The following is a 70,168-nucleotide window of genomic DNA, read 5'->3' as shown; positions in this document are numbered from 1 at the left end:
ATATTATCGAAAGAGAAATACAAAATAAAAATACACCTTAATTTTACCATTTATTTACATTAGAATACCATTAAAATATTTATTGAGCATATATTTAAGTATGCTTGTATTTTCCTAATTTAAATAATAGATTTAAACATTTAATATCTTTTTCCTAATTTAAATAATATATTTCCTTAATTAAATGTTAACCAAAATAGATTTACTAATATATTTATATTAACATATTAAATATTTTTAATATTTGTTAGTAATAAATAATAAAATAAAAAATTATACATCATAATCAATTTTATATAACATATAAATAAATATAAAATACTTTATTCATATATTATTAGTATAGTGCTTTCATAATATAAGTCCAATTAGTTATAAATATTGGAATTTTTATATAACGCATTATGATATAATAGATAATTAAAATCACAAAATATAATTATTCAAAGTAATAAATAAAATTGTTATGCTTTAAAATGTTATATTAACAATTATGTAATACATTTTAATTTACAAATATATATTATACCATTAGTACAAAGAAAAAATTTAAACTGAAGCAAATATTTATACGGTCAAGGGTCAAGTTCTAGAAATAAACAACAACAGCGCAAAATTATTTTTCTTTAACAAAATTATTTTAGTAGACATTATAGTTCCAAATATGTTTATATATTTTATGTATTTATAAATTTATTTTCTTTGTTTATAAGGGATGCTAAAATTTTGAAAATGAAAAAAATTTATGCCGCGCCTCTATATTATTTTTATTAGGATAAAATTTATATCATAATATTTTGTTAAATTTTTAATTTTAATTTTTATTAAAACTGCAAAAATTAATTTTCAATATAAATTTATGTTTAAATACTACAAATACATCATTTAATATAAACTAAAAAAACTAAAACATAAAATAAAATACCCGTCCGGTCGGGCGGGTCAAGGTCTAGTACTAATTATTTAATTTACATTGTCGTATGAATAATATATATTGTATACACTTGTATGTTGAACGTAACAGTATTTAAAAATATTGTTATCAATTTTGTAGCCATGTCATTTAATGTTGATTTAATTTAATTTCACTTATGACATGGATTTAAAATTAAACTTTCAAATTATTCATGTCATATTTGTTTTGTTAAATTTCATTATTAAACTTTCTTTTCTAAACTTTTAATAAATCTTATTATATATATTATTTAATAGTAATTTTCCTTTTTTAAATCCTAATCAAAAGATAATTGCAAAATATTATTTGATAATTATTTTCCTTCTAATATTGTGACATGTGTTTAAATATATAATGTTTAAAAATATATATAATAAGATAATAAAAATGAATTTTGAAAAAAATACTATTAAAAATTATTTAATAGTAAAAATGATTTAAAAAAAATATTTAGTAGTAATGTTTTTAGAATTTTTCCTTTTTCAAAATCCTAAAAAATAGATTTGAAAACAATTTATTTCATATAATTTTTATTTTCTAAACTTTTAATGAAAATAAAATTATAAAAGATTATATTGAACTTCGTTCTCCAAAATTGCTAATTAACATGATTGTGATTTGTGACACATGGTAGTTATATATTTAAAATTTTGATATGTGCTAAACTATATCATAATCAAAAATATATGCTAAAATAATAAAAATTACTTTTCTTAAAAATTAATTATAAATACGATTTAATAGTTTATTATTATTATTATTATTATTATTATTATTATTATTATTATTTTTCATTATAATGTTTGTTTTAAAAGATACTAAAGATAGAGAATTATAAAAGATAAACATTAACTTTTAAGAAAAAAAGGTTAAACAAAAACGAATCGTAAAATCTTACAAGTACAATCAATTATTTATTAAAAACCAGAAGAAACACTAATTTTTAAATAAATAATATTACTTTTTAAAAAAAGCATAATCAAAAGAAATTTGTAAAAGTACCCTTATTATTTTCTTATAAGTAAATAATTTGCTTTTTAATAGATAATTGTATGTTAAAAATTATGACAAAAAATAGCTACAAATATTTTAAATCTATATTTAGGTTTAAGCTTCTACATATTAGTTTTACAAAACACAATAGTATTTACATGAAAAGTATTACCTGAGTATTTTCTTTTAATTTTTTGATACAACTCAATTTTTTATTATCCTTATTACAACAGTAGCATAACTTTTAATTTTGATGTTATTGTCGTACATGAGTATGTGTGAATATGATAAATATGTGTTTGCATGTATAAGATCAAATATATAAATAATTAAACAGATTTTTTCAATTAAAAGTAAAATAGTTGTATAAAAATCTAAAAGAAATAAAATACTTAATTTCCTTTTTAAAAGTCTAAATAAAATAAAAACGTAAAATATTTTATTTTTATTATAATTAACTAACTTTACTTTTTTAATAATTTTGTGTTCAAAAATATAAACCAAAATTAACTTCAAATATTTTACCTGATATGATTGTGATATGTGTCAATTAAAAAATTAGATTGTGAATGTGTCTATAAAAACTTTTATTATGTGAAAATAACTTCTTATTTTCCTAAAATCTTAAATAAAAGAGATTTCTAAAAGAATTTTTTTTTCTAATCGTAACCAATTAAGAATTTTTCTTTTTTTTTTAAATCGTGACCAGAGAGAATTATAAAGTTTTATTTAAAAGTAATTTTTACTTCAAAAATTTAATGATAAACATGATAGTAACAATTATTCAATTAACAAGAAAAATTGTAAAAATATTAATGATATTGAAAAAAGGAATTTTGAAAATTGCAACTTTTAAAAAATAGTTAATATTGACTGTAAATAGTTATTTGATAGAAAATGTTTTTTAAATCCTAGACAAAATATAATTGTAAAAGATTATGTAATGTTAATTTTATTTTCTAAAATCCTACAAAAAATGTAAAAGAATATTTGATATTTTTTTCCGTTTTATGAAAAAACATCCTAAACAAAAGAAATTTGTATAATATATTTAAGTTCTAACCAAAAGAGAATTGTAAAAATTTATTTGATGTTATTTTTAAGAGAGTGTTTGATGATGAACTTGATCCTAAAAATTATTTAATTAACAAAAGAAGTGTAAAATTAGTATTGATATGAATTGTAAAAATAGCAATTTTAAAAATATTTATTAATAACTTAAAAGAATTATTTGATAGCAATATATTTTCTGAAATTTTAAAGAGCAGATAATTATAAAAGAGTATTTAATATTATTTTTTTATTGTAAATAAAAAGGAGATTTATAAAATAGAATTTTTTCCTTTTTAAAAAAATCTTAGAAAATAAAATTTTAAAGATTTCTTTAATAAAACATTAAATTAGTACATAAGAACATGTATAATGCTATCATTGATTCGATTGGTGTATTTAACTTTCGTTTCTTTTTTACTTTTAATTTCTTATTTCGGATTGTGTTTAGTTTAAATGTTTATGTATAGTATCTAATCCTTAGTATAAAGTTTATAATAACTCATCTATGCACCATGATTATAAAATACAAATATTAACTTGAACTTATGTGTGAAAATATATTTTAATTATAAAATAAATCTCAAACAACATATGCAAAAAAAACAATCATAATACTATAATAAAATGATTTATTATTTATGGTTTTTATTAAATTAAAATATCAAACAAAACCCGTTGTAACGCAACGGGCTCATATCTTGTAAATTTATAAAGTAGATATTAAATACCTTGGCATATTATATAAGGTGGTTTTTTGGACCAAATATATGATGGGATTATAATGGTTAATATTAATTTTTGGGGGTCAAAATTAAATATGATTTTAAATAAACAATTATTAACGCTACCTTTGTGAATAAACAAAAACGCCATTGACGTGTTGGTGTCGTACTTTAGCTCTCTCATGGGTTTTCAGTGACGGTAACTCACTCAATGCTCATGCTCATATTCCACTTGTTGATAAAACTATCTATATTATCGAAAGAGAAATACAAAATAAAAATACACCTTAATTTTACCATTTATTTACATTAGAATACCATTAAAATATTTATTGAGCATATATTTAAGTATGCTTGTATTTTCCTAATTTAAATAATAGATTTAAACATTTAATATCTTTTTCCTAATTTAAATAATATATTTCCTTAATTAAATGTTAACCAAAATAGATTTACTAATATATTTTATATTAACATATTAAATATTTTTAATATTTGTTAGTAATAAATAATAAAATAAAAAATTATACATCATAATCAATTTATATAACATATAAATAAATATAAAATACTTTATTCATATATTATTAGTATAGTGCTTTCATAATATAAGTCCAATTAGTTATAAATATTGGAATTTTTATATAACGCATTATGATATAATAGATAATTAAAATCACAAAATATAATTATTCAAAGTAATAAATAAAATTGTTATGCTTTAAAATGTTATATTAACAATTATGTAATACATTTTAATTTACAAATATATATTATACCATTAGTACAAAGAAAAAATTTAAACTGAAGCAAATATTTATACGGTCAAGGGTCAAGTTCTAGAAATAAACAACAACAGCGCAAAATTATTTTTCTTTAACAAAATTATTTTAGTAGATATTATAGTTCCAAATATGTTTATATATTTTATGTATTTATAAATTTATTTTCTTTGTTTATAAGGGATGCTAAAATTTTGAAAATGAAAAACATTTATGACGCGCCTCTATATTATTTTTATTAGGATAAAATTTATATCATAATATTTTGTTAAATTTTTAATTTTAATTTTTATTAAAACTGCAAAAATTAATTTTCAATATAAATTTATGTTTAAATACTACAAATACATCATTTAATATAAACTAAAAAAACTAAAAACATAAAATAAAATACCCGTCCGGTCGGGCGGGTCAAGGTCTAGTACTAATTATTTAATTTACATTGTCGTATGAATAATATATATTGTATACACTTGTATGTTGAACGTAACAGTATTTAAAAATATTGTTATCAATTTTGTAGCCATGTCATTTAATGTTGATTTAATTTAATTTCACTTATGACATGGATTTAAAATTAAACTTTCAAATTATTCATGTCATATTTGTTTTGTTAAATTTCATTATTGATATTTGAAAAAAATTGTAGTCTTATTATTCATACACTGAAATTATGTTAATTGCAAATTTGTCTGGAAGTCAATGTCATCAATTTCAGTACCCATGTCATATTTATTTTGTTAAATTGATTGTAGAGAGGACATGTGGCAAAATCACTTCGTAAATATAGTCTAGAGGATTTAAGGTGAAACAGCTTTTTTATTGGGCAACCACAAACATCATTCAAATTTAGGGGAATACGACTTCTCACTCGTTTTGAGGAGACTAGAACTGCTACCAAGTAGCAACCCGTGCATATTTCACTGTATAATGTTTGTTAGCGGTAGTTGGAACTTTCCTTTTTATAAATGGAAAACACACAAATATGGTAGCTGTTGAAAGATTGAGCATTCTGCAGAGAAAATTTTAAAGTTTAAAACAAATGTATCTTCAGCTCGGTGATTTGTGTGTTTTAAGGTCCTTTGGTTTCGGTGAATGGGCTTAAGAAGAATCTCTACCCTGTGTCACGGATTTTGTATTTGTCATTTACTCTGCTACTGAGACTTTCAAAGTAAAAGTCAGATGGGACTGGAATCACCAAAAAACAAATAAAAAACAAGTTGAAGTATCAAACCCAAAGGATACACAATACGAAAGATAGTATAAGCTATTAAAGGTTCCTATCTATCTCATCTAGCTATCCGATACATGCAAAAGCAAAAACGTGTCTCTATTACATTATAAGCCATCTCTCCAAGTAGAAATCGACGTCCCTGCTCCAATGTATTATGCTAAAGTAATTCACTCCTCCCTGTTTTGAGCAATTAAATTAATTACATTCCAAGAACCTAATGACTCAATTAGAGAAGTTAGGTATGACTCTGAATGGCAAAGAACACGCCGTCTCAGTTAAGTTCATGTCTGATAATGTCAAGTGTCAATAGATAATGTAACTTAATAATCTGTAAACTACAAGTTTCTCTAACTAACAGGTTTGTAACTGTCAAGAAGTTACTGCTTCCCATCAAACATATTGATACAAAAGACGGCCAAACTATATTTCCTTTAGTTCAAGATATATCAATCAGTCCCGTGATACAAAACCCAATCCACAAACCACATTACACAGCCAGAGGTTACTATGCTTAAAAACGAGATAAAACGAAAGAAGAGTCATACCATTTGATAAGCCAGCCAAAGAGGAAATGATGCATAATGGGAACCTTCTCGAGCACATCAACTTTGTACATCTTAAGCAAGCCGCTATTCACTTTCTTCCAGTTGGGTACACCGCTTAGATCATCAAGCAACGGGGAGTGCTCAGGAAACAACCCTTTCTTCACCGTCTTCACAAACCCAATACAAGACAAGTACATATACTCACTAGAGAAATTGTCCAAGATATCATCATCGTTATGAATGGATTTGGGCTTCATATACTTATGATCAATCAACTGAGAGCTCCCAAATATAAAGGGCAAGAAATGGTAATCATCAAGTCCCCATACTCCATGAGAACCAGCAGGCTCTGAGCAATAAACCATCTGCAAATTTCGCATCCATTCAAGATACTTCACAAAAACCCTAGCCACCACAGCATGGTAATCTTCTTCCTTGATGATCCCCATCTCCGCTAAGCAATACAGCCACGCAGCGAAGTTCGTCTCGTGCCCTGTTCCGTAATCGATTCTGCTTGCGTTTCCGAAGCTCGATCGTGGATTCTTTGAACTCATTGGGGAGAAACTCATGGATAAGTGATTCGCCTTTCTCAGCGAGGCGATACGTGCCATGACCTAAACGAGATGTTACTGTATCGAGAGGACATTTGAAGAGGAGGGATCTCGTCGATCCATCGCAACAAGGTCTCGAGGATTGAGACTATGGTGGTGGCGACGGTGGGTGAAACATAGCAAGGATCTGAGATTTTGTGTCCGTGGATCGATTCCGATAGAGAGACTACGAATCCTAACAAGTTCTTGAAAGAGGCTGATTCCTGGAAGCGGCGAATATCATCTGGGGAGTGGATTCTCTTGGCGGGACATTGGAATTGATACGGCGGAGAGACGACGGAGACTTGCTCGGCCTGAGGAATGGGAGAGAGGATGATCGCCTGAGAGTTGTGGGGGAGATTTATAGTCGGAGCTCGGATCGGGCGGTAGTTTGGTGGCGGTGACATATCGGGTAATTGTTGGTCCGCCGCAGTTATTACAAGAACCAGAGTGAGGATAAGCGGAGGACCGTGGTTCGGAGGGAGATTTTCCCGGCGTGTGTTGGTCCTTCGGTGGTTCCATTTCGCAGTTGACAGAGAAGGCCAGGCTCAAAGGTGAGAGAAAAGTTGGTCAGAAATGCAAAGCTATTGTGTTTCCATAAATATAAAGAGATTTCTCTAGGCAATGAATCGGCTGGAATACCTCTAAATTTAATTTGTTTTTGAGCAATTTGCACCATAAGTATAGAAAGATTAGGAAATTAGCGCAGATGGAAAAACAGTCGGCCCATACACAAGGCCCAGCTTCTAAGGGTGAGAAAAGACAACGATGACCCTATAACTTGTTTCTTCTACGCACTGAAGCGGAAAAGTTTTAGCACTGATGAGTTGATGACATGCATGTAATGATTGGAAAACCTATATATATACCGAACCGTTTGTAATTGTTTAGAACTCTGTCTAAAAATAGCCAAAAAATTGACCAATACGAACGCCTAAAACAAGTGTTATAAAAGTTTTGCTCTATATAATATGTATGCATGTTGTATAATCTGTATCTATGTATGTAAATGTTTTGCTCTATATAACTACTGTTGGCCTGTGCAGGAAATATAAACAATAACTATCGCTTTCCTACTGATCGCTTCAAGTTTCACTTCTTCATCTCTATCTTGCTTCGTCTTCCTCGTTCATCTCGACAGAATCACCACAAATGTTTTTGCCTCAAGTCTTCTTCTTCTCCGCCGGTCACCGGACCATCTCCATTGTCTCACCCTGTCGACATCGTCATGCACGGATTCAAGCCTCGCTGTTGTGTTCATCTTTGCTGTCTCTGTCTCCTCATGGAAGAGATCGAGCAACAACGAGGATTTCTTATATTTTGTAACACATGCCCTCCAACTTTTGGGTATTCTCAACTTGGCCCAATATTTCTAAGTGTGAAAATAGTTTTACGAATCAACGCCAAACTTTCACATTCTACATTTCAAACTCTTTAAGAATTGTCCAAAATATTAGATATTTCAGTTTGGCCCTATAATTTATAATTTGCATAAAGTCAAGTAAAATCTTAACCGTCTATTTCACAAATTACATCATTAATTAGCATATATTATCGTCTAACTATAATAGTGTCGAGATAATTTGTATATATTGCAGGCTAACTATAACAATAAAAAGTCAAGTAAAACTTTAACCGGCTATTTTAAAAATTACATCATTAAAGAAAAGTAAGATACATTTCTAAACTATAACAAAAAGTCAAATAAAATCTTAACCGTCTATTTCACAAATTACATCATTGATTATTATATATTACCGGCTAACTATAACAATGTTGGGATAATTTGTATATATTACCGGCTAATTATAACAAAAAAAGTCAAGTAAAATCTTAACCGGTTATTTTAAAACTTACATCATTAAAGAAAAGTGAAAGACATTTCCAAACTATAACAAAAACGTCAAGTAAAATCTTAACCAGCTGTTTCACAAATTACATCATTAATTAGTATATATTACCGGCTAACTATAACAATGTCGGAATATTTAGTCTATATTACCGGCTAACTATTACAAAAATAAGTCAAGTAAAATCTTAGCCGACTATTCTACAAATTGTATTATTAAATAAAAGTGAAAGACATGCTCTACATCAGCACCAACGTAAGTGGGTGTTTGGCTAGTGCTTTTACTCTTTCTTTTCTTCCTTGCTAGGGCTGCAACATCGGCCTCCTCTCTCATCACCTCTACATCAGCCTTTGTAGCTCCGCCTATGAACATTTTCTTTGTAAAACGGGTACAAAGTCAGAAAGACATAACTCTTCTTCGTCAAGCTCAAAGTCTGTGTCCGGATGAATAATCAAAGTCACATGTATCTATAAAATAATTCATCAAAAATTGGTTTAGACAGCTATTTTTTTAATATTTATGTCTATTTCTGGGGTTATACGGTTTCTGGAAGTAGGAAGAAAACAAAAAAAAAACTGTGTTATTAAGAGCGAGAAAGTAGATCTCCGGCGGACGGCCGAGCGCGTGAACGTGCGTGCCGTCGCTGGAGACCGTCATCCTTAAGATAAAAGTATCTGTTTGTGTCTCACCCTCGATTCTTACGGCATCCGCCTTGCCTGAGCTCTGGCCAGCCACCTTTTCTGGTGTTTCTGTAACTGGAGTGAAGACGCGGAGGTTTGGAAGGAGTGGAGAGGTGAAGATGAGTGTGGTTTTGGTTCCGGGAGGTGGAGGCTACGTCAGATCCGCCGCCGCCGGTTTTAGTCGCAGAGAGGCGGAAGTTCCTTCAACTTCGGCGTCGTCGGCTCAAGCTTCCGGGAGGTGAAGGCTCCGTCAGCCTTACGTCGCCGGCTTCAGGTTTTTCGAGTTTGTTTGTTTGCTTCGAGTCTAGGTTATGGTCATGGAGCGGAAGAGGTTCTCGGCTTGTGATCTAAGGTTATGAAGCTTCGCCGTCGGATGAGCTCTCTCCAGAGGGATGATGCTCTCGTCAACGTTTCAGGAAGGTGAAGAAGAGATTTGGTTTCGGTGGAGGCTTGAAGGGATTATGAGCTCCGGAGAAACAAGGGTTTCAGTGGTTTCGGTACGGCGGCTCGGTGAGGCGGAGATGGTCGGTTCGAGGCGGAGCGACGCGTGGCGCACTGACGGTCAGGATCTCCACACGTGTCTCGCTTCAGCATCCTCGACGCACGCGTACCCGAGCCTGTCGGTGCTGGGTTCGAGGGTTTGGACTTTTGTTTGGTTTAGTTAGCCCGTTAGTATTGTGGGCTTTTGTATTTGGGCTTCGGCCGTTGGGCTTGGCCCGTTCTCTTTATTAAAACAAAAACTTGATGAAAAAAAAAACGGTCTCTGGAAGTAAGAAATGCTAATACACTACACACGTTTGGTGGACGGCCATTTAATGGATTGTATGTACAATGTCATTGTTAGCCTATTACACACAGAAAAAAAGACAAATAAACGAAACATCTTCCATGCTATTCTCGTAAGGATGCATTACAGAGAATTAACTTATCAGACGGAACAAATCATAAATTGACCTAAATGAAAGAGAGAAAGCAATTATTCAGGATAAACTATTTGACTCCTCAGACTGATTATATCCGTTGATAAGTTTAGCCAACGCAGAGACAGAATTACCACAGTTGGACAAGATCCATCATTACAACTTTTATGTAAATCAAAAGAAGAAGACACATATAATTAGGGCGTAAAGAGATAGAAGAAAACTAAGATTAATTATTTTTCTTAGTTAATTTATATTAAATTACGAAATTATTAATATATATATATATATATATTAAGTTAATATATGTATAATGTTCTTACTTTTTTTAGTTTGCCTTATTCGATATTGATTTCTTTTTATTATGAAATAAATAGTTTTTTTGGAAACATTGACATATTTAAAAATAACAAATTAAAATGCTTCACTAGTTGGATAGTTAAATTTTGCATTGTTGATGAGAACCAACTTTCCAAGGGCATCTATATAAAATAGGTATATCATTAGAACATTACGATAAAATTGTATATTTTTTATATGGACAGTAATAAAGTTCATTCCACATATTCCTAGGTAATCCTAATTTTTTTTCTCTCAATATCGTGGCCATCGTTGTCTGGACGTACGAAAATTGTAGGCTAGGTGAATTAAATTATGAACTTGTGGCAAGTTAACTTATAACTTGTTTTGTTGTTGATGACCAAGAAGTTCTTAATCTTTAATTTGCTTCTTAAAGCCTATAGCTGGTATGAATGCATGTATTATTGTTGTTGCCTGTAAAATTCGTGTCAAACATAATATATTTTCATGAACATATAGATTAGTAATGACTAAATAAACTTCCTTATGCCTTTTGATCAATAAGAAGCAACTCAAACCCATATAAACAACTCTTTGATGTTTATTATATGGGAGGGTTAAACAATGAACCCATAAGTAAACTCTCAAAAAATAACCACTCTAGCAAAACCCAAAATAAACAACTTCTTAGATTTTTGTTTAATAGAATTAAAATTCACAACGGCTCTTTTTCTCTCTCTAGGTGCGAAAAAGGGGGATTAGGTTTCCAGCCGTTGCTCTGCCGCTGGAGGGCACCACACTCACCGGCGAAAACTCTCTGCCTCCTTTCTTCTGCTCATTCTCTTCTCTCCTCTCATGTCGCCATGCTTGATGATAGGAGTTTCAAGGCTCCTAATCAAATGTTGTAATATAAAGGATGTCAAACCAGTTCTAAGTGATTCTAAAGCAAAGGGAATGCAAGACCATGCTTAATCTAAGTGCTACCAAGTTGTGAGATGATTTTTGACTAGATTACTATCTAAATGCGAACAAAGGACAAAGCTTTCTTTCTTATGATGAAACAAGAGGACTCATTGGGCTAGGCATTTGATCTTGGGTGATGTAGATCGAATCTAGAGGTGGCAAGCTATCAATCAAACACTTTCCTTATGCCTAGACACTAAGCTAAACAAACTCTATCTCTAGATGAATGTTCTTTTGGTAAAGCAACTCAAGCATCTAATCTCTTAGGTTGAATGTTACTAAATCAAACATGGAGATCAAGTCTAATAGCAATCTTAACTCCTTTAACAACTAATCTCTTAGGTAAAGCAAGCTAAAAGCATTGAAGAGTTGGTTCAGGCATTTCAACATACACCTTGTGGGCAGGAAATGCCTAGGGATCTATTTTAGTGTGGTCATGACTAAAATAGCATTGAGAACCCTCATCAAGCAAGGAAATAAGTAGATCTAACACTAAACACCCTAGATCTTCTCTAATCACCCTTTATCACCCTAGCCCATGAATCCAAAGATGACTACTCACTACTCTTCATGATGAGCCCAAGAATCAAAGATGATTTGGTGCTAATCATGATTAGTGATCAAGATAATCAAGCAATCACAAGAGAAAAATGATCAAGATAGGATCTTTCACCTAAAAGTTCTTTTGTGATTAGATAGAAAACAAGATAAGATCCTACAATTAGGTCTGAAGGACCTTTATAGTAGCTTAAAGTTTAACCCAACAAACCTGGGTTAACCAAAACACAAATTGGTAATTATCTGGTCAAACCCGGAAAATGTTGACTTTCTTGACTCGCAGCGGCCACGTGAAACCGCTCCGCCTAGCCGCTGGGACACTCGCAGCGGCTTCCTTGCTTCGTCATCACACCGCTGCGACAAGTACGAACGCGGCAGGGAACGGGGTATTTTCCCAGCGGTCTCGTCACACCGCTGCGTCAGGCCGCTCCCGCACTTGGTCTCCATTTCTTGAGTCTTCATCTCTCGCGCGTCTCCAGCGGCTTCGGTACACCGCTGCGACAAGTACGAACGCGGTAGGGGATGATCTATTTTCACAGCGGCTTCGGTTAACCGCTGCGTTAGGCCGCTCTCACACTTGGTCTCCGTTTCTCAACGCTTGCAGCGGCTTCTTGAGGGGCTAAAGGCCGCTGGGACGTCACAAGGCCGCTGGGACAGTTTACCTCTGCGTCTCTTCTCCGAGAATCACCAATTTTGCCTCCAAATCATCTCTAGATACTCCAAAGTCACCATGTGAAATCTCCATCACCTGATAAGGACATATGTAATGCAATGCAACCTAAACATATCTAAATGCTATCCTAAATGATCAACATGTGCAAAAATGAATGGTTAAAACAATGCAAATTGAGAAGATATCAACTCCCCCAAACTTGTATCTTACTTGTCCTCAAGTGACCTTGTAAGAACTCATAAGAGAGAGAGGTTTGAAGGTGGGAACTCATAGCCAAAAGTAACACTTCCTAGCACTCAACTTAACATCCTAAAGAAACATAGCAAATAGCATGAGCAATTTCTTTATTATACTCTAGCTTCTCTAGGCCTATCCATACTCTTTTTTCCTCTACTCAAGTTGCAATACTCTCTACCAACAAGTCCCTTCAATCAGCTCTCACATTGATTCACACACACACACACAAGGTGAAGTCTCACAAATGGGCACATGATCTCAATCATTTGGCTAGGTATGCAATGGTCTAATATGAATGAAAAGATGGGTTCAAATGTTTTATTTAAGGGTGGTTATCACTCAAAACAAGGAGCTTGATCATTATGCAAAATTTATCTAAGATTAGAAGCAACTCATGCATACATAGATTCATTCTCATCATTCTACCCCACTTTGTTATAAATGATCACAAGTTCTACCCTCTTTATTATCATCTCAAAATCAATCTAAACCCCTCACATCACTCACCCAATGTACAACTCTCTTTTTCATTTGACCCACTCACTAGGGATTTTAATCCACTTTCCACAAGCTCTAACTCCATTTTTTTTTTATTTCCTTCCCCAACTTCTTTTTGATCTTCTCTTTTTTTTTTATTTGGGGGAAGGTTCTTTGTTACATAATCAAGAGCTTCTTATTATTATCTTTTTTTTTTTTATATATCCCTAGGAGTTCTCTTTTCATATCTCTCATCTTTCTCACTCTCCAAACCCAAGATATTTAAATTTAAAACACACAGACCCCTCTCACCATCCCCAAATGCTAACTCATTGTGCTAGCAAGAGATGAGAATAAACCTATGTCGCCTCCAATACTCTCAAGATTTTGCACATGACAAGCTATCAAAAGAGGCCTCACTCATGCAATTCAATGTTTGGTCTCAAGGAATGGTTAGGGTTTTAGGGTAAGGAGTGCCATTTGGGTTAACAAAGATAGGCATGAAGGAATAAGATAACCCAAATGTGTATGAGATCCATGATCAAGTATGCAAATGCCCATATGCAAGAGAGATTAAGTTCATTCAAGCCAAGTTTAGATTGGAGCTGATCTTAAGAACAATGCTAACATCAAGCAAGCAAACAAGTTTCAAGAAGAGTTTTCAAGGCTCGAAGCGTGCAAGGTTTTCAAGAGATGCTTAAGCTACTTGATAAGTTTAACTAGGGTGTCATTTTGAGTTCTAGACAAGGGTTCTTTGCAAGGCATTTATAAATCATTGTTACCAATGCAAGTGAATGCAACCTATATGCTCTAGACTCAATCTTAAAAGTGCAAGTGATGCAACTACATGTTTCTTTTTGTGTGTTTTCAAAATTTTTTAATTTTTTTGGTTTTTTTTTTCTATGCATATATATATGTACAATGCAATGCATGAGACTCAAATCGTCAAAGAAAACATGATCAAATACTTGATACCTCCCCCAAACTTAGTTCACACAGTCTCTGTGTTAGGAAGTTGGAGGAGATACCGAAAACAATTGCGAAGAAAAACTGGTATATACAATGGAAAGGTGAGGATGATACCTGGCTAAGCAAAGGAGGATGCTCCCTCCGTGTCGTCGTCGTCGTCGGTAGCAACTGAAGGAGACTCGTTGGAGGAGGCTCGGTGTGGAGGGGCTGTGTTCCTGCGTCTACGACGGAGTCGGTACTCCGGGGAACGAGGAGGTCCATAAAAGACAGGGTATGGGAGAGTAGATGGACCAGCACCAGCCGACACGTCGTCCCGTTGACAACCAGAACCGATAGACACTTGAGAGAGAAGTGCAGTGACCTTTTTCATCTGTCTCTTAAGCGCTTTCACTGAGTTCTTCAGCTTGTAGATGGTGGAATCTTGCATCTTGTTCCACCAAAGCAACTTGGCGTTTTGAGAGAGAGCTTGGCGCAATGCAATGTTCGGTGTAACTCCACCATAAGGCTGAAAGTGGTATTTCTCCGTCCCATACACCGGGGCTGGTGTGGTCGGTCCTTCGTCATCAGCATCACTAGGACGAGCTGCCCGAGAAGAACTGGCCCTGGTCTTCTTCTTGCGCACTTTGGTGATGGTCTCAAGTTCACCAAAATCTGCGGGAATGAGCTCATTGGCTGCTGGAGCGAAGAGTACATGCCGAGGATCAGATAGCGTCGTCAACCTCTCACAAGGGAGGAATATCTGTAGCTGCTCAGGGTTGAGATCAGTGGACCAAAAGGGGCAACCATACCGATCGCCGGATTGGCCGCTAAGGAAGTGGGTTTTCTTCAAGTAAGCAAGATCAATGGAGGCTGGAGCATGATCCCGAGGTCCCAAATCTATCCCAAATGCTTCCAAGATCGGAGTAATGAAGCTTCCGATGAACAGCGTTGGTTTTTCATTCGGAGTTGTCCAAGCCCAATCTCGATAGTACTCAAACCGCTTCATCAACAATCCCACAAGTCCCAAATCCTCAAAATCTTCCGGATCGGTGTGGAGTAGCGTTCCTTCCTCAAGAATCGGGAGAAGTCCAAGAGCTAGAAGTTTGAGCTCATCATTGTTTGCTCCGCCCGGTTCCCTCCGTGAGTAAAAGGTGTGAGTAAGGACCTTGTGGGCATATCTCACTCCCGGGTTAGAGATGTCATTGCTCTTGTCCTCTCCCGCTGTACGCGACCACCCCATAATCACTGTCCATATGTCATCTACAATTGCCGACCTAGCAGGCAGAAACGACCCACGGTTGTCCGAGAAACCGAGAATGGAGCTTAGCTTCTTGAAACCCACCTTATAGGTTCTCTCATTGATCTTAAAGCTGATGCGCCCAAACCCCTCGGTCTTGTGTTCGTCGCAATGGTATTGCACGAAGAATGTAGACAAAAACTCACAAGAAGCCTCCTTGTGAACCCCGTAGCTCATGCCAAGTAGTGACTCCATGCCCATGTTCTGGAGAATCATCCTTACATCGTCATAGATCCCAAGTGCATGAAGAGCTTCAGCATCCGGAAATCTCATGGGGTTCCATTTGACATCATCATAAAGGCGCTCATAGAGTTGTGCTGAGGTTGGTTTGCTGGTTGGGGGCACTCTCTTCCGCTTCTTAGCTGGCTTGGGAGCAGGTGCTTCTTCCTCCTCATCTTCAGTCTCAGCTCTAAGACCCTCTTCTATCATCTCTTCGATCTCTGCCTCCAATGTCGCTCTGTCAGCTGGCGACTTTTCTTTTTGCTGTGGAGCTCTGCGCCGGGAAACCTGAGCTGGTGGGTTTGGCGTTGGTCGGCCTGCTCGTGGTGGGTTGGTTCTTGTCCCAGCTCGAGACGAAGTGCCTACATCCATCATGTGATCAGTTCCGGGTTTGCGATCTTTCCCCATGTCCTGCTATCAACAAGCTCGAAATTGTATATAAGTGACATGATCAATAAGAAACAAATTAAAGCTTGGAAAGAGTTAATGAGTTCAAAAACAGCAAATGGCAGTCATACTCATCTTATATAACTCAATAGACCCAACTCTAACATCAAACAATCACTCCCATGTCAATTTTCGAAAACCCCCAATATGAACCCTAGCTTTTTTTTTCTTTCAAATCCTAATTCAGCTCAATTAGAGTCGTTTTTCATCTACCCAACTCATCAATCAAGCATAAGAGGACATAATTAACGAGTATTGAACAAGAAATCAACCATGCAACCACTTTTAAAAAGTTGGGAGTTTTGAATGCGAAAATTAGATGGCGATTTCTCTATACCTTAGCTTGTTTCAGATAAGCAAGGGTAGAGAAATGGAAAGTCGAAGTGAAATCACGGAGATAGCAACTTGAATCAACGAATTTGGTGTAGAATTGAGAAAGTTATGAGTTCTTAAGCTTTTGAGAATGAAAGTATGAAGCTTTGTGATAAGGGGAGAGAGAGAGATACGATTTTGGGGAAGAAGATGAGATGCTCGCGACCGGTTTGGTGATTTCGATCCGGTTCAGTTGAATTGAACCGGAAATCGACGCCGGTACGCGCAATTGAGACTCGCAGCGGTCACCATAAACCGCTCCACAGGACCGCTGCGCCTCTCACAGCGGCTTCTTGCCACAAAACCTCAAAGACCGCTGCGACAAGTACGAATCGGGCAGGGAGTAGAGTATTTTCACAGCGGTTTGAGGAGACCGCTCCGAGAGACCGCTGTGACACTTGAAGCATATTTCTCTTCTCGTTTGGTCGCAGCGGTATTCTTAGGCTGCTGTGGTTGGCCGCTGTGAGCGTTTTGAACCTCACCACACCTCGTTTAATGCCACAATCTCTCCTCTTGGACCTGAAGATCTGATAGACACAGAAAAATAGCCAAAGACATACTAGAAATAAAAAAATTAAAAGATAAAAATATGTACAAGGATAGACATGGGACTTCCTCCCAAGTGAGCTTGTTTTAAGTCTCTAGCTTGACTTCCTTTCTTTTTGGCTAGGCAGGAATGGGGTCGGAGAGAGGAACCGACGTTCTCTCATCCTCTGTTGTGGCTCCCATGTAGAGCTTAACTCTTTGTCCATTGACTGTGAAGTCTCCTCCATGCTTGTCCCACAACACAATTGCTCCATATGGCCTAACTTCTTTGATCTTGAAAGGACCGGACCATCTTGACTTGAGCTTCCCGGGAAACAACTTCAGTCTAGAGTTGTAGAGAAGCACTTGATCTCCAGCATTGAATTCTCTCCTCAAGATCTTCTTGTCATGAAAGGCTTTGGTTTTCTCCTTATAAATCCTTGAGTTCTCAAAAGCATCAAGTCGGATCTCCTCAAGCTCATTGAGCTGGAGAAGTCTCTTCTCCTTGGCGCTCTTGATGTCAAAGTTCAGCAACTTAACAGCCCACAATGCCTTGTACTCAAGTTCAACCGGTAGATGACAAGCCTTCCCATACACAAGGTTGAAAGGTGTGGTTCCTAAAGGAGTCTTGTAAGCAGTCCTATAGGCCCAAAGTGCGTCATCTAGCTTGATAGACCAATCTTTCCTTGTAGTCCCCACAGTCTTCTCTAGAATAGATTTGATTTCTCTGTTAGAGATCTCAACTTGACCACTTGTCTGAGGATGGTAGGGAGTTGCAACCTTATGCTTCACACCATTCTTGTTGAGAAGACTTACAAACAGCTTGTTGATGAAGTGAGAACCTCCATCACTGATGACAGCTCTTGGAACTCCAAACCTTGGAAAGATGGTGCTTTTGAACATCTTTATCACTACTCGAGAGTCATTGGTGGGACTTGCCACAGCTTCTACCCACTTGGAGACATAGTCAACAGCTACAAGGATGTATTTGTTGCCAAAAGATGATGGGAATGGACCCATGAAGTCAATACCCCACACATCAAACACCTCCACTTCTAGAATTGGGTTTTGAGGCATCTCATTCCTTTTGGTGATGTTCCCTCTCCTTTGGCATGAATCACACCTAGAGACAAAGTCTTGAGTGTCTTTGAACATATGAGGCCACCAAAACCCAGCTTGTAACACCTTTGAGACAGTCTTGAAAGTGGCAAAGTGCCCTCCATAAGATGATCCATGACAGTGTGTGAGGATCCCTTCAACTTCTTCATCAGCTACTGCTCTTCTATAGAGTTGATCCCTACAAAGGATGTAGAGGTAAGGTTCATCCCAATAGTATCTCTTCACATCTTTGTAGAACTTCTTCTTGGCATATCCTTCAAGATCAAGTGGCTCTCTTCCACAAGCTAAGTAGTTCACCAAATCAGCATACCAAGGCCCTTTCTCTTCAGTTGCCTTCACCTCTTCAAGCTTCTTTCCAGTTTCACAAACTGCTACCACTGCTTCAATTGCCATGATCTGCTCTTCTGGAAGCCCTTCATCAATAGGGATCCCACTCTCAATCTTCAGTCTAGACAAGTGATCAGCTACACCATTCTCAACTCCTGGCTTGTCTCTAATCTCAAGGTCAAACTCTTGTAGCAGCAAGATCCACCTCAACAGCCTTGGCTTAGCATCCTTCTTGGCCATGAGGTGTCTCAATGCAGCATGATCAGTGTAGACTATGACCTTTGACCCAACTAAGTAGCTTCTGAACTTCTCAAAGGCATAGACAATGGCTAGCAACTCCTTCTCAGTTGTAGCATACTTCATTTGGGCTTCATCAAGAGTTTTACTCGCATAGTAGATCACATGAGTCTTCTTATCCTTCTTTTGACCAAGGACAGCTCCCACAGCATAGTCACTAGCATCACACATGATCTCAAAGGGGAGATCCCAATCTGGTGGCTGCACAATGGGGGCGCTAACCAGCTTCTCCTTCAACTTCTTGAAGGCTTGTAGACATTCCCAATCAAAGACGAATGCAGCCTCCTTGCATAGAAGCTTAGTCATTGGCCTTGCTATCATCGAGAAGTCTTGGATGAACCTTCTATAGAATCCAGCATGACCTAGGAAGCTTCTAATGTCTTTAACCGTCTTTGGTGCAGCTAACCCAACCATCACTTCAATCTTGGCCTTGTCTACCTCAATCCCCCTCTCTGAAATCTTGTGTCCAAGCACAATCCCTTCCTTAACCATGAAGTGACACTTCTCCCAGTTCAGCACAAGGTTTGTCTCTTCACATCTCTTGAGGACCCTGCTAAGATTTGACAAACAAGCAGAAAACGAAGATCCGTAGACAGAGAAATCATCCATAAACACCTCCACAACATCCTCTATAAGATCAGAGAAAATAGACATCATGCATCTTTGGAAAGTGGCTGGAGCATTACATAGCCCAAATGGCATCCTTCGATAAGCAAAGGTACCATAGGGGCATGTGAAATTCGTTTTCTCTTGATCATTTGGATGTATGGGGATTTGGAAGAATCCTGAATACCCATCAAGAAAACAATAATAGGGATGATTTGCAAGTCTCTCAAGCATTTGATCAATGAATGGCAATGGAAAATGATCCTTTCTAGATGCTTTGTTAAGTTTTCGATAGTCTATGCACATCCTATGTCCTGTTATTGTTCTTGTTGGTATTAGTTCATCCTTATCATTTTTAACCACAGTCATTCCTCCTTTCTTTGGAACTACATGCACAGGAGACACCCATTTGCTATCCGAAATAGGATAGATGACTCCTGCATCTAAGAGTTTTAAAATCTCTTTCTTAACAACATCCTTCAAGTTGGGGTTCAACCTTCTTTGATGCTCTATAGAAGTCATAGATTCATCCTCTAGATGTATCCTATGCATGCATAAAGAAGGTGATAACCCTTTAATATCATCTAGTGAGTAGCCTATTGCCTTTCTATACTTTCTAAGTTCATTCAAAAGTTTAGACAATTCATCTTCACTAAGCTCACTACTCACTATGACAGGGTAAGTTTCATTAGGGCCAAGGAAAGCATACCTTACACCTTGGGGACGAGGTTTAAGCTCCACTTTTGGTGCTTTGAGTTCACTCCAATCATCCTCTTGGAGATTCTCTTGTTGAGTAGCTGAGGAAGCATGGTGATCCGCATATGAAAGCTCCTCATTCTGTTCTTCATCACTAATCTCCTTGTGAGAGTTCAGCATCTTCACATAGGCATCACTTTCCTTGTTCTCAATCATTTGGACCTCTCTCTCAATTGTTAAGGCATGTTGTAGAGAGTCTTCAAGTGCCAACTCCTCTAGAAGTTCATCAGCTAAAACCTCCATCTCCTCAATGTAGAATGCTTGGCTTTGAGTAATAGGCTTCTTCATCACTTCCTTGATGTCAAAGTGAAGAATGTTTCCCTTTCCAAGGTGAAGATCAATCTTCCCCTCCTTAACATTCACAACTGCTCCTGCTGTAGCCAAGAAAGGTCTCCCCAATATCAAAGGGTCTGTTGGTTCTTCATCCATCTCCAACACCACAAAGTCTGTAGGAATCTCACAATTTCCAACCATAACAGGGAGATCTTCTAGGATACCAATGGGAATCTTCACTGAGCGATCAGCTAGTACAAGAGAGAGTCTACACTTCTTGTATTGTGTAAAGCCAAGCCTTTTAGCAATGGAGAGAGGCATAAGGCTCACACTTGCTCCCAAATCGCATAGACACCTCTCAAAAGCAAATTTCCCAATGGCACAAGGTAAAGTGAAGCTTCCTGGATCTTCAAGCTTCTTAGGGATGGTTAGCCTTTGGATAATAGCACTACACTCATGAGTAAGAACCACCATGCCTTCCATCTCCTTCTTCTTCTTAGTTACAGCATCTTTGAGGAACTTGCTGTATTGAGGCACTAGCATGAAGGCATCAATTATGGGCATAGTAATCTGAACTTCACTCATTTGCTTCTCAAATAAGACCTTGTATTGCTCCAAAAGCTGTCTCTTGAATCTACCGGGAAAAGGAAGTTTTGGTTCATAGGGAGGAGGATTGAATAGAGCTCCTTTTGATGAAGTTGCAGCTTCATTCTTGTTCTCCCCCTTCTTTTCTTCTCCAATTTTACCCTTTCCTTTTGCTTCAACTATTTTCTCCAAGATCTCCTCATTGGTTTTCTCATCCATAATAACCATCCTAGAGGCTAGCCTAAATTAGGTCCTAATGCTAGCCAAAGATGAGAACAACTCATTGTCGCTCCTAATACTCTCAAAATTTTGCACATGACATGCTATCAATAAAAGACCTCACTCAAGCAAATTAATGTTGGTTTCAAAGAATGGTGAGGGTTAATGGGTATGAATTGCCATTTGGGTTAACAAAGATTGATACAAAGGAGAAAGATAACCCAAATGTGTATAATATCCATGATCAAGTATGCAAATACCCATATGCAAGAGAGATTAAGTTCATTAAGCCATAGTTCATTTGGAGTTGGTTTCAAGAACAATGCCAATCATCAAGCAAACAACATGTTTCAAGAAGAGTTTTCAAGGCTCGAAGCTTACAAGTTTTTTCAAGAGAAGCTTAAGCTACTTGATATGTTTAGCTAGGATGTCAAATTGAGTTATAGACATGTGTTCTTTACAAGGTTTCTCCCAATGCATGAATGCAATCTAAATGCTTCTAGACTCAATCCTAAAGATGCAAATGGATCAAGTGAAACTACATGAATATATATATATATATATATATATATATATATTTTAAATCAAAATTTTATGGATTTTCTATGCAAATAAGTATTCACAATGCAATGCATGAGACTCATGACAAGTAAACAAAACATAAAATGATGTGAGATAGTAGACTCTCCCCCAAAAGAAAGCATCACCCTCCGTTTTCCCGTTCGTCTAAGGTTCTTCGTCTGATCCTCTCCACCAGGATGGCTAAGAAGAAGATGTCCTCCTCCCTCGTCGTTTCCTCTGAATTTGGCGCAGCGGCACTGGGATCCTCGATCTCTCGGACATTCAATTCTTCTCTAGCTTCTTTTCCTGTTTGTTCTCCAATGGTCGCTTCTGGGTTTTCTTCTCCGTTGAATTCTATGGTGGTTGCTTCTTCTCCGGTGAATTCTGTGGTGGTTGCTTCTGGATCTGCGCCCCCTGGTCAATCTTGTCTGGCTGCTTCTTCGGGGTCCCCTCGTGGCTCTGGCTCTTCTTCGGTGGAGATCTCTCCATCAATTCCTCAATCTACGTCTCGTCTGGCTACTGAGGTTCAACGCTCTGGTGATGTTGACGGAATCGCTCTGTTCGAAACCAAACCTGCTGAAACAGAGGTTCCTCCAGTGAAAAATTACGCAGCTTTACTCAAAAGCTCAGCGCAGCTGCAGGAATTAGGAACTCCGGTTGAACATATCTCGGGGGCTCCTTTTGTACTAGTACCGGATGAAAACATTGAGGCCGCAAAACTAGAGTTTAAAGACTTCATCTATGCGCGCTTCCATGGAGATTGTCCTTCGATGGGTAAGATTATTGGAGTAGTGAATGCAGTCTGGGCAAAAACTGGCCCAAGGATCTTCGTTCATAACATTGGACACAGTACGTTTCTCCTCAGAGTTACAACCCCAAGAACTCGGGAGGTACTATTATCCCGCACCTGCTGGAATATTGGTGGCCTTCCTATGTTTGTGGCCCCATGGTCTCAGGATTACTCTCCTGATGAACCTCCTCTCACTAGTGCCATTGTCCCAGTGGAGATGAGAAACATCCCTTACCTCCTTTTCAACCAAGAGATCTTGAGTCGCCTAGCCACAGCTATTGGTAAACCGGATTCTCTAGCACTGGAAACAGAACGCAAGGAAAATTTCGAACTAGCAAAATTGTATGTAAGGGTCGATCTTACAACTCCTCTGCCAAGCAAGATTGTGTCGGGTTTTTCTAATGGCAAGGAAGTTGAGATTGCTGTAACATACCCCTGGCTGCCTGTTAAATGTGACCTTTGCGAGAAGTTTGGCCACCCTTCGGTTAGATGTGACGCTGTAGCTCCAGAAAGAGCTTCAGGGAAAATGGGTGCGAGGAAAAATTCTGTTGAAACGTTCAGGAGGCGATCGCAGTCAAAGCCGGGCCGTTCTACTGACAAAAAGGTGAATCAGGGGACGCTTCGATACATACCAGTAGTTAAAGACTCTGTTGAAGCATCCAAGGAGGCTGATTCTTCTCTACCTCATGAAAATGGTGGCCTTGTTGCTAGCACGACCCAGGATGATCAAAACGGAGACTTGGAAGACGGCGAAATTCCTCAACAACATATGGAAAAGGCTACCGTCTCTTACTGACGAGGATGTTCATGTTAACAAAAATTCTGAATCTGAAGCGCTCTCTATTGTGACTAACCCAGTGACCAGTGTGGAGGAGGTCGAATTTTCTCACATTGATGCTCTGTCCAACGGAATATCTACTGGTGCTTTTGATGTTTTGGCCAGAATTTCTCCTGATGCTTGCGGTGATGATTTGCTTTTTGTTTCTGTTGACGAAACCAAGCTTGAGGAAGATAGGACAGATCGGACTTCTTCGGTTACTTTTTTGGATGACTCTGGTGCTGTTGTGAAGGTTGCCCACGCTGAGAGCTCTCCGGAGGTTGCAGCTGACACTACTCTGGGTACTGACAGTACAGGGTGCGAAGGTAGCGCAGAACAGAAGCCACTGTTGGACTTGGGACTAGATCGAGAGCGCATTATTTATCCTGCGGAGGAGCAGGACCGAGACAACCCCTTTTTCTGGTTAAAAACAGGAAGAGTGGCCACAAGGTCACAAAACGCCACTAATAATTTTAGATATGTTTTTTTGTGTGGAATGTAAGAGGATTGAATAGCGAAAGACGCCACACGATGACCAAATATTGGATTAATATCCATAGGCCTCTTTTTGGAACTTTTTTGGAGGCTCATATATTAGAGAGTAATAAAGAGAGAGTTTTAGGATCTATACCCAGGGGTTGGAAGTTTTTTGGCAACTATTTGGATGATGACTCGGGCCGTATCATTATTGTTTGGGATCCGAAGGTTACCATGGTTATATACGACACAACACCTCAATCAGTCACTTGCGGAGTCACCATTCTTTCTGAGAATGTCACGTTGACGGTTACTTTTGTTTATGGTTTCAACTTGGTCGATGATAGGAAAAGTTTATGGGATCATCTTGCTAACCTTCAGGCTACAGCTCCGGTTTCTGCTTATCGTGGTCAGTTTTGGGTGATTTCAACCAAATGCTGCGTACTTCTCATCACTCCAATCACCTAACCTCCCGTGTTAATGACTCGGGCATAGATGATGCAAACATTGGTCTTCAAGACACTCAGTTGTTTGAGGCTCAGGCTAAAGGATTACCCTTCACTTGGAGGAACAGCCAAGATGATAACCCAATATCTACAAAAATTGATCATGCCTTCATCAACCAGCCTTGGTCTACAGCTTTTCCAGATTCCTACGCTGACTTCTTGGACCCGTCTCAATCAGACCATACCCCTTGCCTCTTTCGGATGCCTTCTATTAGACGACAGATTATTAAACCTTTCAAGTTATTTCACCACGTGATAGATCATCCTGAATATGCGGAGAAAGTGACTGAAGCTTGGAACTGGGATCAGATAACAGGCACAGATCAATTCAAGCTGGTGCGTTCGCTTAAGTTGTTAAAGAGACCTTTGCGACAGCTCAACAAGAATCACTTCAGCAGCATTATGCAGAGAGTTAAAGAGCAGAAGGAGAAGGTTAATACGCTTCAGAGACTATTTCTTACTGCTCTGATTACTTCAACAGCCCGTGAGGAACATATAGAAAGAGAAAAGCTGAATGTGCTACTGAGGGCAGAAGAGAAGTTCTATAAACAGAAATCAAGAGTTCGCTGGTCTGCGGTTGGGGATCGGAATACAACTTTTTATCATCGGACAGTGTCATCTCATGCCTCTAGGAACCATATTCATTATCTGAAAGATGCAGATGATCACACGTTCTTCACGATGGAGGATATCAAGGCGCACGCGGCAGATTCTTCCCAAGGTATCCTAGGTTGTACTGATCCCCCATCTTTGCCTACTACAGCAGAGGAGCTTCAGTCTCTACTTCCTTTTCGTTGCTCGGAACTACAACAGAACTATCTGAAGCGCGAAGTGACGGCAGCGGAGATCAAAGCAACCTTGTTTGCCATGCCATTGAACAAGAGTCCAGGCCCAGATGGATATTCTGTTGAATTTCTAAGAGCCTCATGGGACACAGTGGCTGAAGGCATTACTGCTGCCGTGAGGGAGTTCTTCAGAAATGGGAGATTGCTTAAGGATATTAACACGACCGCCATTGCCTTAATTCCAAAGATGCCGGAAGCCTGTTGTCTCACTGACTATAGACCTATTAGCTGCTGCAACATAGTCTACAAGCTTATTTCGAAGATCATAGCCAACCGTCTTAAGCCGATCTTGACTGAATGTGTTAGTCCAAACCAAGCGGCGTTCTTAAAAGGGTGCAGCCTTGGTGAAAATGTCTTGCTGGCAACTGAGCTGATCAAGGACTACAATAAGTCTTCATGTCTCAGAAGCGCAATGCTGAAGATAGACATCCACAAAGCCTTTGACACGGTATGTTGGGATTTTGTGCCTAAAGTGTTGGAAGCTCAGCAGTTTCCTAGTATGTTCATAGCTTGGATCAAGGAGTGCATCTCCTCGCCTAGGTTTTCGGTTGCCATTAATGGGGAGCTTGCGGGCTTCTTTGCGGGGAAAAAGGGCCTGAGGCAGGGGGACTCTATCTCTCCCTATCTCTTCATTATGCTTATGGAGGTGCTGTCTCGTATGCTGGAGAAGGCAGAATCCGATGGTGCTTATAGGTTACATCCGCTATGCTCTTCTCCCAAGGTCACTCATCTATTGTTCGCAGACGATCTACTGGTCTTCTCTGATGGGTCTTGAGCCTTAACTGCTGGGATTAAAGCGGTAATGAATCATTTTAGGGACTGGTCGGGGCTTGACACTAATGAGTCCAAATCAGAGATCTTCTATGGAGGCTACACTGACATTCAAGCTTTTGTTCTCAGCGACTTATCAGGATACAGGCGTGGAGCATTTCCTACGAGGTACCTTGGACTGCCTCTCAGTCCTAAGAAGATTTCAGTGGCCACCCGTCAGCCTTTTATTGATCGCATAACTTCTAAACTTCATTCCTGGACGGTCAAGTTCTTATCATTTGCTGGGAAAGTTACCATGATCTACACGGTTATTTATGGAATGGTTAACTTTTGGAGTTCGGTATTTGTGCTGCCTAAATGGTTTTACGCCAAAGTAGACTCCCTCTGCTCAGGCTTTCTCTGGAAGAATAGCACAGTCTCAGCTGCAGGAGCAAGGGTCTCATGGGCAAGCGTTTGCAAACCGAAAACAGAGGGTGGCCTTGGGATTAGAAACCTCGAGGAGTTCGAGATGGTCTTCAGGTTAAAGAGAATTTGGTTGTTCTTCTATGGTTTGGGGTCACTATGGGTCCCTTGGCTAATTAACAATCGATTTGGTGGGAGAAGTATTTGGCTAATAAATGATTCGCCAAGATTTTCCAAGACTGTTAGAAGTATGCTTCAGCTCAGAGATCAGCTTCACCTCTTCCTTCGATGCAGCATTGGAGATGGTAGTACTGCCTTGTTTTGGTACGACTGTTGGACTGAATTAGGTCATTTACACCTCATCTTTGGCCCTTTGGGGCCTCGGTCGCTAAGGATTCCTCGCAGTGCGACGATGTCACAGGAAGTTCGCAATGGCAACTGGAACCTCCCCTCCGCGCGCTCGGAAGTGGCGGTGACTCTCCAAACAGTTCTATCAACCATGGCAGTTCCGTCAGAATAGAATGGTCGAGATTTTTACTCTTGGAGAAACCGCTCGGGTGGTTTCAGCAAATTGTTCTCCTCCCGAGTCACTTGGGAAAGGATCCGTAAACCATCTCCACCGGTCCATTGGCACTCGACTGTATGGTTTAAAGAGGAGATTCCACGATGCTCCTTCATTACCTGGACTGCCTTCCTTGGTAGGTTACCTACGAGAGACCGCTTGATCTCTTGGGGATTAGTTGTCCAACCAGGTTGGGTTCTTTGTGATAATGCTGATGAATCTATCAGTCAATTATTCTTTCAATGTCCCTTTGTGGCTGCTACTTGGTCTTGTTTCTGTGGCAGGTACATGGCGTCTTCTCCAGCATTGTTCCAGGAAGTCACCAGACTGTGCCAATAGCTCCAACGATCCCAAATACCGCGCGCTGTTCCGGTCTTGAAGCTTCTAAACCAAGTCATCATCTATATAACCTTTGGCATGAGCGTAATGTCTGTATCTTCAAAGGAGAGGCTTTGACTCAAGAGGCTTTCTATAGAGTGGTGGATCGTCGTATGAGGGATAGGCTTCTGTCTTTGTCTCATCCGTCTAACGCTGCTCCGTCGCCTTCTTTACTTGAGTTATATTTCTGCTTCATCTCTCCCTATAGTTAAATTCTACTCTCTCTTTATTTCTCTACTTCTCTGCTCTTCTCTTTTTGCTCTCTTTGTAATAAGCTGTGGTTTCCAGCATTGTAAAACTTTAAAAATGGTATAAATTTTAACATTTAGACCCAAAAAAAAAACAATTTCTTATTAATACCCTGTTCGAGGTTGTGGAATACTAAGGAAGAGGGAGAAGCAACCATAGTTTAAATTTCTCTTTTTTTTCCACTATCTATCACTTTCTCAAAGTAAGCAGCAACAACCATAGTTTAGATTCTCTTGTAAACTTTAGAAAGTTTCTTATTTTATATATTAGTCAAAAAGTTTTAATTGTTTTTTTTGGTATTTTAACTATTTTAACATTAAAATATACTTAAGAAGACATATTTTTTTTTTGTTAATATTACTATTTTCTATTGAATATCCATTCTACTTTATTATTTAGCATTTTTTTAGTAAGTTATAAAAAGTTAATATCTATTTTGTTAGTTTAGTATATTTATGTAATATTAATTTCGTTTTTAAAGGTTATTTTTTATATTAACATTTTTAAAAGTATAATGTCATATTATAATTGGTGGTTTAACATGGTGGACGATCTATCAACTATTATATAATACTAGGTCCGTGTCCGCCCTACGGGCGGATAATGTGGTGATGTATTTTTCTTTTTAGTTTATACAAAGAACTTTGATAAATTTGTCCGCCCTATGCAATACCCAATGATAAATTTGCCCTAAAAAAATTACAAAGTTTTTGAACTTGGAAAGTAGGTAGTGATCTTGTTATCCTTTTATTAATGTTTTTTTTGATGATTTCCTTTGGCCAAAAGCTATATTTACAACGTATCTTTCATGTAAGTTCAATATCTTGACAAAATTTTAGAGGCAAAGAATTTTGAATATATGAAAAGAGAGTGAAAAAGAAATCATACATATTGATCTGAAGGGTTTGTGGTTTTATTTAGAGAAGCAAAAAAATCATAAGAACGCATGTCGGCAATATAACTTTAAAAATAACATTGGGTATGCATTAAGAAATCTAAAAAACCTTCAAATTAATACTAAACCTAGCGACCAAGCATTTTTTAAAAAGTTAAAAGTAATACACACGAAGGTATGTTCGCTTGTCGAGTGTAGAAGATCGTACCCATATGGAATACTTTGTAGACATAAAAGAAAAATTTATGATGGTTCGAGTTAGGCGAGTACTTGATTTCAGACCTCTGGAAACAGACTTACTTTTCATATGCTTATTTGAAAAAAAATACGTGTAAGCTTATTTCTTGTCTTTATTCTCTGGATCAGCAATGTAAAAAAATATATGAGGTTTGATGTTAATGAGAGGGCAAGGGAGAAATCTGAGACAAATTACTTGAGAAATGCCTATTACGTACGTGAAGAGGTTTTAATGTTTATTCTGATATTCTTTCGTAAGGCATCATCATTACATGTAACTGTGGGTCTAATATATTGTAAAGATATATTAAAATAAAATAAATTTGAAAATAGCAAAATGAATATATGGAAGATACATTGTATGTGAACATAAATATTTTGAGCTACTTATGCGTTTTTCTTTCTCGTGTTGATGGATAAGCAAACGAAATTAAAAGTTATTCTATCAGCCCATTTCATAATTCACTTCAAGCAAAAATCCTATGTGTATTAACCAAATGTTTTGATTGGTCTAATATATTATCCTACGTGGACAGGTTAGAAACACTCCATATTCACTTTTTAGTATAGGATAGATATAGATTGTTTTAAAAATCAGTATGTAGATAATGCTCGGCTGCGATTGCGATTACCAAGGTTTAACTCACAGAAATGGCTTGGCTCCGTCTCTTCTCCAGAACCCTAGAGCCAACAGTTCGATCACTTCCCAAAATCTCCTCGGCTTCCCCAAATCCAAACCCTAATTTAACAACCCAACCTTTCTCCACCTCATTCCTCATCACCAAAACGCCAGCTAAATTCAAAAAGAAGCGCAAGAAACCCGACTCCGCCAGAACCAAACCCGTTCAACCCGACTCAACCCGACTCCGACATTTCGAATCCCTCGTCACGCGCGACGCCCATTTCCGGTTCCTGACCCGATCCAAAGAATTCATCACGAAACAGCCGGATCGGATTCTCCGCCTCGACGACGCAGGGAAGCTTTACCGCGAGCTAGGGTTCCCACGCGGCCGTAAGGTGACTCGTTACATCCCTAAACATCCTCTTATCTTCCAGACGTATCGACACAGCGATGGGAAGATGTGGTTGGGGTTTTCCGATTTCATGGAGGATTTGCTAGAGGAAGAGAGAGCTTTAATGGACTCGATGGAGCTTGATAGAGTTAGTCGCGTACGGAAGCTCTTGATGATGACGAAAGATAAACGGATCTTACTTAGCAAAATCCATCACACTAGATTGCTTTTTGGGATTCCAGATGATTTCAGAGACCGGGTTGGAAAATACCCGGATTATTTCCGGGTCGTTACGGGTCAAGATGGGAACCGGATTCTTGAGTTGGTGAATTGGGACCCGAATCTTGCGGTGAGTGAGCTTGAAAGAACATTCATGGTGGACGAAGATAAAGCGAGAAGAGCGTTTAAGTTTCCATTGAAACATGGTAAAGAACTGGAACTGGAAGAGAAAGATACGAGGAAGCTGAACCAGTTGAACACTTTGCCTTTGGTTTCGCCTTATTCTGATGGTTGGAAGCTGGATGTGTGGACACTGGAAGCAGAGAAGTACCGTGTAGGGATCGTGCACGAGTTCTTGAGCTTGACGTTAGAGAAAAGAGCTTCGATTCATCACATTGTGGAATTCAAAGACGAGTTTAGCTTGACTAGACAGACTTACCAGATGCTTAAGAAGCAGCCCTCAACCTTTTACTTGGCGGGTACTGAGATGAACTGGACCGTGTTTTTGAAAGATGGTTACAACGGGGATGCTGTTTTGATCCGTAAAGATCCGCAGGTTTTGTTTAATGAAAAGCTGTATAAGATTGCAGATATGCAGCAGATGGACAATGATTCTCACCCAATAGAAACATAATCCTTTTACCCGAAGGAGCAGTGAGGTGGGCAATCTTGTGCATGGCCCCCTCCTTCAATCCCTCTGATAGATAAACTTGCTCATTTTGCTATTTGTTAAGTTGAGATATACAACGTTGGTTACAACCTCTGAACTAGTCATCGAGGTGATTAGTTGTATCTTTTACATTTGCTGGATTAGTGAAATCGATGTTGAGACAAAAGGGGAGACATAATTATGGATTAGGACAGTAAGAGGTCTTAAAACCTGGACATATGTTGCAGCTATACAAACAAAAAAAATCTAGAAAGTACAATTCGCAAAAGCGAACTGAAAACAAAATTAACAGCAAACCAGAGAGGTTGACATGTTTGGCGCCCGGAAACAAAATTAATGGCGTTGACCAAGGATTAATTGAGGCGAACTGAAATCGGGATTTTGGAGAGGAAGAGCCCGTCGATTTATAATCGTGATATTGTCGGAATATCAAAAGAAGATATATAGCCAGTAAAGAACCGATTGGCACATACGATACTTAAATATTACTCCCTCTGTACCATTTTAAATGGTGTTTTTTAAGTAGTGTTTAAGGTTTTTATACAAAGATTAAAAAAAATACAAATTTCTATACAAATTTATCTTGGTTACATAAAATTGCATTAAATAAAATCAGTCTAACCAATTAAAAAAATATGTAGTATTTTATAATTGGTTGCAAATTTCAATTGACATTAAATTTTATCTAGAAATATGAGAACATCACTTATTGTGAAACAAAATAAAAATGTTTAAACACCACTTAAAATAGTACGGAAGGAGTAATATGTATTCACAAAAGACCGAATTTTCTAATTTATTAATTTATGGTCTATTTAAATTTTACCTTAACATATTTTTAATTTAAATTTATTACATATTTTGACTAGATATAAAGATAAGCTTCTTATACAATTTTTTTTTTTTTTTTTTTCTTATACAATTTTTATATTGGCTCAAATCTTCAAAATCTTAATCTATGTATTTCTATTTGTGATAATTTTATTAATGTTAATTTAGTTTTTAACATAGTTTTATCTAGGGAACTTTGTTTCATTGGTTGTTATCCAAACCATCTCAAATTTGGGTAATAAAATATTTGTTCACAAGATATGAGTCCGTTGCGTTGCAACGGATTTTTGTTTGATGTTTTAATTTAATAAAAACCATAAAATAATAAATCATTTTATTATAGTATTATGATTATTTTTTGCATATATTATTTGAGATTTATTTTATAATTAAAACTCGTTTTCACACATAAGTTCAAGTTAATATATTTGTATTTTATAATCATGGTGCTTAGATGAGTTGGTATAAACTTTATACTCAGAATTAGAGAAAATACTATACATAAACAATTAAACTGAACATAATCCGAAATAAGAAATGAAAAGTAAAAAGAAATCAAAGTTAAATACGCCAATCGATTCAACGACAACATTATACATGTTATTATGTATTAATTTAATGTTTTTATTAAATAAGTCATTAAAATGTTATTTTGGTAGGATTTTTAAAAAAAGTAAAACATTCTATTTTATAAATCTCCTTTTAATTTACAATTAAAAAATAAAAATATTAAATATTCTTTTTAATATTTTGTTTAAAACTTTAGAAAAGGTAAATTATTGTCATATTACCTATTACAATTATCTTCTCTTTAGAATTTCAGAAAACAAATATTGCTATCAAATAATTATTTTTAATTATTAATAAATATTTTTAAAATTATATTTTACAATTCGTATCAATACTAATTTTACACTTCTTTAGTTAAATAAATAATTTTAGTATCATGTCATCAAACACTCTCTTAAAGATAATATCAATTAAAATTTTACAATTTTCTTTTGGTTAGGACTTAAAAATATTACACAAATTTCTTTTGTTTAGGATTTTTTATAAGAAAGGAAAACAACTATCAAGTATTCTTTCACAGTTTTGTAGGATTTTAGAAAAATAAATTAATATTACATAATCTTTTACTATATTTTGTTTAGGATTTAAAAAAAAAATTCTATCAAATAACTATTTCCAGTTAATATTAACTATTTTTAAGAGTTGCAATTTTCAAATCGTTTTTCTCAATATCATTAATATTTTAACATTTTTTTTGTTAATTGAATAATTGTTACTATCATGTTTATCATTAAATTTTGAAGTAAAAATTATTATTAAATACAATTCTCTGTAGTCACGATTTAAGAATAAAAGGGAAAATTATTAATTGGTTAAGATTAGAAAATAATTTTCTTTTAAAAATCTCTTTTATTTTAGATTTTAGGAAAAGAAGAAGTTATTTTCACATAATGGAAGCTTTTTTGACACTAATTTTTTTAATTAACACATATCACAATCATACATATGAGGTGAAATATTTGAAGTTTATTTTGGTTTATATTTTTAACACAAAATTATTATAAATTAAAGTTAGATAATTATAAGAAAAATAAGATTAATTTTATGTTTTTAATTTTTTACGCATTTAAAAAGAAATTTAATTATTTTATTTATTTTAGATTTTTACACAACTATTTTATTTCTAGTTGAAAAAAATCTGTTTAATTATTTATATATTTTGTCTTATAAATACAAATACATATTTATCATATTTACACATACTCATATACGACAATAACATCAAAATTAAAAGTTATGTTAGCTTCATAAACTGTAATAAAGATAATAAAAAGTAGTGTTGTATCAAGAAATTAAAAAAAAATACTCAGGTAATACTTTCTCATGTAAATACTATTGTATTTTGTAAAAATAATATGTGAAATCTTAAACCTAAATATAGATCGTGAAATATTTGTAGCTATTTTTTGTCATGATTTATTAAAATACAATTATCTATTAAAAGAGAAAGTTATTTACTCATAAGAGAATAATAACAGTATTTTTACAATTTTCTTTTAATTACGCTTTTAAAAAAAATTATTTATTTTAAAGTTATTCTTTTCTTCATGTTTTTATTAAATATTTATTGTACTTGTAGGATTTTACAATTTGTTTTTGTTTAACATTTGTTTCTTAAAAGTTAATGTTTATCTTTTATAATTTTCTATCTTTAGTATCTTTTAAAAAACATTATAATGAAAAATAATAATAACAATAATAATAATAAGACTATTAAATAATATTTATAATTAATTTTTAAGAAAAATGGTTCTTATTATTTTAGTATATATATATTTTTATTATGACATAGTTTAACACATAGAACAATTTTTAAAAATATAACTACCATGTATCACAATCATGTTAATTAGCAATTTTGAAAAACCAAGCTTAATATAATTTTTTATAATTATATTTTCATTAAAAGTTTTGAAAAGAAAAATTATATTAAATAAATTGTTTTCAAATCTATTTTTTTAGGATTTTGAAAAAGGAAAATTTCTAAAAACATTACTACTAAATATTTTTTTTAAATCGTTTTTACTATTCAATAAAAATTTTAAGTAGTTTTTCAAAAAAAAATTTATTATCTTATTATATATATTTTTAATCATTATATATTTAAACACATGTCAAAACTTTAGAAGGAAAGTTATTATCAAGTAATATTTTGCAATTATCTTTTGATTATAATTTTAAAAAAGGAAAATTACTATTAAATAGTATATATAATAAGATTTTTAATAAAATTTATTTTTGGTTAATATCCTAGTGGATATATATTTCTAATTATGAGATAGATTAACACATGTCACAATCTTAAAATATAATTGATACGTGTCGCGATCATGTTAATTAGCAACTCTGAAAAACTAAGCTTTATATAATAAGATTGTCAAGAAAAAAAATAGTTTTACCTTATGTTCAAAAACGTGCCCGTCTGGCCGTTTACTCGCCCTGATTAAATAGTGATCGGAAGGCTGCCGTGGTGAGGAAGAGGTCTTCGGTGGCTCTAAGCGCTGAAACAAAAAAAACTTTCAAAAATCGAAATTTCAAGAGCTAAATATGTGTTTATCTCATGAATCTACTATATATAGCTGAAATTCACAAGAATTAGTTGTAAAAACTACGAAATCGTGAGAAAAAAATGAAGAACAAGATATTTGAGATTTGGAAAACGAAAGGAGAAGTTGAAGATGAGAGTAAAATTGTATTTTCTCATTCATTAAACAAATCATAAAAAATGATGCAAATTGTATCGTTGCCTACTCAAACTCGAGTCCCTATATACAGGTTGACAGGAACACGGACCACTAGACTGTGTTATCTAAATAATTATTCTTTACATACTTAATATATTAATCTAAAACTATAAGTATATTAATCTAAAACTTGGCGCCGAGTACACCCTGCTTAAATCCAGATTTTTTGATAACTCGCTAGGCTTAGGGTTCCCGATTCATAAGATTTAGTTTTGACGGCTGTAGTTTTATATAATCATTAGATTAAACCTATTTGTGTTTCCTCAAGCTTACTGTCGCCGGAGCTTGCGTCAAAAACCTCTGAGCAGTGTAAAAAAAAGATTAGGTAATCTTTTATCATGTTCTGATATTAAGCTGAATTAAGTAACGAGACCACATATTTTAAAGCTTTAGTTAGGTTATATCTTTTGTGCTGAAAGTCTGTTATACTCATGATCATGTTAACTGTTCATGGTGTTTGAACAATCGAACATGCTCATAGATTCACTTATTCAGTTGAGTTTAGTACAAATATTTTCTGATGTGTTGTTTATAGAACTTCTGACATTGTTTGACACTGATCTGTTTCAAGTAGCTCCATTTAATACGTTTTACTCACATTTGTAGGAACACATGACCGAGGTAGGTATTATGCCAACTATCAAAAGATGGAATAAATCCCTAGCACTTGAAGACAATATCTTATACTATTTTCTGTTAGAACTGAGTTAAATTAAAAGTGTGTAGAAGAAGAGGTTTAAGGATGAAGATGCTCAGGAAGTCAAAAGATTTCAGTATCAAGATGGTCAGGAAGAACCCTTTGAAATAGTGACTGATGGGAAAAAAAAATAAGATTCAAGAAACATAAGAGAGTCCTATTGATAATGTTCTACTTGCCAAACAGAAACATATTGGCAAAGATACATAGGTCCAAAATATTTTACTGAGGAAGTAAAACAAAGCTTGGATAATCAAAAATATTTTATTGAAGCAGCCAAGACAAAAATGAACCTCTTCTTGAGCATGTAGACATTAATTTTCGCTCTTCTTGAGCATGTAGACATTAACTTTCGTGCACTTGTGTTACAACTCTTGATACAGTTTGTTCACTTCTCTTTCATTAAAACAAATAGCCACAATTGTAAGGATGTAGTGATGATTGGTTTTTGGATTACCAAGATTTAATCTATATTACGTATTTGAGATTATTTAGAATATCGAAACCTTGAAATAATGTGAACTAGGTTAAGATCCGCGCCATGCGCGGAATAAAAATTATATATAAAAATTATTTTATGTATTAAATATTTTTACATATTATAAAATAATAAATATATATTGAATAATTAAAAGTCAGTAACTATTAAATATATAACTAAATTAGTTTGAACATATAAATCAATTTTATTAATCCAAAAAATATTTTTCTTATATTTGATAGGATATGTAATTAAATTTAGATGATACTAACATTCATAGTATATTTTAGTATATTTTTAATATTAATTTCTATTAAATGATTATTTCTACTCATATAGTTTTTTGATCATTTGTATCTTTTATAAAAAAAAAAAATTACTGATAACAAAATTTTCATTAGGGATTAATAGTTTTAGTAATTTATATTTTTTTAAAAATATGTTGTCAATATCTGTTCAAAATTTTTATCAAAAAAATTGTTCAAAGTAAATTTTGAAACTAAAATATTTATGCATTTTATATAGTTTATAGTTTAATTTATATATATATATATATATTAATCTTAATAATTAATTAAATTAGACTTTTACTTATATAACTTTGTAATCATTTGTATTTTGTCATAACAAAAATTTTAAACCATAGATCACAAAATTTGAAAGTGAGGCTTTTAACAACTTTAGTAATTTATAGTTGTTTTTAAAAATTCAAAATATAACATATACAGAAAAATCTAAAATTTTATTATATGGTTATTGTGGTTGTTTAATTTATTTATTAGTTTTAAATTAAACAAATATGATAGAAGATACACTAACTTTTTATCAAATTTTTATTATTCAAAATCATTAATTGTCATATATACTTTAGCCACATTAGGTAATTCCGTAAATTTTATATAAGGAAATAATAAAGTACATTAATAATGAATTTATTGTTACTTTAATAAAAAAACTTATTATATAATTAGATGGACCATCATATTTCTCTAATGATTCTAAGAATCATCCTAGTGATGACACTGACTACAAAAATAAGTTGTAATGTTTCTCAAATAATATATATGGGATTGTTGTTTTGCCTACCTTTGACTAATGTTTGATAATTTTATTGATTAGTTCATATTTCTCATTGACATGTATTAATCTCTGAAAAATACAATTTAATTAATACTAAATATTGATTCCCCCTTTAAAGGTGCAAAATTATTTATTTCAATATATTTATTTTTATGTAGTAGAAACTCTATAAATCAACACTAATAATTTAATAAACATTATAAACTAATAAATTTCTCTAATCTCGAGTTGAACCGGTTCAAAATATATCAATAAAATAATAACTTCTTAGAAAAACTTATGCAAACATATTGTTCCTTTAAAATAGAAAACATTTATGTATATGTACATTAAATATATACAAACAAACAATTGTATTGTTTGCTTTCTATTCACAATAAAATTATCTATATATTTTCTTAATACTTCAATATATTTTGTTAATATTTAATAAAATTATATTTAAACCATATTTTAATTTATATTCACCAAATAATACAATAAAAATAATATGAATATTCAATTTAAAAAATTTAATTAATGTATATACCTCCGTTCCTTAATGATAGACTTCTTAAAAAAAATTGTTTCACAAAGATGTATTTTTTGTGTTTTTTATGAAAAAATTGTAAACTTCAAAAAAATTAATTGACTTTATTGAATTACTATTGGTTAAAAATTATTGAAAATTGAAAATTACAGAAAATGATACATTTATTATGGTAGTTTAATATGTTTTCTTAATATGTGTGAAAATACAAAAAAGGTCTATCTTTTAAGAACGGATGAAGTATTATTTTCTTTTAAAAAAATATTTTAAATTAAAAAATGAAAAATAAATTTTTTAAAATTAATAAAATGTCAAAATGCCAACATTATTGATTCATAGAGTTTTTACTGTAGTTATATTTTAGAAACAACCATTATTATTTTGTATACAATAATATAAAATTAGTTTTATAGAGGGAAATATCGTTATATCCAAAATATATAAAAATATATAAGCCAAAAATTTGAAACACTTTTAAAAGAGAGAAATTAGGTCTCATATACACAAAAAAACATATTTAAGTAAATACCCTAAACACTATTGACATTTCTAAACTCCTATACTGCCCCTGCCCCTGCCCCTACCCAAACTTCTTCCTTCTCCTTCTCGAATTTCCCTTAAATCTCTCACCAAACTTATTCATTTTTCTTTTCATCTTTCCTAATTCTTTATTCTTCTTTAAAACTATTTTAGTATTTCTTACACATGGATTCTTCATATTTTTTCCTATTTTCACCATTGTGGATCCAATAAATAGTTTTTTCATCGATGAGTTCTTTTAGAATAGCTTTTTTTTTGTCAGTTTCTTCAATGTTTACCACAATTTTGAAGGTTCCAAGTGAGTCAGTGCATACCAGAGAGATCTCTTCAGTTCATGTGTTGGTAGAATCACATGGTACGACCTGAAATTCTCATTTATATTCTGAGTACCTTAATCGCTATATAACATATTTGGTTAATTGTTTGGTTAAGCCTTGTGAGCAGATACATGTTTGGATAATTGTTACCAACCAGTGGTGTCGTATAATTTAAATAGTTTGGTAAATATGTGTGGTTTGATATATGATATATAAATTTGTACATAATATATTTTCATTAGCTGATACATTTTTCTTTAACGGTTACAAAACATGTTGACACTTTTTAAAATTAAGGGTAAGATATTTATAAATAGCTTGAATTAGCTGATCAATATTTTGTTAAATGTTACAAAATTGATTATCGGACTAATTTATGTTTTACCTAGTAAATAACATACTAGATTGAGGTTATTGGTTTTGCTACATGATAAGTATTTTTCTAATAAACAAGTTATCCACTAACAATTTATATTACATTTTACTTTAAAACTTAGCGTTAAATTTCTTTTGCTACAAAATAGTTTTGTTCATACAATATTTAGTTGTTAGATGTTACATACTAGGTTACCGTGATAATTTAATCATTAGCTTATACATGTTTGGTTAGTTGTTATCTAACTTGTTAGACGATTTTTATAATGGTTAATGAGATCTCAAAAAATAGATGACGTTAGAGGATACATGAATTATTATATGTTACGAATAGGTTATTGTTCTAAGTAATCGTTATATTTGTAACTATTTCGCAATCTCTAATTTAACCATTGATTTTCAATTTCAAAAGCTCAACTAAGAGATACTGGGGAATTGAAGAGGGGGATATTATCGTATGATTTACATCTTCAAACATCAACATTATTAATGTAATGGTAAGAAGATGAATTGAGGAAGAGGAGATTATCGTATGATTGGTGTTGGAACATAGTAGGTGATGATTTGGAGATTTAAAAAGAAGATCGATTGATTTGAAAATAAGCTTTAATATTAATAAAGATTGAGAAAATTTGGAGAGAAAGATAAATGAGAGAGAAGTGCGTTCGGGAAAGAAAGAGAAACAAGAAGAAATTTTAGGGCAGGGGTAAAATGGGAAAGGGAGACACATACGGCTACAGTAGCAAGGGGTTTTTCATGGTTTTGGGTAGTTTCTTAATTTCTTGTGGATTTGGGTATATTAAGCCTATTGTCTCTTTAATAGATTAGATAATATCATGATAAAATTGAAAATGTATATCCTAACTTTTCTCTTGTTTATCTTCGTGTCCTCAAATTAAACTCTATGGGTTCGAATATTCCTGCAATGAGAGGTAATTGAAATTTAGATCAATGAAATTATCATAGAAATCGAAGAGGCAACTGAAATTATAGAGAAATCGACGATACTTTCAATGAGGAATTAAAACTAGGGTTCATAAACAAAAATTCAAACTAGGTTTCACCTGGAATTAAATCGCCTGTGGAAGAGAGCGACCAAGACAAGAGCAGCTCAGGCAGGAAGGGATTTGATTCTAATTTCAGACAATAATTGAAACTAGGTTTTGTTTTTGCATGCTCGAGACTGAGAATGGCGGAAAATTAAAAAAATGGCTAAGTATTTTGCCTCCAAAAACACTTTACAACTAATGTAGTCTTTTTTTTTTACAGCGAAATACTATTCTATTATTCAAACTTGAGGAGGTCTGACTAACCAAACCGGAATAGAACAACCAACAAAATGAAGCTTTCTATGGAACGATCTTGCCGTCCTAGCTAAAAAATCAGAAGTCCAATTTTTCTCTCGTGGGATATAAGTAATCTTGAAGTCCGGGAAGCATATCTGTAGAGTCTCTATCCTCTCTAATTATGTGGCAAAACATGGCCATGCTCGTGGCTCCTTAATCATGGCAATCAAATCCTTGCAGTCCGTTCGAAAGCTCTGGCATGTCGAGTACTGTAGCTTGCTCTCCATTGCCCATATTAGTGCTTCGAGTTCTGAATGCAGAGGAGACTCCCGTCGAATGTAGTTTCGTGTTTCCATAAGTTGAACCTCCTCCAAGCTATCCATCCAGGCCCATCCACACCCTCTGAACTGTGATGTAGATGTCCAAGAGCCATCAATCATACATATACTACCCAAGCTTAAGACTTGAGGTTGATCGCTACTATGTTCTTATTGAGGTGATGGCACCATCTCATTTGCATTGAACCAGGCTTGGCACTCACTCTCTGCGTATCGAACTAGCTCCAAAGGATCTCGATCAATTCTCAGGTTAGGCATAAGGAAGAATGATAGACCATGAATTTTACCCACTTTTAGCCATGGTCTATAAGTGTTTTAATAACTAATTACTACTATATAAAGTCTATTTAGAGTGTTTACAGGTTCAGGGATGATTTGGAGGAAATTGGTGATTTCGGTGTCTTTTGGAGTCTTTTGAGTGCAGAACTGCACATGCGCGTTAGATGTCTAGCTATGGATGGAGAACCGTTAGATTGAGCCCATCTTTTGACACAAAATAGAGCTTTGAGTTAGATTTCCAATGCCACCGGTTTGAGGTCAATCAGCATCCTGTAGCATAAGTTATGCCTGTTTTACTGAAGAGTGGTCAGTTTGCCTCGCAAGAGGAAGATGTCGTGGAGATAAAGGACTGTCAATCGATGACACAGCATTGGTGTTGATCGACAGTGATGCCAGAATATGCGCTGAGAGTATACTGACTGAAGCCCAAAAGCAACCACAAACTACCAGAATACCCTTGGACGACCATAAATCCTATTTATGTTATTTATAAGCCATTGTTGACGGCTACACTATCTAAGCTTTATTTTATTCATAGTTCTAGGTTAGGAGAGAAGAGAAGAACTCCTTCAGAGTCTTCTTGGAACTCCATTGTTTTGGTTTAATTTATATTTTATGTTATTCATCTATGATTTTTGTGACAAACATCATGCATGAGTAGATTCACCTGCTAGGTTTAGAAATTTCTAGGGTTTTAAATGAATTTCTGAATTATATGATTGTTAGGATATCTAAAGATCTCTACATCAGGATAGCTTGTATTACTAGGATCTAGAGTAGTTGTAAAACCATGAGAGTGTGACTAATTGCTTGAACCTAGAATCACAGGACAATTGAGAGACACGAGAGTGCAATCAATTAACGGAATCCGAATCCTGCTGGATTAGATACCTAGGTACATACGAGAGTTGGTCTAGGAATCTAGTTGAACATAATCGATCAGATTGATAACGCTTGCCTAAGGCAGTGTCGATTGACGCTTATACCATAGCATCGATCGACACTCAATCCGTAGCATCGATCGACGCTCATACCATAGCATCGATCGACGCTTATACCATAGCATCGATCGACGCTCGATCTGTGTTAACATGCGAGAGCTGAAACAGTGAACTTAGTCAATATATTAGGCTCACAGCGAGAGCTGATTGTCTTTTGCATTAGATATCGAGTTCTAGAATCAATCCTTAGCATCTATAGTTTAGAGTTCTAATAACTTGAATAAAACCCTAAATTTAGTAACCATCCTTCCATCAAACAACTATTTGCCAAGCTGAACAATTGTCTTGTTCAACTTGTTTACTGCTTTGCATATCTTTATTTACTACTTTACACCTATTAGCCTGAATTCGATCCCTAATTACTACAACTTGACCTCTTATTTGAGAGAGTATAAATCACTCTTTACAGTAATTTGAATGATATTAAGGAATCACGGTAAATACCGTAATTGTCTTGTACAAGAAACTGAAGGAATGACATTGTCGCCTAGATATCTCCAATCTCTCCATCTCAAAACCAGAATTGATCAGTTCTGAGATAGATGAACCCACATGTAAAATAACTTTAAAAGATGAAAACTCTACAGTCTCGAATTTTTATGTAGAAAAAGTCTTGTTTGGAATCCTAAAAGAATCTGAAGAACTGTTTGAAATTGAAGAAAAAATAATTAACTGGAAAGCAGCAATAGCCTTTGGACCTGGTGTCTTCTATTTTTGTAATCTTCTATTTTATGGATTTGTATTAGGCAGTGTAAGAGCATTTCCAATTTAAAACTCCATTTTGTGCTTCAAAATAGAGTAAAAGTGAAAATGAATTAAAATTGCTCTAATCCTACTTCATTTTCTACTCCATAATGGAGTGATGAACAAACAAAAAATAAATTACTCTATTTATGGAGTAAATTTCATCATAGAGTGAGATATGAAGTTGGATTGGAGCATTCCTTACTTCATATTCACTTTTATTCCATTTTTTTCTCTACTCCATTTTAGAAAAAAAATGGAGTGGGGATGGAGATGTCCTTACTGGTATTTGTTCAAATATATTTTGACTTGAAAATGATTCACAAACTTCTTTTTTTTGTGCAACTCATTCATTCATTTATTCATTCATTCATTCATTCACAAACTTCTAACTATTCGAATTGTAGCTAGAATAGGTACAATTGTGTCAATACCGTAATACGTTCACAAACTTCTAATTACCCAAATGAAAGCACGATCCCATGTGTGTGTGTGTGGTCTGAATAACTGATATTCATATCCCAAAAGATAAGTGTTCTACACACACTTGCAAACTATTAGTTAATCATAAATTTACAATACTAGATGTTTTTTTAAAGATTATGAATTGGCAGGAGTTTTTGAGTATAACCAAAACTTGAAAGCCAACAAGTATGAGATTTGGTCTATTACCACAATCGAGATACTATACAGTATTTTATTACAATATGAAACCCGATACATAGCAAGATGTACATCAGATAAGGTCCTACAAAGTTCCATAACTGGAAATACATTAACCATAACAAATGTATACTCGGCTTACAAGTCCACCCACGTTTAACCGGAGTTACAGTCCTTATGAAGTTCCTCTCCTTGTGCCTCGTTACCTGTAAAGTCAGACAGACCACAAAAAGTTTTTTGGACATTAAAATCGACACTAATTGGCTTAACAAGGGTTGCCAAGTGCCAAACAAGTAAATCAGGTTACTTGAATAATATAGGAAAATCGTACTTTAAACTTCACTCCTGTGAAAATATAAAAGACTTTCGAATAAAAGTGAGATTTGCAAGTTACGTACCCGGTTTGTGACAGCCGTCTCCAGTTAACTATTTCATGGTGGTTCTGCAAGTAGCTAGATGTTGTACTTCCTCCTCCAATCCCATTCTCTTCACTAGCAAACTGTTCCGAGTACCCTGACCACTCGGGGACAATGCCTCCGTCCCTCTCTCTTCTTCCGCTGCTGGAAGATTCTGCTGTCGACTCTTCAGTGTTTTCTGCAACAATTCTAATATTGAATTCTGGAATCATAGCAGTGACTTGGTTTGAAACCGGGTCTGCTCTTGCCTCCTGCTGCCGAGCTTGGTTGGTGTTGACCATGTTCCTCGGAACCTCTGCTCTGCTATCTCCTCCAGAGTTTCTCAAACTCAGAGACGACTCTTGGTCTTCTTCAGGTCTGATCAAGGAAGTAGTAATGCTTGGAACCATTTGATCCTCATATCTCCTGACAGGGTTGAGTCTGGTTGGTTCAGTCTCTTCCATTGTGATGTCTCTAGGGAACTCGATAGGAGCTTCAACAAACTCGGTAGAATCGCCAAGTCCTTCTTCGGATCCGTTCTCTATTGCAGCTCTTGAGGCAGCTTCTAGTTGCCACATCTGCGAGAGTGCCTCATGAAGGCGTGCTTTGGCTTCATCTAGTCCAACAATTGGTCGAGGGTAGTTTGATCCAAGCTCAATACCAGCAGCTTGAAGCACAGATTCAGGTGCGTTCCATGGATGATGTATCCACTCGGTGGGGAGTCTTGAAAGTTCTGGAAGCCACCTCCTAACGTATTCGCCATTTGGATCGAACTTGTATCCTTCAAACTGAGGGTTATCTATGCGATCAAACTCCCGGCTATCCGGGAGGGTGCCGGTGATGTACTGCCAACCGAGAGCATCACTCTCTAAATCTGCATCAAGAAGTGTGTCCCAGAAATACTTCATCCCCCATCTCCATGGCAACTGAAGCACTTTGACAAAGAAGCTTGAAACAACAACTCTAATGCGATCGTGCAACCAACCAGTAGCCCATAACTCTCTCATCCCGGCATCGACCAGGGGATATCCGGTCCGGCCTTGCCTCCAGGCCTTGAAATAGTTCTCGTCCACAGCCCAAGGGAAGAACTTAAGATGGCCGAGAAGTGGTCTTTCGTGAGAGTAGGGATGGTTGAAGCTTATGTACCTAGAGTATTCCCTGAGACCGATAGATTTGAGGAAAAGATTCACGCTCTCTTCCCCGGCTTGGTTTCCTTCGTTTGCCCATGCAACCTGTTTGATCCGAAGAAGATGGAAAACCTTTCTCACACTCACTTCCCCAAAGTGCAAGTGTGGAGAAAGGAACGAGGTTGTGGCACTGTCAGCTTTCCTGCGGTTCTTGGAGTATTCGATCAGTGGTCCGTTTATGAAGGTTGTGAGAGCCTTATCAGCATTACTCCAACCCGGAGACCACGCACGAGCTAGAAGTGCATTGCTTCCTTTCTCTGATTCATCTTCGAAGATCAATGTATCCGCAACACACTTGGACACATCGCCTGCTAACACAAAAAGAGTTATCAAAAGTGGATAACATACATTTCAGATAGTCACAAGTGTGTGTGTGTGGTGGAGAAGCAAACCAGAAATAATCTTCTTGGGTGGGAGAAGAGGAGACTCAGGGTCATAAGGCATGCTAAGGCATCTTTCCCAAAAGGCAGCAAACATTGAGAAAGGACGGCCTAATTCATCAGTCACTTCCCATGGCTCGTAAAGCAAATCTGCGTTGAATGATTTAACCGCTATCCCTTCCGCTGTCAGAGCGTCCTTGGCACGATGATCACGGACCAAGGATAAGGGATCTGAAATATCAATAAACTTTTTATCTTTTCAGAGTGGATAAAGATCTTCAATACATACATAACAGATGAATCTTTTTTTTTTTTTTTTTTGGAACTTCATAACAGATGCATCTAAGTTTATTTTTTTGGTGATCATTTAACCCAATACAACAGAACATAACCCAAGATTATTTCAGTCACAAACCATTAATCTAGAAAAAGCAAGAGAGGGAAGGGAGATGGAACACAGACCATACAAATGGTTGAAGAAGATCTGAGAAGCACCAGTGGATTTAACAACTTCAAGAAGAGAAGCAACACTATCAGTAGATCTCTTGGTGATGAGACAAGTACCAAGGCTTCTAAGAGACGAATCGAGCTGAGCCAAACTGTTCTTGAGCCACCACCTTGAAACCCTACCAGGCTGATAGTGCCCTTCTTCCTCTGGTGCCCATACAAACACAGCAATTACAGGTCCAGCTCTTACAGCTGCAGCTAAAGCTGGATTATCTTCAACTCTTAGATCTCTTCTAAACCATACAATACTACACCCACCACCACCTGAACATGAATTAGACATCTCTCAATCTTAAAGCTCTTACGGCTGCAGCAAACTGATTTTTTTTTATTCAGTCTGCAGCAGAAGAATCGAAGCCCTTTGGTGTATATTTTTGATGAGAAAAAAAAAGAAAAAAAAAAGCTTATCTTATCGAATATCTTTGTGTGAGTGCCTCTCTGGCAAAATGCAACTATACTTTTGGAAATTATTCACCCAAAAAGATTTTTTTCTAATTTTGGACTGAAATAATGACCAACAAGATATAAGCGTTATTTTTTTAATATTTAGTATTCATCTTTGTATTTAATATTACGTTACAGTTAGAAATATAATTATGAATTAGATCTGACCCGTACCTCCGCACATGTATTTGTTTTTAATTTTTATAAATGTTTAAAAATTAAATACATACATTATTGTACTAATTAAATTAGCAGATGCTAATTAAATAAATATAACTGACTTAGTTTTATTATTCTGAAAATTTTAAACGATTTCGATTAATTTAATTTTTAATAAACCAATAAATTAATCTGATCATTTAATCCATTTTATAGTTTTTTATGGATTGTAAAATTGATTTTTTGATTTTAATTTTTTAAATAATTAAATGATTGCATATCTTTTAAATTTATTAGGTAGCTAAATATTAGGTAATTTCATAATAATTTTTATGGAAATTGTTATTTATAAAGTCAGTGGTATTAGATGGTAGTTATTGAAGAAAATTACTGGGTTAAAATTTATTTGTCTTCAGTTTTAATAGTTTAGATTAATTATCCAAATAATTTTGTAGAGAAAAAAACAAAGAACTTGGACGTTGAGATAGAGAGAGAGAGTGGACACTAGGAAAAATGATTCAGTTCACACGAGGAGATTTCTTAGAATTATTTTCCACCACAAGTTTTGTTATTATTTCTATTTGGGTTGTATTTCTCCCACTTGAAATATTATCCCTATCCAGTGGAAATCAAATCAACTGTGACTCACAAGTTTTCATTCACTTCCTCTATAAATTTCCCATTTTCTATGTTCAATAATAACAAAAAGAATCTGATTCTTTTGGTCTCTGGAATCGATTCTAATCAATTTATAAGAATCGTGTAGCATAATAAAAGAGTTAACTGATTCCAACTCATGGATTAATCTATATGAACCCACATATTTTAAAATTCAATATGGCCAACAAGTAATAAGTAATAATAATATTTTTTTTTATTTTTTTAACTATTAAGGATAATGATGATATATGTACTGAGGATTGTTCTGAAATTTTATTGGCAGATTAGGATATGAGAGAGAGGGACATATTAGCAAAGTGGACGAGAGATGGATATGGTTGGCCCTCCTCACCTTTTAGACATTTTGTTTTACTTCTATTTTTTTAATATCGTGGTTTATCTTTAAATTTGCTTCCTCTTTTCATTTCTTTTTCTAGGGAGGTGGTTATTATGAAACAATTATACTCCGTTACAAGTTAAAATAAGTTACTACGAGGGTGGTATACTGAAAGTTAAAAATTTTATTTAATTTTTGTTATTAGTTATTCATTCTTGTATTTATATTTCTTCATTAAATTTTTTTGAAATATATCTATCTTACTAAAACAAAATCATAATACGAAAATAATCTTACATCTACGTTACATATAACATAATATGTCACAAATTTTTTTAATTATCCCTTGATTTTTAATTGTAATTTGGATATTACTTTTTTCTTTTATGTCCGTGGAGAATCCCAATCGGTAAGCTCAGACTAATCTCTACAAGGCCTTCCCTTCGGGCACAATCACACCTAGATAATCTTATACTAAATGATATATATATATATACTATATAATTTTTGTTGTTAAATAACTATTTAAATGTATTTAACATTGGTGACTAAGTTAAAGTGTAATATATTGAATCATCCAATGTTAGTAATGATTCACTTTCACGTATCATATTTGCAGAAATAAGAGTAGTGATTTTTAATTATTTGAGTTCCTGCTGTTTTCAAAAATTTCCTTCATTACGACTACTCTTGTTTTCTTTGAGGAGAAGCAAAATAATAAGTTTTGAAAAATTGATATACCATGAATTTTACCAGTTTTTAGTCATGGTATATAGACGTTTTAGAATATATTTATTATGTTTGGAGTCTTTTTAGAGTATTTACAGGTTCATGACTGTTTTGGAAATATATGATGATTTTGGAGCATTTTGGAGATAAAACTAGAAGAAACTCGTACCTGTCCGTCGAACAAGTCCAATGTCGACATTCAGAGTCAAACATTGATCGACAGACATCTCTTGTCGTTTATCGACAGCAAAGTGCGTAAGGTCCAACTTGGTTCCCAGCCGACTTGGACCTGTCCGTCGAACAAGTCCAATGTCGACATTCAGAGTAAAACATTGATCGACAGACATCTCTTGTCGTTTATCGACAGCGAAGTGCATAAGGTCCAACTTGGTTCCCAGCCGACTTATAGTCCAAGTTCCACATAAATTACATAAATACCTTTGGCCAACTTTAACCTAATATTTTTATGTACTTTGCCATTGTTCTGGGCAACACACACTTTCATATTTTCTTACTTTCAAAATAAACATATTTAGAGTTTTTAGTAGTTTGGATAAAAGATCCAAGACTCCTTCAGAGCTTTGTATTAGAACTCCAATTTTTATACCTTATTCTATTCATGCATTCTATTCAGATACTTGCTATGTTCTGCTTTGCTATGTCTGAGTAATTTCTATTGATAGATTTATGGTTTAAGTGAAATATTATGAGGGATTAATAGCCTAAACTATAGAGAACTGGTAAGGTGATAGAAATCCTTCAGATAATTGTTTGTAATGTTTGTGTTTTATAGTAGTTAACTAGAACCCTAAACTTAGGATAATTAGGCGCACGCTACGGCATGGTCTGTTATCTGAATTAATTATCTTGACCTATGATTGCTAGAAACAAGCGACAACTGATTTAGTTAAGACTAGTGAACCTATCAATCAACTCACTAAAGCTTGCATAAGGAAACATCGATTGATGCTAATCTCATAGCATTGATCGACGTTCGATCCATATCAACAAGCGACAACTGATATATTGGACTTAGTCAATGGAATTGATTTGCACGCGGGAGCTGGAATACTTTCTCATTAGAATTCGAGTTCTAGGATTGATAACCTAAGCATCTATATCATTATAATCATGATTTCCTAAAACCCTACATCTAGCTACTTTCTCATAATTTGTCACAACCTCAACCAACCAATCAATCAACTGAACAACTACCTTGTCCACCTCTGCTATTTTCTAAAACCCTAGGGCGGGCACGACGACCGTCCATCCTCCCCGCCCTGGGGCGGGCACGACAACCGTCCTTCTAGGCGGGGACAACGTCTATCTCTCCTCCCCGCCCTAGGGCGGGCACAACGCCTGTCTCTCTTCACCGCCCTAGGGCGGTCATGACACCTTCCTTTGTAGTCTTGATTGAATCAATCCTTGTTTCGTCTCGACTGGATTCATCTTTGAAGTTTTACGATAAAAACCGCAAAGATTTTTTCCCGTTAAAGTTTAAATTAATCGTATAAAACGATAATAGTTAACATAACACCATTTGTTATCTCGACTAGACGATTAGTATTATCGTCTCAGGAAACTAGAAATACAAGAACTGGCATCATAAGAAAGGTGATTTCCTGAAGGAAATCATAAAAACGCTTAAGTCAAAATACAGTCCAAGAATGTCCAAAACGCGGCACAAGCTCAATTTTCACAGAAGATAAATGGAAAAGACGATAAGTGTCAAGTTTCCGAGGTAATCGTGAAGATCGAAAGGATAAAGAAGGTTTCCGCAAAGGGATAAACTCAAATCAAGGGCAGGAAGGGAAAGAAAACCGACCTTGAAGGGATATATAAGGAGAGCCAAGACGAAGTGCAAAGGGGATCCAAAAATTTAGTCCTAAGAGATTTCTATTGGCTTTAGGAGAACTTAGAACTTAGGTGGCTAGACTAGCGCGTTCCTTACTTAGAATGTTTTTCCGCTTTGTTTTACGATTCTCCATTGTTAACGATTTCCTATTCAACTATTTTTGGTGAAAACCTGTATCTCAATTCATCTTATTCAAAAAAATGCCTTTGTGCAATTTACCATCGATATTTTGTTATCTTTTTCGTATTCGTATGTTAACACAGATAATCCGGATCCTCAGAAAAAGTCGAGAATCTTGGCTTTACTCCATTAACTAAAATCGACAGTGCGAATTTCGGTTCTCACAAACACCATTATGAGATTTGGTGGAGAAGTCTATAAATTTTAGAGTAATCTTAGGAGCTTTTGTAGCAAGACCCAATGTTGATAATGCAGGGAACAACAAATTTCTCAGGGTCCTCAAACTTGGCGAGTTTCTTCGCCTCTGAAGGTGCACTTCTAGCTTCATCAAACAATGCTTTAACCTATTCCATAGATTTTTTAGTGTTCTTGAAGAATTAAGTCAAGCGGAAATTATCCCAAGCTTCCTTAAAGGACACTACATTAAGTTATCCACATTAAAACCATCAGCGACATTATTGATGAGTAACAATCGAACAAATATCAATCTCTAATATTTAGAAATGGTGCATACGAGTTTAAAAAGGTGCATATTTGTAAACAACCATCGGCCACATCATTCATCACGCTTTATAGGTTGCTAGACATGTATATATGATATACAAAATGACTAAATAAAAAGACACCATAAACTGTACATCCACAAAGGTAGTATAACCTCGTCCTCTTCAATTTCAGTTGATCCAGGTGTTATCTCATTCACAAAGTAGGTTTTTGGTACATGGGTATTCAACTCATTTAGATTAATTGGATCATCTGACCTTTGATGTTTCCATGACAGCCTTAACTAACGTATCAACATGTAATGCATTCGATATAAAGTCGTTATGCAAACAAAGACTTCTTTTTTAAAAGAATTTTACTGAGCCAAAATGATATTTTCTTACCAAACAAGTCAGACATGTGCATATGTGCATCTTTATGATACATTGTAGTATAATTATCATTAAATACATGTTTACGTTTCTTCTGTTGAACTCAAATGTATTACACTACTACATATTTCGTACATTTTTAGGACTGTTGTATAATTTTTTACATTCCGCTTTACTTACGCATGTTGGATGGGTGATGTATCTAGACGTTGACTAGTCATCTTCGTTCCTACAAATATAAATTATTTATTCTTTAATGATAAAAATTGGTCTCAGTTCCACACCCTTAAATATACAAATTCATCTTTATCTTCCTCGACGATTTATGTGAATCGGCTTGGATTTGTACACCATGTTAATTAAACATCCTCTGTCAATTGTTTAATCCTTGGGTGGAATGTACGTTGTGAAGGCTAAACAAAAGTAATAGTTTCCTCTTTTACATTGTGTCCACCATGAATATGTCTGCTAAAGGGCTGTCAGAAAAGTGGGTTGGGTTCCTTTGTTGAATTACCCATGTTCTCCAATAAAGAGATGAGAAGAAGTGATGAATTTCCACCAGTAAAATTGGTAACTGTATACTTGTTACCTCATCCACTAGTTCAGCCAAATGGGCGACTTTTCATCTTCCACTTTGTCCACCAAGTTCGGGTTTGTCATATCAAAACTAGGACTAAACATTTTATATGATGTTATAAACTTTGATATTGTTTAACAGCTACATAGTTTAGCTACAAAATTATCACGTTAGAATTATCTTCAACTTCAAGTATATCCTGAAGATGAAAAAATATTATTGTTAATTTACAATTTTAGGGTCTTGCAAGACCTTTTTTGTCATAAAAAACAGACTCATATTGACTCAGTGAACCATATTGGTAGCGCCGCATCCATATGAACGACAAAAGACGGCTGTTTCCTGACACTTCGTGCTAGACTATCCGTCTTCAAATTTTTCGTTCTTGGTACATGAATGATCTCTGAGCTGAGGAAACTTTCTTGCAGGGACTTGATATCCTCCAAATAACTTGCAAATGCGGGCCATTCTTCTGGTTCCGAATAATCTTCACCAATTGAGAACAATCCGTTGCAAACGTGACCCGAAACTGACGTAAATTCCTCATACATTCCATTGCCCAGAGTAGCGCTTCCACCTCCGAGTGAAAGGTGAGAGAAACTATCCCTGACATTTCTTGCTCCTATCAAACAATCATAACCATATAGAGTAATGTACCAACCTTGTCCTGAAAACAACTCATTCTATTTCCAAGAGCCATCTATGAAACACCAGCACCCAAGAATTGACGGGAGGTCCAGAACCTCAACATGTTGTGCTACCGTCTAAGTTTTCAACACTTGTGCTTCAGCCCAGAACGTTGATTCTATTTCCGGCAATTTGAGTGTTTCCCGGGATAATTATCAAGATTACTAAAAATTTTGTTATTCTTTCCTTTCCAAATGTATCATAGAATCCATGCAAATTGGTGATCATCCTTTTTAGGGCAAATTATCCAGAATAGATGATCCATATTTGTGAAGAGGGACCCACTGGGAAAAATATTTGGATTCGATGGTATCTTTGAGAGGGCATAAACCTGACGAGCTGAAGAGCATTCGAAAAACACATGATTTATTGATTCCTCTGAAACTCCACATCAAGCACAACATATATCCCCTTGTAGTCCTCGCGCTTGCACATTTTTTTAACTGCTATGCATCCTGACACCAGTTGCCACAAGAAATGTTTAATTTTTGGTGGCCACCTAACTTTCGAACATAACACTTTCAAGATATCAATTGTGGGTCCAAACAAACACTGCTGTTTGTTTTTCTACTTGGTAGGCAGATTTAACCGTGTATTTCCCATTATTGGTAACATGCCAGCCATCCCTATCTCCCATTCGAGTTATGCTCAGAAGTATGCTTTCTATTATTTTTGCATCATGGGGTTCCACTAAAGCCCGAATATCCTGTGAATTCGAAGTTCGTGAAGCTAAATCAATGAGAAAATCAACTGTAATGTCATGGTAACTGTTATGATGATTTTTATTTGCTGGTCTCGGGCGAGTGGCGGAGAGCCATGGGCACGTCATCCATATCTTTGACCTCTGGCTCCTCTGTATGCGGAACTCGGGACTTGATTTGCGTGGGTGGTGCGGTCTTGACTTGTTTCTTTAGAGTGACCTGGTAGCAGTGGCGGGCGGTTTCCTGATCTCCTCTAATCGCCCTAACGCCCCAAGGAGTGGGGAATGTTATTGTCTGATGGAGAGTCGAGGGAATTGCCCCCATTCCATGAATCCACGCTCGGCCCAGGATCACGTTGTAAGAGGAATGATAGTTGACGACCAGTAGCCTAGTGGGTAGGCTAACCCCTTCAGCATGGATAGGGAGGATGACCTCTCCTGTTGTTTGTTTGACCTCCCCGCTGAATCCGACAAGGGGGATTGTTTTACGTATCAGGACTTCCTCCTCCAGCCCTATCTAGAGCTGCCGCTGTCCACCAGTATTCTTTTAACCAGACAGTTTGCTATAGTAAGCGAGATGACGAGGGCATCGTGGTGTGGCACCAAGACTCCCTCTCGTTCTTCGGCGGTGAAAGTTACTTTGTCGGTCTTGGGACATTCTGACTTGACCCTTTCGGAGTTTCCCCATACGTCGTGGGCGTTATCCTGAACGGCGGCATGGTTTACGCTGCACGCCTCTGGTCCTTCAGATATGAGGTGGATCGTCCTGCCTCCTAGGCACGGAAGGACGGGCTTGGCTTTGACGAGCTTGCTTGTCCAGCTTTGCAAGTTGTCGGATAAGCCCTCGGAATCGGTCCCTCTTCGAGCGGCTTCGGATAGCTCGTCACGTTTGTCTATTGCCATCATCACGTAGTTAGATTACTCTCCTCCTTCTAGCGCCAAACTGTTAGGGGATTTTTGTGTAGGCTCTTTGTGAGTACTACGGAACGATGGACAAGCTAGTAAACCAAGGGTATTTGTATGTATTTCATGAGGATTTAGAGAGGATAATAAAGAGATAGGCTTGAAGAGACCTTTATTAGATAGAACAAGCAAGATTACAAGGTATTGAGTAAGAACCCTAATTCTAGCAGTCTAACTCTAGTCTCTAAGCCTTGGAGAAGTTGATCCCTTGCTTTAAGGTTTTAGTAGCTCTTATATAGCCGTCTAGGAGTCGGTTCCATTAGGTTAAACTCTTCGATAATCGGAAATATGGAAAGTTCTCCTTATCGGAAGTTTTCCATTTCTTGGAAGGGAGCTCGGTTCCAGGGACCGAACTCAGGGTTTCTTCTAGCGGGGACCTGGAGCGTTCCCTTATCGGGGACCCGAGGGTCTGGGTCCTGCCTGGAGGCTGGAGGAAATGGTACCGAGGTATTTTTCCCCAACAATAACCATCAAGGCAACCGCGATACGCCATGAGCCATTCAGAAACTTGCTTAGTGCTGCACCTCGGCGCCTCACGTACGATGTGACTAATCGAAGAATCGGAAACCAGAGCTTCGTATCATCTTGAAAATAGGATTCATAGACGCATTGGAACCCAACCGGTGGCGACCAAGGCCTCTGGCTTTTCGAAGGATTCATGAACGTCACCCCCAGTCCGCGACGTTCCCTCAAAAGTTTCTTCACGCTATCAGGGGTCGACTGCGTCTCGATAACATTCTCCCAGGCCTGGCCACTCACGTCTGGGAAGCGCAGGAACTCGGGAGCTACTGCCGGGAGTTCCTTAAAATTTTCTCCAAGGTAATAGCATGTTGGCACGTAGTTAACGAGAGGAACTCCGTCTCTCACACCGCCCGAACCGTCTCTCTCGCAGGCCTGCGGCTCAGCTGGATTTCTTCCTACTTCTTGTCGGTATGAGCGCGCTGACTCGGAGACCAAAATCCTTTGAGACAGATCTAAATTCTGAGTTCCCATCATCGCTTCGTGATGGACCTGTTCGAATTCTTCGAGCAGAACCCCGCTCACATCCCTAGCGGGACTAGATGCAGTCGCGACCTCTTTCCCTTTTTGTTTACGAGATAACCTCCCACCAGATGACATATCGCTATCTATGCTACAACAACAACAATCTAGAGAGAGAAGCAGAGAGGAAGAGAGAGAAAGTACGTGGATAACGCAGAGAAGAATGGAGAGAACGAGAAGTGGACAAGTATTTATAGAGGGGAAGCGGGGCATTTCCCCGAGGCGTCATCATTGAGTCTACATGGACTTACATGGGCCTAGAGACAGTATTCAGTCCCCGAAGAAATCGACACGTCGTTTTGACTTCTCGCGATAACCGGCTCTAACCCAGATCGAACCAACGGTCGAAATAAAAATCGGATCTAACCAAACAAAATCGGTTCGACCAAGACTCGATTAAACCGCCTGATAAAATGAGAAGTACATGACGATGTCTCGCGTTGTGCCGACCAGGCAACGTACTTTCGCGACGATCCATCTGTTCTTCCAAACCATTAACTTTCCAAATTCATCGAGTTAGACAGAACGTCACTCACCGATGAACTGGGGGGACTTACTGTAGAGGATGGATTCGACCATCCCTCAAGGCCTGGAAAACAGACGACCCGGCCCATAACAAGGCGTAACAACATCTCGGCGCAGCAGCTCGAGGCGCCGGTCTCTCGGCGCGATGCGAGGGAACTTTTAGTCAGTTGCATTTCGACTAGACGAATCCGGCTAAATGGCTCCTCGAAGCAACGTGGGCTTCTCGGCCCAACGAGTTAAAAGCCCACGAAGACGATGCAAGATAGGTCACGTGGAAACACCAAGTTGACTATAAATGAGAGGAGGGGTGTAACGTAGAAAGGATCCGAAACAACTCACACATACTTTGCGGCTAGATTAGGGTTTTACCTTCATTATCTTGATGTACTGTATCTTTCTGGCAAAGCTCTTCGAGCTCCGGTCACTTTTCCTTTACGCATTTCCTTTCCTTGTAATCGACGAAACGTTTATCCGACCGTCAATAAGACGTCTTTGCTAAACCCACATCTAAAACCAAACTTTCCCTCGTTTAGTACCGTTTTCCGATCAAACAACAACTCGTACATCGGACAATTTTATTAAAGAGAACCTAAATCAGTAGCATATGTTTTTGAAAAACATAGGCATGCTATTCTTCAATGGAGGTTTCCGATTGTGGTTGGAAGGCAGATTCACAAAGCAATTTATATAGGTGGAAAAACAAAGGGATGTAGAATGATACCATCTCTCTTGGAAAAAAGGAGTAAAAAAACAGAACTGGATGATCTAAAGTGAATCCACATTATTACACCGTAACAGTGAACTGTAGAAACTGATGAACTTCCAGATGGAAAGGATGAGGATGATGGAGGAGTAGGTGCTTTATATTTCTAAAGCCCAATATAATTGACCTAATAAAATTATGTGTTAAGTAAAAGATTGTATCATGTGGCGATTATAGCCTTATGATTGGACGAATCCAGCCTCTAAACACAAGTCGCCCGAGAACATGTTTTGATAATTAAAAGGAAGCTACCATGTGTCATCTTTTGCTCTATATATTCTGAATGATGTGGAGGGCCGTGGTGAGAGATAACTCACATTTATTATAACGGATAAGATAAATCATTGCAAATTTTAACCATGTTTCACAAATCATATTAATCGTGCGATTTTTTTTGTTTTTAATTCTTCATCATGGATGATCAATAATTTTTTTAAATTTATATAGAATTTATCATTCAACTGATTACAAACATAATATTAAAAAAATCTGCGTGTATACGCGGGTATTCATCTAATATCAGTAACTATTAAGTTAGTTCACTGAAATAACCTGCGTCTTAAGGTACAAAAAAATTAACTTGCGTCTTAGGAAATCAATGAGCAATGAGGCTTCATTGAAGCATTTCTCCGTCACGTTACTACGAATCCAAGGAGGGAAAAACAGCCACCAAGTGGTCACAACCACAAAACCCACCGTTAGCAGCCGTGATAACATCTGTCTCACCACCCACCTCTGTGCAAACGCAGTCCTTTTCACCGCCACTTCCCCGACTGTGCAAACTCCATGTAGCACAAAGAACAAAGTGAGTTCTCCTGTAGGCATCTCACCGATTATATAGAAGAAAAGCACTTCGTGAAACACACCAGAGACTATGAAAGTCGCCAAAACACTAATTAACATTGCAGAATCATCAGAACACATTAGGTGTTGGCAGACACGCCGCACAGGAGTGTAGACGCATGCCCGGAGACTTGCAGAGACTAGGAGGTTCCATCGGCGTCCCCAGAAGTCTTGAAGAGACGTGGCTAAGTATGGTTCCTTAAAATGTGGCTCTAGATTGCATTTAAGAATGATAGTCAACAAAATTCTGAAGAGCGTTAGGGAAACCTCAAGTAAAACATATAAAAACGGTGGATAGAGACCCAATAGCATAATGGGAGGAAGGGTTTTCCAGTGATATAAATGTAACAATACACCTAAGAGTACAACTTTAATTGCGAAAATCCATGTGTGCATTTGATCCTGACCTCCTGCTTGAGGTTTAGGGTTCTTTTGACGCTGGATGGGGAAACAAGTGAAACATGTGAATAAGAAGATGTTTGAGGGTAGTGGAGAAAGAGGACCTTGATCAAAGGAAAAGAGGATGAGTTTCAAATCGGCAAGTATTAGCAAAATTGCTGCGGGGGAAGAGAAAAGTGGAAAGGACAAGAACAGAGGAAGAACAAGAAACAAAACACATACAGGGAGAATAGAGACTAAACGGAAAAAACCAGATTTGATTCTAGGTGGCAAAAAGAAACAATAAGATACCGACATTATCGTTGAAACCCCTACTTTCACCAAGCTATTCAGTTCTTTCTCCATACCTCAGTTTTTTTTGTTCTGATTTTCTAGGTTTTGCAATGAGAGAAGTTTTATTTTTGATAATTAAGTTTTTGCAATGAGAGATGTTTAACACGGTGTCGGTGTGTAGCAAAGTAATCCGGATTGAGTAAAGAGGTAACGAGGGCACGTGATTTTACAGGTTGACGAAGATGTTTGCTTGTACGTTCTTGTTTCTGAGGCTGCCTCTTACTGTAACGACCAGAATTCTTAAATTCGCTTTTGGTTTCTTTTTTTGTTATTAATTAAATTTCTCTAAACCGAGCTGGTTTCTTTTTGGTATAAGTAATAAACTCAACCTTTTGTTTTCGTTTGACCAAACCGGTTGGTTTACTTGATTAATTATTTTTACCTAGCTATATATATATATTGGTATGCATCTCTCCTCTCTTCCTTACCCTAGCCGCACACGTCTCCTTAAATGGTGATCAAAGGAGGAAGTCACTATCACCACACGCACTGTTGCCGCCGCGTCCATGATGGTGAAGTTAGGTACCGGATCCTTTAGATGGTGAATATGACCAAGACGAGGAGATTGTCACATCACCGCAGGCGTGAGCTGTCAGCCGTAAGTTGAATGTTGTCACAGCATGAGTCATATTCACCAGCCTTATCAGAAAGGCATATCCCCAAAGATGCTTAGCTCACAGCTCATCTTCGCTTTTGCTTTATGCTTTTGCTTTATGCTTTCTAGTCATCATTGACAGGTCATTGTTTGGACCGTTAGTGTGATCTCAAAACTTTAGTATTTGTATCCCTTTCCTGCATTTGCAGAAGTTAATCAGAAATTATTCAATCTCCCAATCTCTAAAAAACTCTATACTTTTTCACACTAAGAAGCTAGAACTTTCGAGGTGACTATTCTGAACTCATAGTCTCCTTCTAAGCTAGTATTCACAACTCTTAGTGACTATAACTAGTTTGGATTTATCTATCATACTCACCCTTGTCTCATTGGTATCAGATGTCTCTCGATCCTCGGTGATGCAATAATGGAGGAAACACGACTCCAAGAACGCTCTTTGACCGAACAGGTTGACGAGATCCGGTCACTCCACGATATCCTAGCCGCCAACGTCAAATCCCAAATGGACTCCCTCAACGCCTGCTTCGACAGGCTTGAGGCGATGATGTTTCAAAACAATACCCCCCTTCATGCTCCTGGAAAAGCCCCTATGGACGCTAGCCCTTCCAACCCTCCATCCCCACCCCACCAAAACCCTTCACTACCCCACCAAACCCTTCCCCGACCACCAGAACCCCCCCCCCCGATCTGACTAGTTATCAACAAAGACCCAACTTTGGCCCCTTAACCTCGCGACTCTCCAAGTTCTCGTTCCCCAAGTTCGATGGTACTGACCTTCGAGACTGGCTCTCTAAGTGTGAGCAGTTCTTCGATATCGACGGAACACCTCAAGAGCTAAAGGTGCAATTGGCCGCAATGCACCTCACCGGTAGAGCCACCCAATGGCACCAAAACTACATGAGCACTAGGTATGGTTTGTTTCCTTCTTGGACTGACTATATCATAGAAATTTCTGCTCGTTTCTGCAAACTGTTTGACGATCCTCTGGCTGAGTTAGTGGCACTAAAACAAGGCTCAGACTCAGTAGCTGTTTACCTCGACAAGTTTGAAACCGCAAGGATGCGTCTAGTTTTTCCTGAAGCTCACGCCCTCAGTATCTTCCTGGCCAATATGAACACACACCTGTCCCTACACACTCGACAGTTTGAAGTAACCACCATCGCTGGCGCCGCTAAGATTGCTATGCTTCATGAATCTTCCCTCTCTCACACACCAACCCGACAGTCAAGAGCCCCCTTCAATCCTTACTCCAACCAACGCTCCTACCCAAAACCCACCAACCCTTCCCCTATACGCCAACCTAATGAAACCACAAATAACCATAAACCCACCTTCATCCCTCGAAACACCCCAGACAAACCTACCCGCAAGTACTCCTATCAGGAGATGCAAGACAGACGATCAAAAGGCTTGTGTATGTTTTGTGATGAACCATTCACACCTGGTCATCAACTCAAACACAAGCGTTCCCAGATATACATCATGGAGGCTGATGATATCGACTCTGTCTCAGATGATAGCTCTACTGACCATGAAACAGATGAGACACAGTTAGTTGCTACAAACAAAACTGATCAACCTGAAGCAACTCCAGTAATCTCCATCAACGCTATCAATGGCTCCACCTCTTACAATTGTATGAGGCTAGTAGGTCACTACGGCCAACACAAGCTTCATATCCTTGTAGACCTTGGAAGGACACACAACTTCCTGGACATAACCACTGCCAATCAGATTGGATGCAAGCTTGAAACTACCAAACCAATGCTAGTTAAAGCTGCCACCGGCGATACCCTCCAAACCAACTACAAATACGCTGCGTTCACTTGGACAGTGCAAGGCTCAGCCTTCACCACAGAGATCAGAACGGTTCCCCTCGACTGCTGCGATTTTGTTCTTGGCGTGCAATGGTTATCCACACTTGGACCCATTCTATGGGATTTTCTCAACCTCAGAATGGAGTTCCACTTATTTGGAACTAAGCATGTTCTCCGCGGGATAGTCAAATCTGGAGGAAAAATCATCAAAGGCTCTAGCTTGAACAAGCTCATGCTCCAAGAGCCTCAGATAGCCCTGATTCAGCTAAGAGAGATCGATGATAATCAAGAGGATACCCAGAGCTTCACCTCTGATATACTTTTCTCGCACATCTCTGCTTCAGGAACAGCTAACGCTGATGATCATGCCCTTCAGCAACTCCTCCATGCATTCGATGACATCTTTCAGGAGCCAAAGTCTCTCCCACCGTTCCGAAAAGGCTTTGACCACCAGATACCACTCCTTGCTGGGTCTAACCCTGTCAACTTACGCCCTTACCGGTACTCCTCCCTGCAGAAAGACACCATTGACAAAATGATAAAAGAAATGTTGTCATAAGGGATTATCCAACACAGTTCGAGCCCATATGCCTCTCCCATCGTACTGGTCAAGAAGAATTAAAGATGGAACTTGGCGTCTCTGCGTAGATTACAGAGGACTCAACAAGCAGACTGTCAAGGACAAATACCCCATTCCACTGCTTGAAGACCTTCTGAATGAATTCGGTGGCGCTGTCTACTTCTCTAAGCTTGACCTGCGAGCAGGCTTTCATCAACTCCGAATGTCAGAAGCGATGTCTACAAGACAGCCTTCAAGACACACCACGGGCACTTCGAGTATCTTGTCATGCCCTTCGGCCTAACAAATGCTCCGTGTACATTCAAAAGCTTGATGAATCATGTCTTTCAAGACCTCTCTCGGAAATCTGTCTTGGTCTTCTTTGAGGACATACTTGTCTACAACAAGACTTGGGAAGAACACTTGCAACACCTCTCAGAAGTTTTCCTCATCCTACAACAACAACAGTTGTACCTCAAGCTCTCCAAATGTACCTTTGGCGCCACGATGATGGAATACCTTGGTCATTTCATATCAGTTGAAGGCGTTAGCACTGACCCTAAGAAGATAGCTGTGATACGTGACTGGCCGGTCCCTACGACACAAAAGCAACTAAGGAGTTTCTTGGGACTGGAAAACTATTACATACGCTTCATCAGAGGGTACAGTTCCATCGCTCGCCCCTTGAGTCAACCGCTGAAAAAGAGGGGTTTCGTTGGAAACCTGACGCCACTAACGCGTTTTCAGACCTTAAGACAGCCCTCTGCTCCACACCAGTCTTGGCTCTCCCTGACTTTGATCAGCCTTTCATCGTCGAGCCAGATGCATACAACTATGGCATTGGTGCGATACTTATGCATGGTAAACACCCTATCAGCTTCATCAGTCGAACCCTCGATCCAAGACACCATAACCTTTCTGTCTATGAAAAAGAGTTGATGGCAGTGGTACATGCGGTTAAAACTTGGCACCCATACCTTGCTCATCGACCTTTCATTATCAATACCGACCAACGCAGCCTCAAGTACTTGATGGAGCAGAAGATCACCACCCCTTTCAACACATGTGGCTCTCTAAGCTGATGGGTTACAACTTCGAGATTCACTACAAACAGGGGAAAGACAACGTCGTTGCCGATGCTTTGTCACGAGTTTCCAGCTCCGAGCTACTGCATATGGTTCTGTCTCAAGCCCACACCGGCTTCTATGACTCTCTAAAGCTGTTATGGGAAACTGATACAAACTTGAGAAAGATAATAGCGGACCTGCAGGCTAAGAGCTCTTCTCACCCTCAGTTTACTTACACGAATGAAGAACTGCGGCGCAAAGGAAAGCTTGTTGTAGGCAATGACAAAGATGTCAAGCTACATATCTTCAAATGGCTTCACGACTCAGCCATTGGGGTCACTCCGGTAAAGATGCAACGTTACACCGCATCAAATCTTTGTTCTACTGGCCTAAAATGACGGTGGAAGTCCAAAACTACATCTGCAACTGTCCCACTTGTCAGAAGAAAAAATACGACTTGGCGGCGAAACCGGGCCTCCTACAACCCCTCCCCATTCCTGATGGCATTTGGGAATCCATCAGCATGGACTTTATCGAAGGTCTCCCCCCTTTGAATGGCAAGCACTATATAATGGTGGTCATCGATAGGATGAGCAAGAATGCTCACTTCATCGCCTTGTCGCATCCATACACTGCTCTTACAGTCGCTCAGGCCTTCTTAGACAACGTATTTAAGCTCCATGGCATGCCTAAGGATATAGTGAGTGACAGAGACCCGATCTTCATCAGCGAAGTTTGGAAAGAACTCTTTCGCGTCCAAGGGGTTGATCTCAAGCGCTCTACAGCCTATCACCCTCAGACCGACGGTCAAACTGAGGTAACCAACAAAACCTTAGAGACCTATCTACGTTGCATGGCTGCGGAGACACCCAGCTCTTGGAGCAAATGGCTCAGTCTCGCTGAATGGTGGTACAACACCACATTCCATACTGCTATAAGGACCACCCCTTACGAGATTGTTTATGGCCAAACCCCTCCTCTTCACCTCTCCTATCTCCCCGGTGAAAGCTCTTCCTCTGTTGTAGACCGCAGCTTACAGAAAAGAGAAGAGGTGATAAACATGCTTAAGTTCCACTTGCTCCGCGCTCAAAACCGCATGAAGCAGTACGCTGACGCCAAACGATCTCCTCGCAAATTCAAAGTTGGTGACTATGTCTACCTGAAACATCAACCATACCGTCCACACACTCTGAAACACAGGAAGGTTCTCCATAAGCTGTCTCCATGCTTCTATGGCCCTTTTCGTGTCATTGATCGAGTGGGAATGGTTGCTTACCAGCTATCTCTCCCTCCAGAAGCGGCTATTCATGACACATTCCATGTCAGCCAACTGAAGTTATGCCCCAACCCACCATACTCATCCCCAGCAATACCGCAGTACTGGCTTGATCTTGGTACTGCAAAGGAACCTGAGACAATATTGGAAACAAAGACAGTTAAGCGCCGCAATGAAGCAGTTACCAAAGTCTTAGTTCAGTGGAAAAGAGAAACACCTGAAGCAACTACTTGGGAGTTTTACAAAGACTTTGCCGCCAAGTATCATCTTTTCAATCCTTGAGGACAAGGTTGATCTGAAGAAGGGAGTATTGTCGCAGCATGAGTCATACTCACAAGCCTTATCAGAAAGGCATATCCCCAAAGATGCTTAGCTCACAGCTCATCTTCGCTTTTGCTTTATGCTTTCTAGTCATCATTGACAGGTCATTGTTTGGACCGTTAGTGTGACCTCAAAACTTTAGTATTTGTATCCCTTTCCTGCATTTGCAGAAGTTAATCAGAAATTATTCAATCTCCCAATCTCTAAAAAATCTCTGCTCTTTCACAATAAGAAGCTAGAACTTTCGAGGTGACTATTCTGAACTCGCAGTCTCCTTCTAAGCTAGTATTCACCACTCTTAGAGCTATCGGTTAGCTCCTAGTTTGGATTTATCTATCATACTCGCCCTCTCTGTCTCAAATGTCATTGGAGATTCATGTCGCTATCCTAGTCGCCCTCATCACCACTCGTCAACTCCAATGCGGTCTATATGCATGTTCATGGGATGAACGTAAGACCTTTTGTTTCCCTTACGTGATGTATTCATGCCTAATGATCCTTAATCGTTTCATTTGGTCAAGCGTGAGAACTCATGCATATGCGTGTCTATTTCGTGGTTGCTTGAGCGACAAGTAATCATCCCTTAAACCCTAGATTAATTAATTTATTAATCGTGTTTGTTTTGTGTTGTCTCTGTTCTTTTCTGATCTGGTGGGTTGTTGCGAGAAGTTAAGATCCATGGCAAAACCCTAATTTACCTTAGTCATCAAGTCAACACGTTTGTTTTCCAATCTGTTTCCGATTCTTCTTATTGGCTAAGGTGAGGGTGTATTCCATAAATCCCGTACCAGTGTAGAAGTCTCTCTATGTTATTTTAGATTTCGAATCATGATTCGTCTGTTTGAATTGAGTATCTTGAGTCCTGAATGTTAATTAGTTCATTCATTGTAAACTGGAACTAGGGGTATAGAGGATTCAACCGTTGATTGGATTGTATGATGTTAAACGATGATATATATATATATATATATATATATATATATATATATATATATATATATATATACGAGTATACATAGTTATGAGTAAGAATTATGTGCGCGGGCAGGGGCTTAGAGATGTCTGGACTAGCGTTGCTATTTTGATTGTACGGGCGGGGGTTAAGAGACGTCTTGGCTAGCGACACTACTGGTGATGGGCGTGTGGTGCAGAGACGTTTGTACCATCGATGCTACTTGAGAGGGCGGAGGTACAGAGAAAGACCGTACTAGCGATGCTACGTATTTATATATCCGTATGAGGAGATGCGAGGTGTATGGACTAGCTATATGCGAGAAATAAATCACAAAACCAAACCGAACATGGGATCCACATAACTCTTCTATTTACGACGGATTTTAAAAAAACGCAAAGCCCAAACCGTAGCTTACGTGGCAAAACCTTATAATATGAATGGGTGATTTATCCATCTGACGTGGACAGTCTATCTGAGGCTCTTATTCTCCTTTTATTACTTGTTTGATATGGTTCATATAGGCAAGAGAAGGATTTTGTTATGAGTGAGAAAATATTAAGGAAATTTTTTGACTTCTGAAGAAAATGATTGAAATCTAAGTTTGTTACGATGATTGTCTACGAATAGCTTGAAGAAAAGAGAAACAAAAGAGTTTGATTTTTTTTTCCAGATTTCAATCAGTTTTATTTTTAAAATTATTTGCTAGTGTATTGAATAATTAACTGTTAGTATTATATTTAAGTTAAAAGTCAAAAGTATTTAGTTAGTTTGGTTGAAGGGTAATTGAGATATTCTTTAGAGAAAAATTGTGTCACTAGCAAGAAGTGCTTGTTTCTGTAATTGATAAGTCATAAAGCGTCTGCCAATGTAATTTTCTCGTCTGAGAATTTTAGTTATCTAATTTTTCTCGCACTAACCATCATCATATGAAGTATGATACTCTATGATAAATAAAGACTTTCACTATTTAGTTATTTAATTTATTCACAAGTAAAGATATATTTTAAATATTTAATTTATTCAAAATAATATTGATTTTCACTATTTTATTATTCTTACTATTTTCTATTATTTTATTTACAAAATATATATTTATTTTACTATTAAAATCATAAAATAACAAACGTAACGAGAAGTAACTAGAGAACAACACATGATCTAAACCTAAAACCTCAATCATAAAAAAAAATGCAATAGTAACATTAACTCAGTAAAAGTTCAGAGCTTAAAAGAAATCAAGAACGAAGACTAAATTACCTTACCATAGTGTTTGAGCGAGGAGAATCAAAGGTCAGAAAAGAGTATAAAGATAAAATATGAGACAAATCAGTCTCTCGAACACAAAATAGTACAATCAAGTACCAACGCAAAAACCAAGAAAGTGTTTTAAAAGAAGAAAAATCACTTTTCTCAAAAAAAAGAAAAAAAAAACAAGATTAATCGCTAGAAGATCATAGTCACCACGAAGGATCAAGACAGATGCATAAAACATCAGAACCACAACCACCATCTAAGAGGTAAGAAGTATCTTACAAACTAAACAAGCACAAATTAGGCATCCATGCCAGCAAGCAATCACAAAGCTCTGGATAGAAATGACCAAAGCTCTAAAAGACTAACTTTAAACAAATATACCAAGGGAAGCATGAGAAGAAAAGAAACAACCGACCACGAAAAAACAGAGCCCAAGTTTGAGACCAGAAACAAACTTCCAAGCCCACAGAGCATACTAGAGGAAAACACTATCCAAATTTGGAGTGGCAAACATGGCGAATGGGAGAGCCACCAGACACACGAACAACAATGAAAGCCAAAGTGAGATGAGAGAACATAGAGGAAAAGGGGAGATAAAACGAAATCAGCAAACCGTGGAGTCGTCCTTGAGCTATAAAAGAAAGCATATACGTCATATCACCAAAAACCAGATCTTGAAAACCAAAACGAGTAGAAACTATCGACGACAAGCCAAGGACGAGGAAGAAAGACAACATCAAATACGACTAACTCTGACCCAACCCAAGGAGATGCAGTCCCTAACATCAGCCAAAATCTAAGGAAAAATTTGAGCAGTTAATATTGACTTGACAGCTTGAAACGCCGTGAGAAATAACGACACAATTAGGAATTCATAAACACGATCTAAAACAAATACCAGATAATCTTACAGGTCGATCTTTTCCGGTGATGGTGAGAAGCACCACTCAGCGGAAAGATAAACGAAATACATAGATGGTGATGGTTCAAGGTCAAAGTATTGGAAAACGGCAAAAATCAATATAAAAGAATAATGTTCAAAATTTGAAAATTTTAAATTAAAATTTGTCACTGAAACCGTTAATCATAAAATCAACAAATGCATAAATGTGAAGTCACTGAAATTCAATATAATTTACATTAGATGTTCACTTTATCACTAGCAAGTACTACTACAAATACAACGACATATTATGGAAAAATAAACACAAAATATATTAAAATACTATCTATTACTATATAACACGAAAAAACACTAAATAATTCTCTTAACAAATACTCCCTCTGTTCCTAAAAGATGTATGTTCTGGAAAAAAAATTTGTTTCAAAAAGATACATTTTTTACCTTTTCAATGTATGATTTTATGAAAAATTGTAAGTTTCAAAAAAATTAATGGTGTTTATTGAATTTCTATTGGCTAAAATTTATGAAAAATTGTTATTCACAAAAAACAATGCATAATTAATGAGTTTTCTTAATATATGTGGAAAGTGTAGAATATGCATCTTTTAAAAACAGAGGGAGTATATAGTAGGATATACACGTGTATAATGTTTTATTTTATCAATCCTACCAAAAAAAAATGTTTTATTTTGTCAAATCGTCTTTCATCAAACATCAAAGTAGGTGCGGATGAACACTTGGTTTGCTTCTGTCGACTTGACCAAAGCTTCTCTGTCTACCCAAATTCCAATGGCTACCGTCAAGAAGACGGTTCGCGTCGCCGCTGCTCAGATGACATCCGTCAATGATCTGATGGCGAATTTCAACACCTGCTCTCGTCTCGTCCAAGTAAATCAATCCTCCCTATATCTGTAAATTCATTTCCTGATTAACATAAACGCCTTCTCCAGTTGATTCGTTGCTTACATATATATTTTATGATAATCAGTTGATTGATTATGTTACCAGTTGACTTATCATATTTTGATTCTAGATTGATTATACAATCGTTTGTGCATATAATGTAGAAAAAGGGTAGATTCCATAACAGTCTTCTGAGAATGTTCAAGTGAAGAAAGAAAATGGATAGTTACCAAGTGTTAATGTTAGCTCAACTAGAAAAAAATACCAAAGCAAAGCTTAGGAGTCAAAGGAACGAAGAGGCTTGTAACAAAACTAGTATTACATATTGTGGTCTCAGACCTGAAGGAGTATAACCAACCTTTTGTAACAAAAAAAAAAAAAAATGGACTCTTGTTATAATAGGGAAATACTAGATTGATCTTATTGCATACACACTAAATTGAACAGAGTTCTTGATGAGTAATCATTAAGCACTAAAAGAAGTAGCTTAGCTGTGACATTTCATATACTTTAAATAGTGTACCGATGTTTCGAATGCGTGAAGAAGTGTACTGCAGGATAAAATTTGCAATTCTAAGTTAATATCTAACTCTAGGATTGACTTTATGTCTCTGACAAAAGGAAGCAGCATCGGCTGGTGCTAAGCTGATTTGCTTCCCTGAGAACTTCTCCTATATGGGCGAGAAATCAGGAGACAGTGTGAAAATCGCTGAATCATTAGACGGGCCAGTCATGCAACGGTATTGCTCTCTCGCCAGGTATGTAATGATGTTCTTAGCTTAAATTCGCTTAAGATAAATTAAGACAGTTCCTTGTTTATAGCCTCTCTAACCTGTTTTTGCAGGGACACAAATATGTGGTTGTCTCTTGGAGGCTTCCAAGAAAGATTTGATGATACCCATTTGTATAATACACATGTCGTGATCGATGATACTGGGATGATACAAAGCACTTACCAGAAAATGCATTTGTAACTATTTTTGACCATTCTTGGATTTTTAAAACAAGATTTTAATTTCTCTAACTGTTTCAGCTGTATTGGGTAAAATCAGTAACAAATTACGTTTTATGAAGGTTTGATGTTGATGTTCCTGGTGGAAGCTCATACAAAGAAAGCAGCTTTACGGTTCCAGGTAAACTCTCTATCTTGTTTTATCATATTTTTCGTGGAGCACTCCTGCGAGACTTCTATAAGTACAAACCAACTGATGTATTCGAGATGAATCATTAATCTTGTATTTTCTCAGGGAAGAATATTGTTTCCGTAGACAGTCCTGTTGGGCGCTTAGGCCTTACTGTGTGCTACGATTTGAGGTTTCCTAAGATTTATCAGCAACTCAGATTCGACCAGAAAGCTCAGGTAACCTTCTATGTAATTTGGTTTGTCTTATATTTTATTGGTTTTGTGTAGGTAGAATCACACTAGTTAAAACAATGAAACAACAATGTGATGAAAACATCCTTTGTAGGTTATACTGGTACCGTCAGCTTTCACCACGGTCACTGGGGAGGCACACTGGGAGATTCTTCTCCGAGCCCGAGCTATTGAAACACAATGTTATGTATGTGGATTACACACTTTCTCTCTTTCTTTGACCACTTGATCTTATTGATCTTTGTTCAATTGCCTAGGTAATAGCTGCTTCTCAAGCTGGAAAACATAATGAGAAAAGAGAAAGTTATGGGGACACACTGATCATTGATCCGTGGGGATCTGTGGTTGGAAGATTACCTGGTGAGGATCTTGTTCTGGATTTGTTACATCTCTTTCTGATATCTTCTGGATGCAGTTTGATACATTTGTTGCTTCCTGCAGATCGTTTTTCGACTGGCATTACCGTGGCAGATATTGATTTTTCGCTGCTTGAGTCAGTGAGAACTAAAATGCCAATTGATAAGGTAAAAACACACACACATTTGACAAAACCCGAATGAATGAGATAGAAGAAGAACTCTGTATGGGAACAAAAAAAGTCTTATATGTCCATGTTCTTTGGTTTTTGCAGCAAAGGGTCTCCATAGATCTCTAAATAACCCTGTACGCTTACATGAGGAGACATTCTGGAAGGAAGGAAGATCAAGAAGATCTCAGAGTGGTGAGGTTATGAATGTTGTCTAGTCGCAAAAGGATTGTTTGAGGTCTATATACTTTATTGTGAGTAGAATAGAATTGAGATTGGCGTCGATGAGTTTGGATTAATTGCTCTTACACAAGAGGGTTCTTTATCAGCCAATGTCCATGAATTTCATAATCTGTCGTCTTAGGTGGTTTAAGAAATCTTGAAGGAATAATTTTACACTGATTAAACTAGAGATTCAGGATGTATTGCTGATTGCTGCGGCTGAGGTTGGAGTATAGCATTGTGGGCATGGTTGGTGGAGCAACAAGGTACAGCTCGAAATGCACACGTACACATCAAATTTTCAATACAAAACGTCCACATTGTCATCATCGTAAGCTAGCTGGAAAGCCAAACACTACAATCATAATGCGTATGTCTAGTGCAGCATCTTCCTTTATTAATGGAAGAAGGAAATTACTAGACTCTTAGTTTGAGAACCGTCGTA

General features: G+C 36.7%; 5 protein-coding genes and 1 pseudogene across 8 annotated transcripts; 3 read left to right on the top strand and 3 right to left on the bottom strand.

The window, feature by feature from the left end:
- Positions 1 to 6,065: 6,065 nt before the first annotated feature.
- LOC117128118 lies at positions 6,066 to 10,430 on the bottom strand (annotated as a pseudogene).
- Positions 10,431 to 22,280: 11,850 nt separating this feature from the next.
- On the top strand, positions 22,281 to 26,293 carry LOC103838821. The gene is made up of 3 exons (XM_009115269.1): positions 22,281 to 23,622; positions 23,732 to 24,016; positions 24,549 to 26,293. Exons 1-3 carry the CDS (start codon positions 22,281 to 22,283, stop codon positions 26,291 to 26,293), a joined length of 3,372 nt encoding a protein of 1,123 aa, XP_009113517.1.
- A 3,133-nt stretch (positions 26,294 to 29,426) lies between these two features.
- On the top strand, positions 29,427 to 31,078 carry LOC103838806 (protein WHAT'S THIS FACTOR 1 homolog, chloroplastic). Its single transcript, XM_009115258.3, has one exon. It carries the CDS (start codon positions 29,664 to 29,666, stop codon positions 30,876 to 30,878), a length of 1,215 nt encoding a protein of 404 aa, XP_009113506.1. The 5' UTR covers positions 29,427 to 29,663; the 3' UTR covers positions 30,879 to 31,078.
- Positions 31,079 to 43,314: 12,236 nt separating this feature from the next.
- Positions 43,315 to 46,348, bottom strand: CRY1 (cryptochrome circadian clock 1). Of its 3 annotated transcripts, none has more exons than XM_009115256.3 (4): positions 45,814 to 46,348; positions 45,364 to 45,582; positions 43,765 to 45,279; positions 43,315 to 43,726 (listed from the first exon to the last, which is right to left on the bottom strand). In XM_009115256.3, exons 1-4 carry the CDS (start codon positions 46,139 to 46,141, stop codon positions 43,722 to 43,724), a joined length of 2,067 nt encoding a protein of 688 aa, XP_009113504.1. In that variant the 5' UTR covers positions 46,142 to 46,348; the 3' UTR covers positions 43,315 to 43,721.
- A 1,191-nt stretch (positions 46,349 to 47,539) lies between these two features.
- Positions 47,540 to 58,769, bottom strand: LOC103838804 (probable long-chain-alcohol O-fatty-acyltransferase 7). Of its 2 annotated transcripts, none has more exons than XM_018654631.2 (2): positions 57,220 to 58,769; positions 47,540 to 57,126 (listed from the first exon to the last, which is right to left on the bottom strand). In XM_018654631.2, exons 1-2 carry the CDS (start codon positions 57,938 to 57,940, stop codon positions 56,888 to 56,890), a joined length of 960 nt encoding a protein of 319 aa, XP_018510147.1. In that variant the 5' UTR covers positions 57,941 to 58,769; the 3' UTR covers positions 47,540 to 56,887. The 2 variants fall into 2 exon arrangements, with proteins under 2 accessions (XP_018510147.1, XP_018510146.1); XM_018654630.2 differs by having other exon boundaries at positions 47,540 to 57,135; positions 57,220 to 58,766.
- Positions 58,770 to 67,349: 8,580 nt separating this feature from the next.
- Positions 67,350 to 69,911, top strand: LOC103838803 (deaminated glutathione amidase, chloroplastic/cytosolic). Its single transcript, XM_009115254.3, has 9 exons — positions 67,350 to 67,585; positions 68,222 to 68,358; positions 68,445 to 68,570; positions 68,675 to 68,733; positions 68,848 to 68,960; positions 69,070 to 69,162; positions 69,233 to 69,335; positions 69,417 to 69,499; positions 69,607 to 69,911. Exons 1-9 carry the CDS (start codon positions 67,427 to 67,429, stop codon positions 69,628 to 69,630), a joined length of 897 nt encoding a protein of 298 aa, XP_009113502.1. The 5' UTR covers positions 67,350 to 67,426; the 3' UTR covers positions 69,631 to 69,911.
- The last annotated feature ends 257 nt before the right edge of the window (positions 69,912 to 70,168 follow it).

This window comes from Brassica rapa, chromosome A09 (assembly GCF_000309985.2).
Source record: "Brassica rapa cultivar Chiifu-401-42 chromosome A09, CAAS_Brap_v3.01, whole genome shotgun sequence".
In the NCBI taxonomy this organism is placed as follows: domain Eukaryota; kingdom Viridiplantae; phylum Streptophyta; class Magnoliopsida; order Brassicales; family Brassicaceae; genus Brassica; species Brassica rapa.
The sequence above is the reverse complement of the archived record's forward strand: the minus strand, read 5'-3'. Positions and strand labels throughout refer to the sequence as shown.

What these genes read in the sequence shown, in the direction of transcription:
- LOC103838821 (XM_009115269.1), top strand. Translation starts at nt 22,281, where the DNA reads ATGGCTAAGAAGAAGATGTCCTCCTCCCTCGTCGTTTCCTCTGAATTT. An exon ending in AAACGGAGACTTGGAAGACG is followed by an intron (nt 23,623 to 23,731) that starts GCGAAATTCCTC and finishes TGACTAACCCAG; the next exon opens with TGACCAGTGTGGAGGAGGTC. An exon ending in TGACAGTACAGGGTGCGAAG is followed by an intron (nt 24,017 to 24,548) that starts GTAGCGCAGAAC and finishes GCTAACCTTCAG; the next exon opens with GCTACAGCTCCGGTTTCTGC.
- LOC103838806 (XM_009115258.3), top strand. Translation starts at nt 29,664, where the DNA reads ATGGCTTGGCTCCGTCTCTTCTCCAGAACCCTAGAGCCAACAGTTCGA.
- CRY1 (XM_009115256.3), bottom strand. Translation starts at nt 46,141, where the DNA reads ATGTCTAATTCATGTTCAGGTGGTGGTGGGTGTAGTATTGTATGGTTT. An exon ending in CTTCTTCAACCATTTGTATG is followed by an intron (nt 45,583 to 45,813) that starts GTCTGTGTTCCA and finishes TTGATATTTCAG; the next exon opens with ATCCCTTATCCTTGGTCCGT. An exon ending in ACCCAAGAAGATTATTTCTG is followed by an intron (nt 45,280 to 45,363) that starts GTTTGCTTCTCC and finishes TTGTGTTAGCAG; the next exon opens with GCGATGTGTCCAAGTGTGTT.
- LOC103838804 (XM_018654630.2), bottom strand. Translation starts at nt 57,940, where the DNA reads ATGGAGAAAGAACTGAATAGCTTGGTGAAAGTAGGGGTTTCAACGATA. An exon ending in GGCGACTTTCATAGTCTCTG is followed by an intron (nt 57,136 to 57,219) that starts GTGTGTTTCACG and finishes TGCTACATGGAG; the next exon opens with TTTGCACAGTCGGGGAAGTG.
- LOC103838803 (XM_009115254.3), top strand. Translation starts at nt 67,427, where the DNA reads ATGAACACTTGGTTTGCTTCTGTCGACTTGACCAAAGCTTCTCTGTCT. An exon ending in CTATTGAAACACAATGTTAT is followed by an intron (nt 69,163 to 69,232) that starts GTATGTGGATTA and finishes TCAATTGCCTAG; the next exon opens with GTAATAGCTGCTTCTCAAGC. An exon ending in CTAAAATGCCAATTGATAAG is followed by an intron (nt 69,500 to 69,606) that starts GTAAAAACACAC and finishes TGGTTTTTGCAG; the next exon opens with CAAAGGGTCTCCATAGATCT.